Consider the following 60,948-nt stretch of genomic DNA (forward strand, 5'->3'; position numbering starts at 1 on the left):
GTCCTTTAAGTGTTCAGGGTATCAAATCTTTATCATGATTGGAAATACTTTTCCTCCCCATGGCTTCATTTTAACTTGGCTTATGGTCCTTTTCTATGTATAAGCTAAAAACAATTATAAATTTTTAATGTTTCTTTAGTTTTGAGAGAGAGACAGAGACAGACACAGAGACAGAGTGTGAGCAGAGGAAGGGCAGAGAGAGGGAGACGCAGAATCCGAAGCAGGCTCTAGGTTCAGAGGTGTCAGCACAGAGCCGTGCGCGGGGCTCGAATGCATGAACTACGTGATCGCGACCTGAACTGAGGTCGGATGCTCAACTGACTGAGCCCCCCAGGCACCCCGTGAAGCCCGCCTCTTGCAGTGGGTCTCTGCGTGGCTCAGGGTGCAGACAGCGGAGGATTGGGGATATGTCAAATTAAATGCAAGCTGCACTCCTTCACAGTGAAGCCGACACATGCCTGATGCTTTGTGGTGAATCCACTTACTGAGGAGTTTGGAATTTAGTGTAGACCAGGGTGAGGGAGAGCACCTGGCTAGCTTAGTCAGTACAGCATGTGATTCGTGATCTCAAGCGTTGAAGCCCCATGTTGAGTGTAGCGCTTACTTTGAGAAAATTAGTGTAGATGGTCCATTTTGTGAATCCTGTTTTCTGTGCCAGATTCTTCCCCCATTACATCAAAGATGGAATATTTTGTTGCATTTTTGGTTATAAAATGTTGTGGGGTTTTTTGGATTTTGTTTAGAGTCTATGGAAGCAAAACGTGGTCAGTGGACAAGTCGAAGAATTACAGAAAGTTAGAAAATGACCAAAAAATACCCTCCCTAATGTCACCACCGGAGAGAGCCACTGTGAACATTTCAATGGTTTCCCTCAGGTTTCTTCTTAAGTGACAATTGTATGTACATGCATATTTAAAGCAGGGAAACAGTACTGGAATCATAACGTATTTACAATTTTGGATTTGTCTAAACTTTTCATCTTTCCTACAAGGATAGCGTATGCTTACTCTAAAAGACATACAGCCCTTACACAAACGCCTAAGTTAGGAGGCAAAGATTTCTAATGGTCTCAGTTCCTGCACTAGCCACCATGAACAGTGTGAGTATATTCTTCCAGAATTTTCCTTAGGATATGTTAAGTTGCTTCTACGTATTTTATTTGCATAAACAGGATTATACCATGTACCAAATCAGCTATTTAAAATTCTTATTCAAGGGGCAACTGGGTGACTCAGTCAGTTAGGTGTCCAATTCTTGACTTCGGCTCAGATCATGATCTTATGGTTCGTGGGTTCAAGCCCCATGGCAGGTTCCGTGCTGACAAGGCGGAGACTGCTTGGGATTCTGTCTCTCCCTCTCTCTGCCGCTCCACCCCTCACGCTTGCGCTCTCTCTATGAAAATAAATAAACTTAAACACACACACACACTAGGTCAACTGACATTAGAGGGGAAAGCAAGCAAACCTTTAAGGTGCAGACGATGCCAGTGCTATTTCTAGTATTCGAAGGCATAAAAAAGTAAAACTTCCACATTTTGGTTATAGAGGATTGATACCAATAGAGATAGTACCAAATAGGAAACTATGGATGATTCTTACTGGGGAACATGAATACAAATCTGCTAGGGGCACCAGGGCGGCTCAGTCGGTTAAGCGTTCGACTTCGGCTCAGGTCCTGATCTCGTTGTTTGTGAGTTCAAGCCCCACGTTGGGCTCTGCGCTGGTAGTGTGGAGCCTGTTTGGGATTCCTCTGTCTCCCTCTCTCTGCCCTTCCCCTGCTCCCGCTTTCTCCCTCTCCAAGAACACATTAGTTAAATTAACAACAACAACAACAACAACAACAAACCACCTGGTAAATGAAATAATGCCAAACAGAATGCAGTGGCTCATTTTAAAATTAAAATATGAGGTGGAAATGCAAAATGGTGCAGCTTCGATGGGAAATGGTGTGGAGGTTCCTCCAGAAATTAAAAACAGAACTCCCTTGGGGCTCCTGGGTGACTCGGTCAGTTAAGCCTCTGACTCTTGATTTTGGCTCTGGTCGTGACCTCACGGGTCGTGGGAGGGAGCCCCGAGTCGGGCTCTGCACTGTGCGGAGAGCCTGCTGAAGATTCTTTCTCTCCCTCTGCCCCTTGCTCTCTCTGTCTCTCTCTCACTCTCTCTCAAATAACAAAAAATAGAACTAGCTTACAATCAGGCAATTCCACTTCTGGGTATTTGCCTGAAGAAAATGAAAACAGTAATTCAAAAAGTTGTATGTGCCCCTGTGTTCACCGAAGCGTTATCTACGATAATAGCCAAGACAGGGAAACGAGCTAAGTGTCCGCCAGTCGATGAAATGACAGAGCAGATGCCACACACGCACACACACACACATACTGTCACATGCACACACACTCGCATGCACGCATGCACACACACACACACACACACACACACAAATATTACTCAGCGATAAAAACGAGCTCTGTTTGCATTTGTGGCAACATGGATGGATCTAGAGGATACTCTGCTAAGTGAAATAAGTCGCACAAAGACGAATACCATATGATTTCACTTTTATGTGGAATCTAAAAAACCAAACCAAACCAAACAGGAATGGAGTCTTAGATACAGAGAGTAATCTGGTGGTTGACAGAAGGGAGGGTCGGGGGGGGGGCATGGGCAAAGTAGGGGAGGGGGATTAAGGGGTACAAAACTTCCAGTCATAAAATAAATAAGACACAGGGACGCAATGTGCAGCCTAGGGAATGTAGTTAATAGTACTGTAACAACTTTGTATGGTGACAGGCGGTAGCTAGACTTACCATCGCCATCACTTCCTAACGTATATAAACGTTGAATTAGTATTTGTACGTCTGAAACTAGTATGAGGTTATATGTCAACTACACTTCAATAAAAATAAATTAAAATTTGACTAAGGGGGATTTCTTGGAGGAATGTAAGGACGGTTCCCTATTAGAAAATCAGTGCAAATAGTACACCATATTAATCGCTCCAAAGTGAAAAATCATATCACCGGTTTTCCACAGGTATAGACGTGTCTAACAAAATCAAATGTTCTTTTTGCTTTATTAAACACTTTGGTCTAGTCAGATGAAGGGAATTGTTCCCTTACATGACATATCTCTAGCAACAACTCAAAATCCAAAAGAACACTAGAAGCATCCCCACTCCAGTCTGGCTCAAAGCAAAGATACCCTTTCTCACCACTATCATTTTACACTATTGTGTGAGTAGACAGTGACGTCAGACAGGTAAAAAAAGATGTAAGTATAAAGGTCTAAAAGACGGAGGTAAATTTCTCATCATTTGAAGATGCTGTAACTGCTTGCCTGAAAAACACGAGGTGATCCACCTGAGAAACTATTAGAAATAAGAGAATTCAGTAAAGTGGCCCCCTATATAATGGATATGCAAAAACAAGAGCCTTCGTAAATAAGGCAATAACTAGTAAGGGTCAACGAAACATCATTCACAATAAGAGTAAATGCTATGACATACTCAGGCATAAACTTAAGAAAACGTGCCGGAGGAAAACTTTGGAAACCTATTAAGGGAGACGAAAAGAAGGCTGGCACAAAATAATTTCAAAATGTTTTATTTAACCCAAACATATCCAAAATACTATCATTTTAACATGTAGTCAGTAACAAAGCACTGAGCTATTGTGTGTTCTAATCATACTGTTTTCAGAATTCCGTGTGCGTTTTACACTTAACGTCTCAGCAGAGTTCGTGTGCTTAGCAGCGTGGGTGGTTCATGACCACCACGTCGCACAGTGCGGATGTGGGGCAGGGCGAGCACTCCTACAACGCTGCTGGGCAAGCAGATTTGTATACCTATATGATGTCGACATCCTCTATCAAAATGTAAATGCTCATGTTATTAGAGCCCAAAGGACACTTGTAGGAATTTCTCCCAGAGAGTTTATTGCAGGGCACCCAGGATTGTTAAGTCTCCACGTTTTTGGCAATTGCAGGCAGAAAGGTTTATCGGTTGCATTTCATCCCACAGTATAGGAAGACTCACTGTATCACATTGCTGTTTTGATCAATGAAAGTGGTCGTTTGATTGTCTCAGTTCATGTGTGTTGATTAACGAGACTGATTTATTTCATATTTTTATTAGTCATTGTGTTTCTCCTTCTGTGACTTGTCTTCTCATGTCTTGGTTCATTATGGTTTTCTATTTTCATAGGTTGGATGCTTAAAACTTATACAAGAAGCTTTTAAAAATTAAGGGGATATTGGGGCACCTGGGTGGTTCAGTCAGTCAAACGTCCGACTCTTGATGTCGGCTCAGGTCATGATGTCACAGTTCGCGAGATGGAGCCCTGCTTGGGGCTCCACACTCACAGCATGGAGCCTGCTCGGGATTCTCTCTCTCCCTCTGTCCCTGCCCTTCCCCCGCTCTCTCTGTCTCTGTCTCTCTCTCTCTCTCAAAATAAATAAACATTTACAAACATTAAGGGGATATTGATATTTTGTTATACAGATGGCAGATGTTTTCTTCAACTGTCCTGGGTTTCTTTTTTTTTTTTAACCACTTAACCATTTATTTTTTTATTTTTTTATTTTTTTGCAATATATGAAATTTATTGTCAAATTGGTTCCCATAAAACACCCAGTGCTCATCCCAAAAGGTTGTCCTGGTTTTCTAATGTCGATACATCTATCCTTTTTCATTTGGGATCTCTTCCAATGCCTTTTTGATTAAGAAGTTTCACTTCATCTTGAGAGTATATTATCAGTGTAATATTTGTAAAATAGTTTCAGCGCACCTGGGCGGCTCAGTCACTTGGGCATCTGACTCTCGCTTTCGGCTCAGGTCACGATCCCCGGCTTATGGGATCGAGCCCCGTGTTGGGTGGGCTCTGCGGTGCGCATGGAGCCTGCTTGGGATTCTCTCTCTGTACCTCTGCCCCTCACCCATACTCTCTCTTTCTCTCTCTCTCTCTCTCTCTCTCTCTCTCGCTCTCTCTCCCTCACACACACGCTCTCTCTCTCTCTCCAAAAAAGGTAATACATTAAAAGTAAAAATAGTTTCGTGTTTTATACCTAACTCTTTTATCCACCTAAGAATCATTTTGCTGTGAAGAGCTGACATTATTTTTGCCTCTTTTCTTGGAACAATTCTGTAGTTTTCTCAGTACCATTTATTAGATAATACTTGCCTGCTGATGTGTTCTTACCTACAACGAGGTATGTTTGTGAACTTTCTATTGTGTTTCATGAGTTGTAAGCTGGATGTGGATTCATCTGTCAATACCCCTCTGTTTAACTTATTTTACTTTTAATGACTGGTAGGGTAATCCTCACTGATCACAGTTCATTTTCACAGATTTCGTGGCTCTTCTCACTTTAATCTTCTTCCAGATGAGCAGTAGAAGCTTTTTTCCTCAATTAAAACATGTGTTAGGGGCGCCTGGGTGGCTCAGTCGGTCAAGGGTCTGGTTTCGGCTCAGGTCATGATGTCACCGTTCATGGGTTCAAGCCTCGCGACAGGCTCTGTGCTGACAGCTCAGAGCCTGGAGCCTGCTTCGGATTCTGTGTCTCCCTCTCTCTCTGCTCCTGCCACACTCACGCTCTGCCTCTCTCTTTCTCTCAAAGATAAATACGCGTTAAAAAAGTTTAATGTTTTATTAGGTCTCTAATTGCCTTGAATATATAGGTTAATTTGAAGAGAACTGACTTCTTCGTAATGCTGAATCTTGTCCTCCAAAAAAGTTACGTCTCTTCCTTTGTCCATGTTTTCATTTGTGTCCCTCAGCAGAGCTCTGCAGTTTGTTTCTCCACAGGCTCCTCTCCTTTCTTCCTCAGGCAATTTTACGTTCTTGTGCTCGTTGAGTGTGGGATAGTTTTCTATTGACACTTCCAGTTGGACCTTTTCTTCCTGGAATGGAGGTATATTAGTGATTTTTCCATTTCTGATTTTGATTAATTTATTGAATATTCCTTTTAGCTTTCATATTCAGTTGATTCTTATGAATTTTCTAGGAAAAACAATCATAGTTACAAATAATATACTTTTCGACCCTTCCTTAAAGTAAACATTCTTTTTTATCATTTTTAAATCTTTGATTCATGTTTATTTATTTTTGAGAGAAAGAGAGAGAGGCAGAGTGCGAGCAGAGAAGGGGCAGAGAGAGAGGGAGACACAGAATCCGAAGCAGGCTCCAGGTTCTGAGTTGTCAGCACAGAGCCCGACGTGGGGTTCGCACCCACAAGCCATGAGATCATGACCCAAGGCGAAATCGGACTCTTACCGACTGAGCCACCAGCTCCTCATTCTCAGGGAGAACAACAACAACAACAACAACCCTTAGATGCTGCTACCTCAAACTAAGGTATTTTCTTTTTGTATCAAAAATAATTTCGGGGCGCCTGGTTGGCTCAGTTGGTTGTTGCTTAAAAAAGTTTTTTTAAAGTTGTATTTATTCATTTTGAGAGAGACAGAGAGTGTGAACAGGGTTGGGGCAGAGAGAGAGACAGACGGACAGAGAGACAGACAGAATCTCAAGCAGGCTCCACGCTGTCAGCAAAGAGACGGATGCAGGGCTTGCTCTCGTGAACCGTGAGATCATGACCTGAGCTGAAATAAAGACTTGGTTGCTTTATTGACTGAGCCACCCAGGTGCTCCTTGTCCCGTCCTTTCCTTTCTGATACTGATACTTGCTACATCTATCTGCTGCTTTGGTATTGGCTAGGATTTTGACAAACTGTTAAATGACACTTGTGGTAGCGGGGATCCCTTTCTTACTCCTGATGTTAGCAGAATGCCCCTAGTGCTCGGCAGTACGTACAAGATTGCCCAGACTGCTTTAAAATGGGTGTCCTTATCACTCGAAAAAACTTTTCTCCTTGTGTACCAACTTGCGCTCAAGGCGTCGGTACGTCAGTGGTGATGTTAACCTGATAGACTGTGTCGGGACTGCCTTCTGGCGAAGCAGATCTTTGATTCGATTGCTTTGTTTACTGAGTGATCGGTGTGGTTTTCTATCTCCTCTTGAGTTAACATGATTATTTTTCATTCTTTCCTACAAAATTGCCCATCATCTCTAAATTGTGTAACTGTCATAAAACCATACAGAGTATCTTTGAATTTTAACATTCTCCTCCATATATTTAAATCTGTTGTTACATATTCTTATCATTTGTTATGTCGTCTATTTGGTTTTCCTTTTCCTTTTTTCTGTACCTGTACTGTTGGTCTGTTTAAAGACTCAGATCTTGGTTCCATTGACCTATTCTAAATGGGGTTGGAATGCTTAGTGCTTTCTTGTTACTTGTTTTCTCCCCCTTCTTTGTTTTGTTTCTGTGTTGCTGCTGTGGTTTCCCTACTTTCTTGAGTTAAATACTTGGTTCATCGATTTGCAATATTTTCTTCTTTGAAGTTTATTTCTTTATTCTGAGAGGTCGAGAGTGCAGGAGGGGCAGGGAGAGGAGGAGAGAGAGAATCCCAAGCAGGCCCTGTACTGTCAGTGCAGAGCCCGAAGCGGGGCTCAAACTCACCAACCCCGTGAGGTCGTGACCTGAGCCGAAATCAAGAATCGGATTCTTAACCGACTGAACCACCCGGGCTCCCCTATTTGTAATGTTTTCTATTCATGAAATAATTTAAGGTTGCTGTGTGTCCGATGCACAGACTTTGACCAGCGCTTGGACCAGCATTCTGGATACAGCGGTAGAGGCGAAGCAGAGGTTGATGCAGAGCTGCGTGGCTATGAAGAATGTGAGGTGGGTGTGGTGGCGGGGTGTGGCATCACTGGTGGCCACGCTGACGGGCAGGTTCCCCACCACGGCGACCAGGTACACGGATAGGAACAGACTGAGGAGGGGCTGATGCCCAGGCACCTGTGACAGCCCCAGGAGGAGGAATCCTGAGACGACACTTAGGCTGCCTCTCGCCATGGCTCCTGGTTTCTGTGAGCATGCGTTGGAAACACGTCTGTCAGTATTAGAGCAGAGGCAATCTGGGAAAGCATGCAACCTTCGTCATTGGCCGAAATAAAAGTGTATGGTGCTTTTCGAGGGATTTCCAACGTGGGGTAGTGAGGGCAAAAGAGATCGAGGGATGTGCAGTCACCAAGGGTTGCTGGGGCTGGTGAAGCTCTCTGTGTAACTTACTTCTTGCTTCCCCAGAAGCAAAGAAGAACCATACAGAGAAGACAGAACTCAAAGTAAGGGCAGGGGTGGGGGGAAGACAGCGGGAGCAGGGGAGTTGACACTCATTAGATCCCAGTTGCTTTTGCTTCATATAGGAAGGGTTCAGGGTGATGACCATTAAAGTAAAATTGGGTACCTGCATGTGTGTGTGTGTGTGTGTGTCTTTGCATAAACTTAGACATATATACTCATATGCATGTATTCATAGAACGACGCCTAGAATAATATTCGCCAAGATGCTAATCGACTAACTGTGGTCATCGCTAGGATGTGAGATTTTTAACTCGAATGCTTTTAAACAAAAATCGTATCAGTCTTCTAAACTGTGTTCCCTGGGAGTGCCCGGCAGACTCAGTCGGCGGAGTGAGCGACTCTCGATCTGGAGGGTGTGAGTTCGAGCCCCACAATGGATGTAAAGATTACATAAAACTAAAATCTTTAAATAAATTAAAAATAAAGAAAAATGGTGTTCCTTGGGTGTCAACAAGAGTTTCAAGAGGTTTCTGTGATACTTGAAGAGTTTGGATAAAAAGTTCACATTAGATGAAAGACGTCAGGAGTAATGCGAAACGTGCAAACGATGGGCATATTCCCACATGTTGAGAGTCCTTGATACCGAAGGACAGGACGCACGTGGGTTCTGCCAGTCCCCAGACTGCCTTCTATCACCTTCGGCGACTTGCACGTCGACATCCCAGAAGCCGCCCCGCCCCGCCCCCAACTGAGGACAAAGGGAAGACTATCCGGGGGTGCCACAACTGAGAAGGAACACGGAATAGCAAAGCTCAGTTTTATTCTCTGCAGTAGCAAACATTCAAATGGCAAACAAAACAAGGGGACCATGAGGGCCCAAGGGCCCTCATGGCCCTCAGAAGACCAGGCAGGCCCCCAACCTCAGGTGGCAGCTAGTGCAGGAATCACTAGCCTAGGAAGGACGGACCGCCCAGACGCCAGACGAGGGACACGAGGCTAGACCTTAGCCCCCTTTCGCCAGCGCAGGCTTAGCGGGAACCGGGAACCGGAAGCACTGCATGGTCCGAATCACCAGGGAAAGCTGGTCAAGAAAGTTGATGATGGAAATTCGGAGGAGGAAAGGGTTTTCAGCTCTCCAGCGGCTGAGAGAGGAGAAAAGGCAATCAAGTTGGAGGTGGTGGATGCTCCCCTTCCTCGCTCAGCTCCCCTCCCCGCCCAGGTACCCATCCCTTGCACCCTTCCCCGCCCCCAGGAGCGACCCCCCTACCCGCAGGTGCAGGTGTTAGAGCCTGCGGGCCCTGGCCCGCACCTAGCCCTCGACGATCCAGCAGAGAGCGCCCCCCCCGACCCCCCGTGGAGACTGGACCCGCCACCTGCAGCCACCCCGACCCCGGCCCTTCCAGAACTAACATGGCCAGGACGCTGCCGAACACCGTGAGCTGCTGCTCCACAAGGCATCCATACGGTTCCCGATATGGGGCGAAAGACGCACAGGCGATCTCCGCCTCCAACTGGGACGGGAAAGGCACGCCGAGGGCGCTGGGTGCAGATTCGGTTAAGGTACCACCCCTACTCGCTTAGGGCCTGAGCCCCCTTCTCAGGCCACCCTGACGAGGCCACCCATTCCCGGCCCTAATGGCTCGCGGCCACCCCGTTACCAGGCCCGTGTCCGCCCACCGCCCCCGGGAACCCGTTTCCCCCCTGCTCTCCTTCCTTCCTTCCTCCTCCCCCACCTCTCTCCAGCCACCCCTGGACCACCCTGCTCTCAGATCTTTGCCCCACGCCCCGCAGGTTACCGCGGCTCCTCTCCCTTTCCGCCCCCTGCCCATGCCCCGCCGTCCCCTCGGCTAGGATACAATATGTGTGTTCGGGTTTCCGGCCTTCCGGCCATGGAGAGGGCATCTCCGCCTGGCCCCGGGGCGTGCCGTGGTCGCGGGACACGCGGAGCCTCGCCGGCGACCGCGGCCTCCGCGTCCGCGCCTCCGAGGCCATGACCGTGCCCGCGGCGGCCTCGGCCGCCTCCCTGGCCCTCCTGGCCCTCCTGGCCCTCCTGGCCCTCCTGGCCCCCCTGGCCGTCCCGGGCGTTGTCGGCGCCGCCCGCCTCGCCGCCTGCGGCTGCGTCTGCCGCCTCCATGGTCGTCAGGCTCCGCCTCAGGTCCAGTCCCCTGAACACAGGTCCAGCCGCGCGCCCAGTCCGCGGGCGGCTGAGGCGCTGCGGCTCCTTCCCGAAGCTCCGCCCCGCGCGCCGACCCCGCCCTCCCCGCGCACGCGCAAACGGGCCGTCGGGAGGCTGCCGGGCGCGTGGCCGGTTCCCGCCAAAGCGACGCTGTCCCAGGCTCTCTGGGACCCTGGCTGCGGAAGCCCCGCCTATCACAGCTCGACGCCACCCCCAGGCGCCTGCGCCAACGGGCTCCTAGGGTTCCTAGTGAGGCCGCCAGCCTGCGGCCGGTCCCCGCCCAGCCGGCCTTTCCGCCCTTGGGCCCTGGGAGACCCCCTGGCTTACCTAGACTATGAGCGCTTCCTCATAAAGCCCACGCAAGTCACCCCGGCCTCCCGGGAGCGCCAAGGCCAACATTTCCCCACCCCCACCTCCCGGCCATTCCCTTGGGCGCCTGCCTGGTTCCCGCCCAGCCAGCTCGGCCAGGAGCCCCTAGAGACTACCCCCCCACCCCACCCTTGTCCTCCTGGCCAACGAGGGCTCCCTCCTAAGGCTCCGCCCCCAAGCATCCAAAGCAAGGGGGCTCCCAGGAGCACCTGAGCAAACAGACCCCCCTGTGCTCCTCCCGGGCCCGGGCCCGGGACTGCCTCCCGCGCCCCTGCCCCGAAGCCAGGTCTGCCCTGGGCTCCCAGAGACCCCGCCTTCGGCCGCCTCTCCAGCAGCTGCTGCCTCTCCAGCAGCTGCTCCCTCACCAATCGTCACCACGCGCTGTGACGTGTGACCCCACTGCACCCACGCAAACCAGTCCTACCTCAGCTCCACCCCCTCCCCACACCCCTAGCCCCTCCCCAGACCTCGTGGGAGGCCGCCAGACACCACGGCCTGTTGTCCAGAGGGCCCTGTCTCTTCCTTGGGCTCAGTGTCCCCAGCACGTGGCGCTCCACGACCTCGCAGCAGTTCGTGGAGGGAGATGGGCCACAGCCCAGACGGACACGGCCCCGCACCCCGTCCCCTTCCCCTTCCCCGGTACAGGTGGACACACCAAAGCGGCCTTTGGAGGGGGCGACTGAGCACAGGTGCGGATCAGATCGGCGGTCTGGGAAGGTCACGAAGGGGCTCCCGCCGGGGGGCAAGCCTGCCAGTAGGAGGCAAGGAGGGAAGGGATGGCGACTGGAGCTAAAGTAGTTAGTGGCCATGGAGAACAGGGATGCGGTCGCATAGGAAAAACCACGATGCAAAAGGGAAATCACTAAAATCCCAACTTAGGAAGCTACTGTATATGTGCACGGAAATCCGGCAACGGTAGCCTGAAGTGTAAATACCTCGTATCTCTGTGTGGTGGGATTGAGGGTGGTCCCCACTTCTTTTTTGTGTATTTCTCCCCCAAAAGGTTCAGAATGACTTTACATGACCTTCAGCGTTTTCAATTCTTTGACGTCCTTGTGTGCGTGATCTCTACGCCCCACGTGGTGCCGGCACTCACGACCCAGCGAGTGCTTCCACAAGTCAGGCTTGGGAGAGTAGATGATGCCATCCAGGGCGCCGGGCAGCAGCACTCCCCGCACCAACAGCACGACGAGGACCACGCAGGGGAAGGTAGCCGTGAAGTACACGATCTGGGGCGGGCGGGGGGCGGGGGGACCTGCTCAGAAGGGGCCCTGCGGCCCCGCCTCCCCACTTAGGGGCCCCCAGCCTCAGCAGGGGGGCAGGCGGGCCACACTCCCCCCACTGTGGTACGGTCCGCTCCGAGGTCAAGCGGGAGGCCAGCCTGCAGCCCCCTCCCCTTCTACTCCTCAGAGCCTGGGCTCCTCCCGAAGGAAGCGGGGTGCTCAGCTGGCCATCGGCCGCCCCTGCAATGACAGGTCAGCTGTAGAGGGAGGGCGGAGGCAGGACCTTCCCCGGGTGGGGAGCAGGACATCGGCCTGGAGGCAGGTCCCATGCCTCCCGTGCCTCTGACTGCAGGTGGTTCTCTGCACAGGGGCAGGGTCCTGGGCAGGCCGGAGTGGACTGGGCCGGCCGGAGACAGAGGCGACAGCGAGGTGACCGCGAAGACCTCTGCCTCCCTCCCACCCTCAGCAGAGCAGGACAGGTAGGCAAGGGACGGCCACGGACTGGGTCCCCCCAGGCTGGCCGCAAAGCAGAGAGTGAGGAAGTAGTGAGTGAGGAAGAGAGGGAGACCGGGGCGGGGATGCCCGACACAGGCAAGTTCAGCTGGCTGTCGCCTGGGCCTGTCCCCTCAGGACGGAAGGCGGCTGGGCTGGAGTTTGGAGGGTGGGGAGGACTGACTACGCAGGCATGTGTGGGAAATCCAGTGGCCCGGATTCAAGTTCCTGCCCCCTCCTCAGGCCCTGGCCTGGTCACCTCGGGTGGCGGGGTGCCCCCCCCCCCAGCGGAGACACCCCTTCTCCCCACCGGCCATGCTGCCCCCACCCCTGCCATCATCACCCACCCCGACCCGCCCGCCTCCAGCTGTACCTTTCCTGTTGACTTGACCCCCTTGCAGACACAGAAGTAGGCCAGCACCCAGCAGGCCGGCAGACACAGGGTCACCTCCCAGTTGAGGGCCCCTGGCACGTCCAACCCCCCCACCCCCCACCCCCCACCCCCCCCCCGAGAGCCGCAAGACTTTGTTCCTGGGGGAGGGACAGCCCGTCAAGGCTGCCGCAGCAGAGGGCAAAGCGACGGGGGAGCTGTCGCCGGGGCGGTGCTCCCCCGTGCCGCTGTCCTCGGGGCCAGCTGGGACCCCTGGGCCCCGGGGCCCCCGGCCCAAGCCCGCAGCCATTGCGGTGTGGGAGGCGGGAGCCCGGGAGCCCCAGGCCGGAGGCCGGTCGCACCCTCGGCGGTGTACCCTCCCCCAGGCTGGCAGGCACTAGGGGGCTGACGGTGCCCGGGACCGAGAAGTGGTGAGGGAGCGAGGCCCGTCCATTCCAGCTCCCCTAGGGGCCGCGCGGGGCGTGTTCCCTGAGGACAGGCAGGGCCTGGGAGTGGCCCCTGCTCGGCATCCCGCTTCGGCCACCCCCCCCCCACCCCCCCGCCCCCGGGGACGGGTCCCGGCACACGCAGACCCGAGCCGTACGGGGAGCCCACAGACAGGGACAGGCACGGTGCTGCCCAGAAGCGCCTGAGCGCGGCCCACGCCTCGACGCCCGGGACCCGGGCGGGGCGGCGGTCAGTTGGCTGCGCGCACGTGCGCCCGGCTGGCGCCTGCGCAGACACACGCTTGGGGGGAGGGGCGGGCCGGGCCGGAAACAGTCACGTGCCAGTGGCCTACAGGAGGGGATTCTGGGCATTAGCCTCGGGCCGGTTTGCGCAGGTGCGCGGGGGAGCGCAGGTGACGTCACCCGCTTCCCGAGGGAGCCTCGTTCGTTCGTTCGTTCGTTCGTTCCCTCGGCGGTTCAGCCGAAGTCCAGGCCGGGGAACCATGGAGGCCACAGATCGAGGCGCAGGCGGTGGGGCCGGCGGTCCCGAGGGTCAGCGTGGCCCGGGAGACCCCGGTGTCCCAGATGGCCCCGGAGGCCACGAGGGCCCCGGCGGAGGTGGTGAGGGAGAGGAGTGTGCCGCGGCCGGTGCGGCCCCCGCGGGTCGCGCAGGCGCCATGTGCTCCCGTCCCGGGCGCAGCTGCCGTGCCAGGGCTTGGCGGACACCCTTTGCCGGGACCCGGTGGGCACGGCGGGCCCACAGCCGGAGGGCCGGGGAGCCGGCCGCTGCAGTTGTATCCTCTTTGCCGAGTGGCGGGTGGCCGGGGCGATGGGCCTAGAGGAGGCGACGGGGTGGGGAGCGGAGGGGAGGGGGTTCAGCCTGGGGGTCCAGGGCAAGGAGGGGAGGGGGGACCGGGGCACCGGAGGGACCGGCCCGGGGGGGGGGGGGGGGCGGATGGGCCAGGGGTGGCCGGGAGGGGTGGCGGGGAGAGGCGGCCTGATGGACCGGGAAGGAGGGGAGCCTTGGCTCTCCAGCGCCGCCGACGGGGTCTCCCTGGCGGCCCGTGGGCAGTCGGGCCAGCTTGGCGGGAACCAATCACATGCCAGAAACCTCACCAGAGGTCTGTCTGCGCAGGCGCCCTGGGTATCCCCAGCAGCCTTGCGCGCGGAGGGGGCGGAGCTTCGTGAGGCAGTCCCAGCGCCTCAGCGGTCGGCGGGGCGCGCGGTTTAGCGGCGGCCTCTGAGCGGGCGGGTGTGGGGGCCATGCAGGCCCCGGGCGACGGCGCGGACGGCGCGCAGATCCTGGACGACGGCGCCGGTGGTGCGACGGGTAGTGCTGGCTCGTCCAGTGGCCCCGGAAATCCCGGAGGCCGGGACGGCCCCGCGACGTCGGGCACCGTGGCTGGGGAAGCTCCCCAGGTCGAGGGGGCATGGCCCGCCCCAAGGCAGGGGGAAGAGGCTTCGGCCTCGGCCTCCGGGGAAGCCTCAGAAAAGCAAGTGTTGGAATTGTATCCTTTCCAAGGAGCTCCCGAGGTCGGGGGGCAGCGGGAATGGCCGGGAGGGGAGGCAGGTGGCGGCCCCGGTGGATGGGCGGGAGAGGTTGTCGGGGACTTGCGGGGGCACAGAAGGGAAGTGGGGGTGGGGGTGGGGGGGGCCGAGGGAGGCTGGAGGAAGCAGCTGGGGGTGCCGCGATGCACGTTTCCCGAAGGGGCGGCCGAGGTGGTCTCGGGTGGCCCTAAGGGCGGTCCGGGGGCAGGCGGGCCTCCGATGGGCAAGGAAGCCTCCTCCATGAGGTCCACCCAGATATGCCTTAACCGAATGTCCACCAGTGCCCCTCACGGTGCCTTTCCCTGTGTTACGTGGATGCGGAGCTGACCTACCAGTACCTGACCTCGAGCGCCGAATGCTACCACGAAGCGGTTCACACGGAGCTCACGGTGATTGGCAGTGACTTGTTTATGTAAGTTCTAGAAGGGGCTGGCGGGAGGCAGTGGGAGCTGAGGTAACCTCTGCCCGACGGCCACTTCGGTTGGAGATGTGCAGACACCAAGGGCTCGGTCTAAGGAGGCACATGGGGCCCCGGGTCTGTGGCCGCCTCAGGGGTTGCTCTAAGGGAGACACGGAGGGGTAACCTTGAGGGGGGAGATTGGAGTGAGGAGGGCCAGGAGTTCTCAGATCTCAAGTGATTTCCTTTTCCCCTTACTTTTAGCCGACTGACTGCTGAAGACCCTGTCCTCCTGCAGATTTCCACCGCCTCCTTGCTCAACCAGCTTTCCATGGTGGTGCAGACCATGCAGCACTTGGTGCCCGCGATTTTTTCTAGGCCTCGGCCTGGAAAAGGGGGCTGAGTCCAGGACAGTATCCAGTGGAAGGCCATGTGCCCTTCCCCAGGGGCATGACCTTCGCAGTAGTTGCCACTTTATTTCTGGGGCTTAGTTATTTGCCTGTACTGGCCCGTGGGTGCTCTGTGCCCACTTGTTTTGATTGCTGCTTAAAGAATACAGATAATAAAACTGAGTTAATGTTCCGTATCTGAGTTTCTTTTCAGCACCCAGATTTTCTCCCATGTGTCCTCAGGTTGGAGGGGAGGTTCTGGTTCTAGTACTCTAGTACAAGGCAATCGAATACAATTGACGAAATGAAAGGAAATTAAGATTGCTTGGGTCCTGTCATTCAACATTGACTACCGTCAGGATTTCAGAATACTCTCGTGGCTTTAGGGTTGTAGGAATACGTTAAATGTATGACAGTCATAGCAAGGAGTAAGCTTCTTCAAGTTTAGCATCAGTTGTTTGTTGTTTTTTTTTTTTTTCCCTGAAACATTTTTGGGCTTTCCCTCTGTCTAAAACTTCTTCAAACACATCTTACTGCATGGATACGTACAAGATGTATTATGATGCATTTGTTCAACACTTCAGTTTCTCGCAATTTTTTTCCTATTACACATAATGTTTTGGTGGGATTCTTGCATATAAGTCTCTGCGTGAATGGCTGTTTTCTTAAGATGGATTCCAAGAGGCAGATCTATCATACAGAGTGGCTCTCCAGAAAATGTGCCAGAATTCTGGCACCAGCAGAATGGTGGTTTCCCCGCATCCCTGTCGTGGCTGGATCTGTTTTCTGCCACAAGGAGAAACTCAGTTTGGGTGCAGCCACACTGGAAAACAGTGTGGAGGTTCCTCAGAAAATTAAGAATAGACCTACCCTATGACCCAGCAGTAGCACTGCTGGGAATTTACCCAAGGGATACGGGAATACTGATGCATAGGGGCCCTTGGACCCCAATGTTTATAGCAGCACTCTCAACAATAGCCAAGTTATGAAAAGAGCCTAAATGTCCATCAACTGATGAATGGATAAAGAAATTGTGGTTTGTATACACAATGGAGTACTACGTGGCAACGAGAAAGAATGAAATATGGCCCTTGGTAGCAACGTGGATGGAACTGGAGAGTGTGACGCTAAGTGAAATAAGCCATACAGAGAAAGACAGATACCGTATGTTTTCACTCTTATGTGGATCCTGAGAAACTTAAGAGAAACCCATGGGGGAGGGGAAGGAAAAAAAAAAAGAGGTTAGGGTGGGAGGGAGCCAAAGCATAAGAGACTCTTCAAAACTGAGAACAAACTGAGGGTTGATGGGGGTGGGAGGGAGAGGAGGGTGGGTGATGGGTATTGAAGAGGGCATCTTTTGGGATGAGCACTGGGTGTTGCATGGAAACCAATTAGACAATAAATTTCACATATTAAAAAAAACCCTCAATTTGCATGAGCAAAGAACTTAGAAACACTAGAATAAGAACGTTGTGCTTTCCTGGCCTTGTTTCAAATCAGAGAAGACAAGTGCTGGGACAACTGGTCGGTCGGGGTGAGTGAGGCAGAGAGAGAGGCAGTGTAGCATAGTTTGGGGGAAATATTTTTTGTCACGTAAACTGCTCACCTGTTAGCATCGGTGCTGCGACACAACAGTTCCCAGCAAGTACACCGAGCCGCGTGGAGGTTGCAGGACAAGGCGAGGCTCAGATGGCCGAGTGGCGGGCTACTGTTTCTTCCACTCGTTTTTGTCGTAGTCCCGCTTGACTGAGAAGCCCTGGATCGGGCTGGCCTTCCAAGTCGAGCATCCTCTCGGTCTGCTTGGCCACCCCACTCCTCTTCAGAGGTTGCGGGATGGGGCCGTACACGCAGTGCTTCTCCCAGATCAGAACGAGAGCAGCGGCTGATGGAGAACATGGTGGTGCCTACAACCGTCTTCCGCTTGTTTGTGCTCCTGTTCGTTTCAGCCAAGCTCTCGTTGAACTGAATGTGGCACGATTCAGCTTTTTCATCAGTGGAGAGGATGCTGCAGGAAGGCCTCTTCTCTTTCGAGGCCTTCTGGCTGGCGGACGTTGTCGATGTGGGCCACAGCAGGCAGGGGATAGTCACGCCATTCGACATAACTCGAGAGAGCGTAGTTTTCACTCTTCATGACGCTTCCACGTGCTCCAACACTGAGGTGGAAATTCCTCACTTGCCAGTTAGGCGAACCACTCTGGTAGCCAGAATTCTGCCACTAGTGCCTGCTGTGATTGTGGTGACCACCCTGGGAAAATAGAATGAAATCAAAATCTTCTGTGTGCAGGCGCTACGCTATGCTCCCGACCCACATCGTCATGTGTAATTCTCAGGACAGCCTGGTGAGCTGGGTACTGTCGTCTCTACACCGGTTCTAGGCGAAGAATGGAGGCCGACAGAGGCCGGGTCTGTTTGATTCAAGCACCTACTGTCTTAGCCACCCTATCCCTCCAACCTCAGCACGGTTGAGTGGAGCCACCAGGAGACTGGGAGAGTGTTTTTCCTTCTTCCGGCTCCAGGGAACATCCATGCAACTAATGAAAAACGCAGAAATGGGCAAACGCAGGCAAAGTAGGTAAGAATTGGGGAGAACATGGGGCGCCTGGGTGACTCAGTCTGTTAAGCGGCTGACTTTGGCTCAGGTCACGATCTCACAGTTAGTGAGTTCCAGCGCCTTGTCGGGCTCTGTGCTGACAGCTCAGAGGCTGGAGCCTGCTTCAGATTCTATGTCTCCCTCTGCCTCTCTGCCCCTCCCCTGCTCACGCTCTGTCTCTCTGTCTCTCTGTCTCTCTCTCTCAAAAACAAATAAACATTTTTAAAAAATTAGAAAGAATTGAGGAGAACATAAGGTTGATAAGAATCCCAATCCTGGCTTTGCAGTGGCTTCTCTATACTCCCAGGTCCTTTTGTACCTTGAAATCTTCATTTGGCCCTCTTTGAAACGGAGGGCACAATGGGGGTACCTGTTTCCCTCTTCCCCCTGCCCTCTTCCCTCGACTATGAAGAGGGCTCTTCTCAGGCATTTTTCCTAGCTGACAAAAAAAAAAAAAAAAATAGAACCAAATCATCTGCCAACCCAGAAAAAGTCTCCACAATTGTGGAAGCAAAACAGTTTTCTCATTGAGTAGGCATTGCACCAGAATGTGATGCGCATCACAGGCAATCTGCTAAGAGATTCCAAAGACAGGGAGCTTTCACCCTTTTGTATAGGTAAGCGGTAGAGCTCATCACGTGTTCTCAACATCCACCACAAGTAGACCTCAAGTAAGAGGACGTGACGCCACCAGGCCCCGCACATAGTTCATCCTGAATTTCCCTGGGAACCGGGGTGGCCGTGTGTATTAGGTCGTGGCTGTTTCAGACGGCGCGTTTGTGTTCCCTCCCCCACATTAATATGCTGAAGCCCTAAACCCCGGTGTGGCTGTATTCGGAGATGGGACCTTTGAGGAAGCAAGTTTAAATGAGGTCATAAGAATGGGGCTCTGGTCCAATAAGACTGGTGTCCTTATAAGAGAGACACCAGAGAGCACCCCCCTCTTCCTCTCCCTCCCTCCCCGCCCCTACTCCCCCCCGCTCTCTCCTCACCTGCACTGAGGAGAGGCCGTGTGAGGACAGAGGAGAAGGTGGACCTCTACAAGCAAGGAAGCAAATTCTCACCAGAAGCTGAATTTGCTGGCACCTTGATCATGGACTTCTAGCATCCAGAACTGTGAGAAAATAAACTTCTGTTGTGTAAGCCACCCAGTGTGAGGTACTTTGCTATAGCAGCTTGAGCAGACTAATACAATTGATCGGCTTTATCCAAGGAAAAAATAAGCTTTTTCATACCTTTATGATAGGAGCCAGTTTTGCAACATGGGGCAAGGTGCCTACTGAAGTTAGGCTTCTACCCTCCCACAGAAACTGAAGATCGGGACACAATCTTGCTTGATGTTTACATTCCAAAGAGATGTTTCCCAGGTCCTTGAAGAACACATTCCTGGGTTATAAAGATGGCAAGGGGCTCTTTTAGCCTTTTTTTCCTTAAATTTATTTATTTATTTATTTATTTATTTATTTATTCATTCATTCATTCATTCATTCAGAGAAGGAGTGGGGGAGGGGCAGAGAGAAAGGGAGACAGAGGATCTGAAGCGTGCTTTGTGCTGACAGCACAGAGCCCGATGCAGGGCTCAAAGTCATGAGCCATGAGATCATGACCTGAGCTGAAGTCGGATACTCGAGCACTGAGCCACCCGGGCGCCTCTACCCTTTAAAAAATACTACCTATTTTCAAAGAAACAAAGAAAGAACTTACAAGGCGTGTAAAGTAAATGCTTTAAGGAAGGGGAGGGGACCATCTCTTCCCATATTTTCAACAGGGAGAATGAAGCCTTTTACTTTATTCTTTTTTAATAAGCTCTATGCCCGATGTGGGCTCTAACTCATGACCCCGAGATCAAAAGTCACATGTTCTATGGACTGAGCCAGCCAGGTGCCCCTAAGCCTCTTATTTTTAATGTGTACATGTTCTTAAAGTAGCTCTCTCTAAAATATGCTGAATCCTGAAAACTTACTAAGGTCCCTGATTAGTCTGATAGCTCTTTTGTAGACGCCACTAGATTTTCTATATACGTAATCATGTCTGAGAATGAGGGCGGTTTTTCTTCTTTCTTGCCAATCTGGATGCCTGTTATTGCTTGATTTGTCTCTCATCACGGGTTGGATCCTCCTGCTTCTCTGCATGCCTGGTAATGTTGGGCTGGGCTGGATGCCAGACAGTGTGATTTTTCCTTGGGTTCTGGATGTCTTTGTATTCCTGTTTTAAAGGTTAGAATTTTCTCTTTTTATTTTGGAGACAGAGCGAGCGGGGGAGAGGGGCAGAGGGTGAGAGAGAGAATCTTGAGCAGGCTCCACGCTCAGCACAGAACCCGACTCCGGGCTCGAACCCACGACCCTGGAGCCATGACCTGAGCCAAAATCGAGAGTCAGACGCTCAACCAACTGAGCCACCCAGGTGTCCTTGGATGTCTTTGTATTCCTAAACATAGTCATGAGCTTTGCTCAGGGATGCTGTTAAGTGAGTGGGAAAAGATTGATCCTTTTGAGTCTTGGCTTTTGAAGATTTGCTGCGTGGGACCAGAACAGCTCAGCGGAGGATTCGTTTTTCCCGCTACACTACTGAGGCAAGACCCTTCTGAGTGCCCTGCCCAAGGCCTCCAGAATTATGAGGTCTGTCCTCCCTGCCAGTGGGGATAGCCACCAGTCTCTGTCCTGCTTGCGGGATCGGCACAATTACCTTTCCTCCTTTAAGATGGTTCTTTCTCTGGCTTCACATGGTTTGCTCACACACTTGTGCTGATCAGTGGTGTGCTGCACACTCCAGCAGGACCCTCTGTGTATACGTGGGCGTCTCACCAATGAGCACTTCCCTTCCCACTTAGAGCTGCGTTTTGTCTCTTAGAACCAAAGTACTCCAACTCATACAGATGAGAACGGTCAGTGGGTTTCAAGCAACAGCCTCAGGAAATGCGGGGTGATTTGGGTGATTCGCAATGACTTACTGGGTGAAGCTGGGGGAGGCCAACAGACTCCCATTCACATCGCAGGACAGGGAAGCAGAGAACCCAACTGTCACCAGTGCGCAACCTGGACCATGTGTTCTCCGAAGGCAAACTCTAGGTAGAGTTTGGGTACACGCTGCCAGGAAGCCATTTTTTTTTTTTTTAATTTTTTTTTTTTCAACGTTTTTTATTTATTTTTGGGACAGAGAGAGACAGAGCATGAACGGGGGAGGGGCAGAAAGAGAGGGAGACACAGAATCGGAAACAGGCTCCAGGCTCCGAGCCATCAGCCCAGAGCCTGACGCGGGGCTCGAACTCACGGACCGCGAGATCGTGACCTGGCTGAAGTCGGACGCTTAACCGACTGCGCCACCCAGGCGCCCCAGGAAGCCATTTTTAAAGGTGACCACGTGGTACACGGTCACGTCTGATGGTCTCGGGTAACCCAGAGCCTGGGAACCACTACTCCAATCTTGACATGATTGCGTCCAGACCCAGAAGGAACCTCCCGGCCTCTCTCTGACCTTGCTGGTGGGGTCCCTTAGCGCAGGCAGCCAAAGTGTGGAGACGTCAAGAAAACCCACCTCAGAAAAGGTCCTGAGAGTTGTTGTCACATTGCCATCGCAATGGTAGCTGGGTCTCCGACCTCCCCGCGCCTCTGTCCTTAATGCAAGAGCACCAAAGAGTGGCTTCCTCGCAGTGGTCGCGAGGATATCTGACATTGTTGGGAAGACTTGGAGAGCCACAAATCCCTCTGAAATGTCACCCGGCTGACTGACACTTCTGTGAGCTTGCCTCCTGGCACTCCAGAAGAAACCAATTTCCTCTGCTTGGGAGAGTTTCTCTATGTCTCCTCTGTCCTTTTTCCTCTCTTCCTCCCTCCCTTCTCTTCTACTCACTCTCCCCCTCCTCCTCCTCCTCCTTTTCCTCTCCCCTCCTCTCTCTTTCCTCCCTTCACTCCCAATGTTCCAGACCATGTCCTTCAGATCATTGCCCTAGACAGGCCATCCTGTCCCACCCAACCTAAATTAGCTGGAACAACAAAAGTGCAAGATTAAACTGAAGGGGGGTTTAGAATTTGCTGAAGATGACATTTCACCTCAAGGGAGAAATACAGATTATTCGCTAAGTGGTTTGGGACACCTTGACTAAAACCTTTTGGAAAGAAAACAAACTTACATACCAATGTTCTTTCTCACGAAAATTACCTCCCAGGATGTTAAAGTTTTAAAGTACTAGAAGATGTTCTCAGTGAATATTTTTGTAATTTTATACTGAGGAAGGCCTTTCATAGGAAATGCAAACTGCAAATTATACTGAAACAAAGGATCACGTAAACAAAAAAGTTTTAAGCCACTCTATACCAAAAGACCAGGAGCAAAGATAAAATGAAGAAATGGCAAGGAAAGGTATTTTCCAATTATAACAAAACTTTGATATTCTCAACAAGTTAAAAAAAAAACCACAAGTATTTATTAACCACAGTGGACCAATGCATATTTAAGGCTTCTTTACAGGTTTCTGTAGCTTCCCTTAGGCTATTTCACTCAGTACTATTATTGTTATGGTTAAACATAACAAGAGTGCAAGAGTGGACATCATTTTTTGCGTGTTAAATTTGAGTTATCTTACTCAAATCTGAATAGAGATGTCTACTTGGCAGCCGGATACAGGAGTCTGCGGTGTGGGCAAATGTCTGCGATGAAGATACAAATCTGGGGCCCAGGACACGGCCCAGAGAGCCCCGAGCCTGCACGAGCTCGCCACGGGCAGCCGAGAGCCGGTATAGGGGGACAAGTGGCCCACGCACCGAGCCCTGGGGTCCTGGGACACTCCGAGGTGGCAGAGAAGAGAGGGAGCCGGCGGCAGAGACTGAGGAGGGGAGGGAGGGACCCTAAGACTGCAGGGTGGCCTCCTGGAACAGGAGTGAGACGTGCGCGCCCGCACACACACCTACCCACCCACCCACACACACACCCACCCACCCACCCACACACACACCCACCCACCCACACACACCCACCCACCCCCCCACACACACACACACACACTGGGGGCAGGAAGGAGGTGGTCAGGAGGGAGGAGAGAGCGATCCTCTCCCCGGGGTGCTGCTGATGGTCAAGGGCGATGAGGCCCTAGAATGCTCACTGTGTTTGACAGCGAGATCCTGAAGACCTGCAAAGACAGGGTCGGTGTGGGGTGCGGGTCAGGAGGGGTCGAGGAAGTCAGGTGCAGGGTGGGAGTTGGGAGGGGACAGGGAGATGGGATGTGAGGTGTGGTTCCAGAGGGGACGGGGAGACCAGGTGCGAGGTGGAGTCAGGAGGCGATGAGGAGATGGGGTACGGGGTGCAGGGCGGGGGTCAGGAGGAGACGGGAAGATTTGGCAAGGGGTGCGGGCTGGAGGTCTGGAGGGGATAAGGAAGTCGGGTGCGGGGTGGGGGCGTGTGTCAGGAGGACACAGGAATGTCAGGTGCGGGGTGGGAGTCGGGAGGGGCCCAGGAAGTTGGGTGGGGGGTGGGGGTCAGGAGGAGTCAGGGAGATCGGGTGCTCGGTAGGGTTGGGGGTCAAGAGTGGATGAGGAGGTCAGGTGAGGAGTAGGGGTCAGGACGGGACAGGGAGGTCGGGTATGGGCTGAGGGTCAGGAGGGGATGGGAGGTTGGGTGCAGAGTGGGGGTCAGGTGGGACCTGGAGGCTGGGTGCAGATTCCGGATCGGGAGTGGATGGGGATTTGGGGTGCGGGGTGGGAGTCAGGAGGGGACTTGGAGGTTGGGTGCAGGGTGGGCCAGGAGGGGCCGGGAAATTGGGGTGGCGGGTGGGGGTCAGGACGGGACAAGGTGATCGGGTGCGGGGTGCAGATGGGGGTCCGGAGGGGATGGCGACATTGGGTGCGGGGTGGGGTCAGGAGGGGACCTGGAGGTTGGGTCCAGATTCCGGATCAGGAGAGGATGGGGAATTGGGTGCGGGGTGGGGGTCAGGAGGGGACCTGGAGGTTGGGTGCAGATTCCGGGTCAGTAGGGGTCGGGGAGATGAGGTACGGGGTTGGGGTTCAGGAGGGGATGGGGAGATGGGGTGTGGGGGTGTGGGCCAGGAGGGGACGGGGCGTTTGGGGACGGCGGGTCCAAACCACTCCCGGGAAGGGCCGCACTGTGGCCGCCGAGCAGAGAAGGCGGTGGCTTCGGGGTGGCCAAGTCGCAGCGTGTGCAGAGGTGGGGGGCTGCAGCCCTTCCCACGTGCCGGGGACCCGCAGAGAGCGGGGTGCGTGGACGCAGGAGGGACAGAAGAGCTCAGGCAGGGGAGGACGGCTTGGCAAGGGAGGGAGCGGCCCCTCCTCGCCAGCCCGGCTCCAGGGGGGCCCTCCTCCCCCAGGTCCTCACCGCTCCGGACCGAGACGCCTCCTGTCGGAAGCCTAAGTTGCGGCAAAACCTGGAACAGACCATCAGCCTCGTGTGCGGCAACAGCTAAGGGTGGCGGAACCGGTGAGGAGGGGGCGTCCCAGGCCTGAGGTGACCTCGGGGCCGAGCCCTGGATCGGGTGGCACGGGGGCGGGGATGGGGTGGTCACCGGTCTCTCGTGCCCTGCGCACACCCGGGCCCCCTTCATTAGTGCCTTTCTTTGGGCCCTGCGTGGGGGGCAGTGGTGACAGGACCAAGGGTCCTGACCCTGGCAGCAGCAATATCCCCGCCCTCCTACCCTCGTGCCCCCGGGTCGTGCCAGCCCCTGCCCCGTCTTCCTGTTTATACCCCCAACCACCTACTGATTTAATTTATCTGCACCTCACCGTGTCCGTCTGTCACCACGTGCCCCTTCTCTGGGATGTGGACAACCTCACGCCCCTTCTGTCCTCGGGTCGTCCTGGCTCCTTGGTGGCACGGTCAGCCTCGGCCTCGCCTCTGCCACCTGCCCCTGGCCGTGGCCGGTCCCGCCGGGTCCGAGCAGGGGCCCCCGACACCAGCAGCACTTGATGGCGAGGAGGGGGGCGCCCAGGGTGATGCGGCGAAGCCATCCCCAGACCGTGGCTGCGCCCAGGGGTCTCCCCGCGGCTGGGTCCCGGCATCCCCTCCGGACTTCTCGGGGGTCGGACCGTACCTTTCTCGGGCGCCCTGTCCCCAGCACCTGGGGAGCTATGAGCGGGTTCGTGCCAGGGCCCCACGTGGGCCAGGGGGCTCTGGAAGTCTCCTTCTCCAGGCCCGAGCGCCCAGCTTCCTCGGCGTGGTGCCCGCTCGGCCCGGACCCCTCACCCCCCGCTGCCCTGTCCTGCGCCCGCCCCGAGTGGCCGAGGCGGCAGTGCCTTACCCCTCTGTTCCCTCTTCCCCCGCCGAGGAATCTGGCCCCGGCGCGTGGTCCCGGAAACCCAGCTGGCCCCTCTGTTTTGGCATGAGCTTCTTTGTCGTTGTTCCCGGAACCTTGTTTCTGAACTAAACGTCGGGAAAACGGTGGCCGTGTGTGGCAGGTGGGCGGTCGGCGAGCAGGGAAGCAGGTGGGGAGGCTGTTGGACTCTGGAGGAGCTGGGCTCCCTTTATGGGAGGAAGGGTGACCCGTTGCAGGGGTCCCGCGCATCTGAGGAGGTCCAGGGCCACGTCCGATCCGTGTCAGCAAACCCCGGTGGCTCTCCCGTCAAGATCCAATCGGAACCCGTTCCCTTCTCCCCACCTCCACTGGCCGCAGCCTGGGGGTCTCTCGCCTGCGTGCCAGTCTCCCCACTTCTGTCCTGCCTGCCCTGGTCCCCTTCCCAGCGCAGCAGGCACTGGGGACCTGATAAGACGTAAGTTGCATCCCGTCCCGCTCCGTTCAAGACTCCCTAGGGTCATCGACGGCACCCAAACTCCTTCGTGCCCCACGACGCTTTACTGCCGCAGGTGCACCTCCATGCTGACGGGCCCACCTGCTTCTTACCCCCCGACACCTGTGAAAGTAATGCAGGTGGGGAGAGCGTGGGACGCAACCTTAAGGAGAGCGGCCAGGAATGCTATTTGAGTGGGCCAGATGGAACCCCGGGGGAAGAGAGCTCCAGGCAGGCAAGAGGCAGTGCAAGGGTCCCGAGGCAGGCCTGGGCCTGGTGTGTTTCAGAGAAGGGAGGAGGCCAGTGTGGCTGGATCCGAGTGAGCAAGGTGGAGAGGGGAGGGAAGGAGGCCGTGGAAGATGCGGGCCGGATCACATCTGACTCGGCGGGCCGCGGGGCAGGGCTCTGGCTTAGCCTCTGGGAGGGGAGCCCGGGGACGCGTTGGAATCGACTTGTTTTGTGACCTGACGGACGTGTTAAGGCCGCCCGGCACCTTCAGCGGTCCGTCTGTGGGGCCAGGGCGGTGGCCTAACTCTGGGCTTTGCTGGGAGAGGGAGGGAGGGAGGCTCACACTAAGTTCCGGTCTCTTGACGATCTGGCCCCACAATTCCGGGCCAGTCTTGGGAGCCCTATCCGGAAAGGGTGGGTCCCAGTGCCCCTTCTCTTTGTCCCTTTCCTCCAGCTGCGCCTTGCAGCCCCTCCCCTCCCTCTCTGGACTCTTACCCACAGAAGACTCTACCACCATACGGCTTGAAGGCCTACCAGCTAGGAGCCAATGCCTTTGTGAACTTAAAGAGCCCAGTTTCTCTGTTAAAAGAAAGGAGAGCCACGTTCTCAGGTGAAGTGACAAGAAAACCTACGGTTCCTCAATTCAATAAAGGACAAGACTTTTCTATTGCAAGTGAAGAAAGACAAAAAGAAAAGCAATAGAAAGTATTCACGACGGGGGTGCCTGGGTGGCTCAGTCGGTTGAGGGTCTGACTTCGGCTCAGGTCACGATCTCACAGTTCGTGGGTTTGAGCCCTGCGTCGAGCTCTGTGCTGACAGCTCAGAGCCTGCAGTCTGCCTCAGATTCTGTGTCTCCCTCTCTGTCTCTCTGCCCCTTCCCCGCTCACGCTGTCTCTGTCTTGCTCTCAAAACTAAATAAAAGCATTCAAAGAAAAAGAGAAAGAAAGAAAGAAAGAAAGAAAGAAGGAAAGAAAGAAGGAAAGAAGGAAAAAAGGATTCATGTTGGCTTAAGCAAAGGGAGAGTTTCTGGATGTGTGTAACTGAACGATCGTGGCGGGGGCGGGGGCGGGGGCGGGTAGTTCTGTCTTCAGGCATGGCTGGATCCAGGATTTGGTTCTCTGCGACGTGCCTTCCTGCTCTTGCTTCCCATCTGTCCAGTGTCAGCCTGTTCCTTCCCCCCGCCCCCGTAGCCCCAGAAAGGCCGGAAAGGAAGGAACCAAAACCGTGTTTGCTTACAGAGATCATGACCATGCATGTAGAAACTCCGAGGGAACCCTCGTGAGGCTAGCACTCCTGTTTAGCGAGGTTCCAAGACACAAGCTATTCAGAGGGAGCTAACCACCCCCCACCCCGCCCCCAAACCCATAGCCACTTGTGGCACCACTCCCTTGCTCATGGGAAACAAGGCCAGTAAGCCCCAAAACTCCTACTCTAGTGTTTCCGTGCTTATTTCCCTGGTACAAAAGGAGTCTTCTACTTCGGTAGGAAGCCACCCTACTGGTTGGTGGTGCGGGGAGACCAGACTTGTGGCGGCGGGGCGCCTTTTCTGGAGAGCACTTGTGTGCCGAGGAGCTACAGAACGCGGGAATTCTACCTCTTGGAAACGATCTGAAGGAAGTAACTGTTCGCGCAAAGACTTCTGTTCAAGAATCCCATTGACTCACACGACCCATAACAGGGGCAAAGCTGAGAACGACCCGACTGCTCAACATTATGTAATAATACATTTGCGTGTCTCCTGGATAACAGTTTTTGAAGAGTTCTTAGGGAGGGGGAAAGCTAGTACGTTCAACGGGGAAAAACAAAAACAAAACAAAACAAAACAAAAAAGGATCCGGAGAAAAGTTAACGCTAAACTGGAAAATGCATACATTATACGCTGTTATCCATTTAATGGGTAAATACAACTAGGAACGTATTCCAAAACGTCAGCAGTCTTTACCGCCGAATACAGGACCTGGTTTTCCTCTCCCTGAGTCGTCTTCGATAAGCTTGGGCTGCTGGACTACGACTCCCAGAACCTCCCTTCCAACACCAGAACAAAGGTAAGAAAATGTGGAGGCGCAGGAACTGAGAAGAAACTCGGACACAAAAGAGTCGCTCAGTTTCATGTTGTGCAGTAACAAACACTGTAAGCGCCCGTCCCTCCAGGCGCAGGGAAGGAACTGAAGTGGGCCAAGAGCCACCGAGGCCCGGACCTGCAGAACGTTAGACCCCCGATAATAAAGTGGCGAGGACGCCAAGTGTCAACGCCCTGTGCCTTGCCCCGTGAGGGCTACCAGGTTAGGCCTCGGCCCCCTTTCCCGGGCCTAGGCGTCGCGGAGGCCGGGACCCCAAGGCGCGAATGTTTCGTATCACCAGGGGAAGCCGGTCCAGGAAGGAGTTGACGGAAACTCGGAAGAAGATGGGGTCTTCAGCAGTCCATCTCCTAAAAGTGAGGGAAGAGGGAAATCCGGTTAAAGGGGAGAGCTGCTGTGGAGGTGCAGGGCACCAGCCCCTTCCCCCACACAGCCCCCCACCCCCCGCCTTCCACCTAACGCGTGTGTCGGGGCCTCCACGACGGCACCGGAAGGCAGAGATGCGACCACGGCACCCGCCGCCACCGCCCACCCGTCCCGCGCATACTCTTGGAGGACGCACACGGCCAGGGCGCTGCCCCTCACGCAGAGCTCCTTCTGAGCCAACCCTCGGTGGCGTTGGACGTGTGTAGTCAGGGACCTGCGGGCCATCTCTGCCTCCAGGGGCGACCGGAAAGACACAGTGAGCCTGCTGGGAGGCACCCGGTTAAGGCACAACGGGCTCCCGGAGTTCCCATGGCCTGAAGCCTCCTGACCACTCAGAGGCCCGCTTCTACCCCCGGGACACTCGCGCTCCCTCCCGCCACCTCTGCCCACCCTGAGCCGCTTCCCCCACCCTGGGGGCCCGCGGGCACCGGCTGTCCCTGTCCCGCCAGGCTGCCCACCCCCGCCCCCGTCCGTCCCGTCCCCGGGCTGCCGCCCCGCTCCCCAGCCACCCCGCCACGGCCCCTGCCCAGACAGGCTCCACGGGAAGGATACAACTCCAGCAGTCTTGAGGAGGTCACCGCCGCCGGCGCTGCGTCTCCACCGGGGGCCAGGGCCCTCGGGGCCCGTTCGGCCAGGGGAGGGGCGCAGGCCCCCTCGACCACTGCTCCCTTGCTGCCAGGGCCACCCTCGCCGTCGTGGCGGCTGCAGTTGCCCTGGCGACCGGGACCTCGGGGGCTAAGCCGGGGGTCGTGGCCGTCCGTGCCTCCGTCGGAGGCCTGTGGGCCTGCCCCCGCGTCCTCCGCGCCACCCTCGGGAGCCCGCGTGACCGCCGCGCCGTCCGCGCCGTCCGCGCCGTCCTCGTCAGGGGCCTGCGTGACCGCCACTTCCTCCGCGCCGTCGTCCGGGGCCGGAGAGGCCGCGTCGTCGTCCGGGGCCCTCATGGCCGCCGCACCGGCCTCCTCAGAGCCCACCGCTACGCTGCGCCCACTGTCGGCGGACCGCCGAGACCCCCGGCGGGCCTGGCGAAGCCCGGCCCCTCGGCGCGCAAGGCTGTCGGGGATGGCCAGGGCGCCTGCGCAGACAGACCCCGCGGAGCTGGTTCCCACCGAGCCGGCCTCGCTGTGTTGGCCCAGAGCCCGGATCCGGTCGACGCTGACCCCGAGGAGATGGAGGCTGGTTCCGGAAGCTGCGCCCCTCGACGCGTGACGTCACTGTCGGGCTCCTGCGTCCCCGAGAGCATTCCGGTGAGGCCACTGGCACCTGACTGTTTCCCGCCCGGCCCGCCCCTCCCCCCAAGCGTGTGTCTGCGCAGGCGCCAGCCGGGCGCACGTGCGCGCAGCCAACTGACCGCCGCCCGCCCGGGTCCCGGGCGTCGAGGCGTGGGCCGCGCTCAGGCGCTTCTGGGCAGCACCGTGCCTGTCCCTGTCTGTGGGCTCCCCGTACGGCTCGGGTCTGCGTGTGCCGGGACCCGTCCCCGGGGGCGGGGGGGGTGGGGGGGGGCGGCCGAAGCGGGATGCCGAGCAGGGGCCACTCCCAGGCCCTGCCTGTCCTCAGGGAACACGCCCCGCGCGGCCCCTAGGGGAGCTGGAATGGACGGGCCTCGCTCCCTCACCACTTCTCGGTCCCGGGCACCGTCAGTCCCCTAGTGCCTGCCAGCCTGGGGGAGGGTACACCGCCGAGGGTGCGACCGGCCTCCGGCCTGGGGCTCCCGGGCTCCCGCCTCCCACACCGCAATGGCTGCGGGCTTGGGCCGGGGGCCCCGGGGCCCAGGGGTCCCAGCTGGCCCCGAGGACAGCGCACGGGGGAGCACCGCCCCGGCGACAGCTCCCCCGTCGCCTTGCCCTCTGCTGCGGCAGCCTTGACGGGCTGTCCCTCCCCCAGGAACAAAGTCTTGCGGCTCTCGGGGGGGGGGGGGGGTGGGGTGGGGGGTTGGACGTGCCAGGGGCCCTCAACTGGGAGGTGACCCTGTGTCTGCCGGCCTGCTGGGTGCTGGCCTACTTCTGTGTCTGCAAGGGGGTCAAGTCAACAGGAAAGGTACAGCTGGAGGCGGGCGGGTCGGGGTGGGTGATGATGGCAGGGGTGGGGGCAGCATGGCCGGTGGGGAGAAGAGGCGTCTCCACTGGGGGGGTGGCACCCTGCCACCCGAGGTGACCAGGCCAGGGCCTGAGGAGGGGGCAGGAACTTGAATCCGGGCCACTGGATTTCCCACACATGCCTGCGTAGTCAGTCCTCCCCACCCTCCAAACTCCAGCCCAGCCGCCTTCCGTCCTGAGGGGACAGGCCCAGGCGACAGCCAGCTGAACTTGCCTGTGTCGGGCATCCCCGCCCCGGTCTCCCTCTCTTCCTCACTCACTACTTCCTCACTCTCTGCTTTGCGGCCAGCCTGGGGGGACCCAGTCCGTGGCCGTCCCTTGCCTACCTGTCCTGCTCTGCTGAGGGTGGGAGGGAGGCAGAGGTCTTCGCGGTCACCTCGCTGTCGCCTCTGTCTCCGGCCGGCCCAGTCCACTCCGGCCTGCCCAGGACCCTGCCCCTGTGCAGAGAACCACCTGCAGTCAGAGGCACGGGAGGCATGGGACCTGCCTCCAGGCCGATGTCCTGCTCCCTACCCGGGGAAGGTCCTGCCTCCGCCCTCCCTCTACAGCTGACCTGTCATTGCAGGGGCGGCCGATGGCCAGCTGAGCACCCCGCTTCCTTCGGGAGGAGCCCAGGCTCTGAGGAGTAGAAGGGGGGGCTGCAGGCTGGCCTCCCGCTTGACCTCGGAGCGGACCGTACCACAGTGGGGGGAGTGTGGCCCGCCTGCCCCCCTGCTGAGGCTGGGGGCCCCTAAGTGGGGAGGCGGGGGCCGCAGGGCCCCTTCTGAGCAGCGCCCACCTCCCCCCCCCCCAGATCGTGTACTTCACGGCTACATTCCCCTACGTGGTCCTCGTCGTGCTGTTGGCGCGGGGAGTGCTGCTGCCCGGCGCCCTGGATGGCATCATCTACTCTCCCAAGCCTGACTTGTGGAAGCACTCGCTGGGTCGTGAGTGCCGGCACCACGTGGGGCGTAGAGATCACGCACACAAGGACGTCAAAGAACTGAAAACGCTGAAGGTCATGTAAAGTCATTCTGAACCTTTTGGGGGAGAAATACACAAAAAAGAAGTGGGGACCACCCTCAATCCCACCACACAGAGATACGAGGTATTTACACTTCAGGCTACCGTTGCCGGATTTCCGTGCACATATACAGTAGCTTCCTAAGTTGGGATTTTAGTGATTTCCCTTTTGCATCGTGGTTTTTCCTATGCGACCGCATCCCTGTTCTCCACGGCCACTAACTACTTTAGCTCCAGTCGCCATCCTTTCCCTCCTTGCCTCCTACTGGCAGGCTTGCCCCCCGGCGGGAGCCCCTTCGTGACCTTCCCAGACCGCCGATCTGATCCGCACCTGTGCTCAGTCGCCCCCTCCAAAGGCCGCTTTGGTGTGTCCACCTGTACCGGGGAAGGGGACGGGGACGGGGTGCGGGGCCGTGTCTGTGTGGGCTGTGGCCCATCTCCCTCCACGAGGACTGGAGGTCCTGCTGCGAGGTCGTGGAGCCCCACGTGCTGGGGACACTGAGCCCAAGGAAGAGACAGGGCCCTCTGGACAACAGGCCGTGGTGTTTGGCGGCCTCCCATGAGGTCTGGGGAGGGGCTAGGGGTGTGGGGAGGGGGTGGAGCTGAGGTAGGTCTGGTTTACGTGGGTGCAGTGGGGTCACACGTCACAGCGCGTGGCGACGATTGGTGAGGGAGCAGCTGCTGGAGAGGCAGCAGCTGCTGGAGAGGCGGCCGAGGGCGGGGTTTATAGACGTGCATGTGTTGAAAGATCCTTGTTTTCCGGCTGCAGGTTCCTCCTGCCCGTGCCTGGAGATGAGAGCTGCCTGCCCCGTAGACAGTGACAAAGAACAGGGCAGACAGAGACAGTCCGACGCTCAGGCTGAGGCGCTCTTTGGTGACATTGCTCATTGAAATGCTTCCACCAGCCACAGGCCGCTCTAGACACTGGCCACCTTCTTGCTGTGACACCCGCCTCCAGGACAAGGCAGCTGTGCCTTTACTTTCCTCACCTGTCCTGAGGACCTATTCGGAGACGCTCAGGTACGGATTCGTAAATATAGAGTCACGGAGTTCTACACAGCTCAGTCACGTGCTCAGAGGCTTTAAGAGTTGGGCAATGGCAGTCTGTTTGGGCATGGACACTGGGGACCATGAGCCGCACCACCGTGTGGGGAGTAGCGTCAGGCAGAGGCTTCCTGGATAACGCAGCTGGCGGGCCGTCGAAGGCTCGTGGCACGGCTGGTTCGGGCAGACGCATCCACGCGGGTGCCCATTTGGGCAGACGCACTAGGGTGTCGTGGCACTCTAAGGGGTGGAGCTTCATAAGTGAGAACTGATTGGCTACAGAAGGGACTGCTTGGTGGGAACCAATCACAGGTCAGGAGGCATTACCAGTGGTCCGTGTGGACAGTTGCCCCGGGCATCCGGAATTGCATTGTGGAGTAAAGGGGTGAAGCATTGTGAGAGAGTGCTTTGTCCTTCAGTGATGCCTTGAGAGGGTGGGAGGATTCAAAGTCGGGTCTCAGGTGGCTGGTGGAGGCCCCGTGAGGGCAGCAGACGAAGGCACAGGTGCCGTGGGCGTGGTGGTGAGCGCAGCAGGTGGCGGCCAGTGTGTGCCAGGTGGACCTCGTGGTGTCAGTGGCCCCAGAGTCCCCGGTGGTTCGGGTGGTGCCTGTGACCCTGGCCATCCCAGCAACCCCGGAGGCCTGAGCAATCCGGAAAGAACCAGCATTGTGGGAGAGGTAGGTGCCGCCTCTGGTGGCGCTCTCCAAATGGAGCGGGCACCCTACACACCAGGTCCTGGTGGAGATGCCGCACCTGGCGCTAGAGGTCCTGGTAGCCGACTGCTCCAGTTGTATCCTATTCAAGGAGTCCCAGCGGGCTGGACGGCAGGGGGATGGGCTGGAGGTGGTTTGGCGCGCGGCGGCGTGGGGTGTGGGGGGAGACCTGGGGAAGTGGAGTTGAAAGGGGAGCAGGAGGGAGCTCCGGGCACCTGGAGGGTATCGGCTAGGGTTTGGCCTGTGCCGACAGAGGATGCGGAGTGGGGTGGACCGCCTGATGGGACTGAAGCGGTAGGGACAATGCTATCCAGGGTGGCCTGGCTGTATAGGGTGGGAGGTTGTGGACAGCCTGAGGGTCAGCCTGGGGTGGGGAAGGCAGGCCTCACTGAAGAGGAGGCCTGAGGCACAGGCAAAATTAGTACTGTGGATGGTGCCTTAACCCAGTCTCCACCAGCACCCTCACTATACCTTTCCCATCGGCCATGGATGCAGAGATTGCCCACAGGTTCCTGACTCCAAACGAGGAGCTCCAGGAGCCAGTTCGGGAGGAGCTCAATGTGAACGGCAGCATCCTGACTGTGTTAGTTCTAGAACGGTCCAGGGAGAGGGTGGTGGCGGGTGACCAGGGACAAGGTCAATTCCGGAGGAGCTGTGATGGAGACAAGGGAAACAGGAAAGGAGTGAGTCGAAGGAAGGAGTGTGGTGCTCTAGGATCGTCGCTGCGTGAAGGGGCGGAGCGGGGAATGTGCCCCACCTGCCCTCTGACTTGACTTATTTTTTCCTACCTCGTAGCCGCTTGACTGCCGATGACCCTGGCCGGCTCCAAATGTCCATCACCTCCTGTCTTGGCCAGCTTTCCCTAGTGATACGGACCATGCAGATCATCATGCCCCCCTTTTTTACAAAGCCGCAGCAGTGAAAAGGTGGCTGGACCCAACTCTGTGTCCCGCCCATATGACAGTGATCCCTGCAGCAGCTGCCGTTTTCTTACCGAGGCCGCATCTTTTGCCTATACTGGCCCTTGGGTGCTTCAGATCCACATTTTTTTTTTTTTTTTTTTTTTTGGTGATTAAATGGTAACTGCTACTATTCTATGTCTGGGTTTATTTTTAGCAACTACGCCTTCTCCTATTCTCGCCTTTGTTCTCAGGTAGGGGGAGAGATTCTGACATTCAGATACTCAAGTACTAGAAGGCAATTGAAGAAGACAAGTTAGGCGATGGGAGAAAAAAAATTATGTCCTGTTATTCAGGACATTAACTACTGTCAACATGTTAGAATTTTTGTTTTAGTTTTATACTTGCATGTACGTAGTCATGTATAATACCTGCGGAGTAGGGCTTTGTGGCTTATCGGCCTTGATTCAGATCTGTGGAGAAGAGCGCTGGGACAGCTGGCTAGGTCGGCCTCACTGCCCATTCTGTACTCCCGTGTCATCAGAGGCCTCATTCCCTGAGGTTCCGAACCCACAATTCTCAGAGCTCCTTGTGGTTGGCTCTCACTTCACTTGTATCATCCTTCCCCAAAGTGTTTTTCCAGTTTATTACGCTGCTGCTTGCTTCCCTAAAGTCCTGACAAGGGTCCTTGAGGAAAACAAAAAGGGGAAGAGGTCTCCCTGAGGCGGGGAGGGGACATGAAGTACATCACCCTTTGCCTTCCCCTCCAAGATTCTCTTATTTAGCACAACAGTGGGGCCACGTACAAGGCACCCGAGTGGCTGAGGAGGGGAATGGGCGACGCCCCGGTGCACGAGGTGAGTCTCTAAAATGGAGAGAGGAGGAACAGAGCCTTGCCTGAGGGAGAATTAGCACTGTCAGCAGAGAGAGACTGAGCTGTGGAGAACGCCGTGACTCTATAGTTATGAATCTGTACCTGAGCATCTCCGAATAGGTCCTCAGGACAAGTGAGGAAAGTAAAGGCACAGCTGCCTTGTCCTGGAGGCGGGTGTCACAGCAAGAAGGTGGCCAGTGTCTAGAGCGGCCTGTGGCTGGTGGAAGCATTTCAATGAGCAATGTCACCAAAGAGCGCCTCAGCCTGAGCGTCGGACTGTCTCTGTCTGCCCTGTTCTTTGTCACTGTCTACGGGGCAGGCAGCTCTCATCTCCAGGCACGGGCAGGAGGAACCTGCAGCCGGAAAACAAGGATCTTTCAACACACGCACGTCTATAAACGAAGCACCGCATCGTTAGAATGAAAGATAAAAACCATATGATCGTCTCCCTAGGTGCAGAAAACGCATTTGACAAAGTAGAACATATTTCCATGATAAAAACCCTCCACGAATGGGGGCAAAGAAGTTGTATAGCTCAATGCCACAAAGCCCACATATGACAAAACCCACAGCTGACCTCATACGCAACAGTGAGAGGTTGAAAGCTTTCCCTCTAGAATCAAGAACAAGACAAGGCTGGTCAGAGACGTACCGGGTTAAATTTCAATCCTTGACGTTGAAATGTGTTGAGAATTGGTCCGTGGCTCAGAAAATGCTTTATCTTGGCGAACATACTTGTACTTGAAAAGAATGTGTAGTGGACACACGTGTGGAATTCAGATCTCCTGTTTAGTGTTCTAAAGACATCGGTCAAGGTAGGTGATACCACTGATGGTATGTTCTATGTCGGGGGACAACAAACTTTTCACATAAAAGAGGCCCCGGGCTGGATTTGGCCAGGAGGCGGTAGTTTGCCAATCCCTGCTCTATTTCTTTTAACAGAGTGTGTTGTCTCTCTCTCTCTCGCTTGCTGAGGGAGGATGTTAAAATCTCCAACCGTGATTTTGGACTTGTCCCTTTCACCTATTAATCCTAAAAATTCTTGCATCGCGCACAGCGCACACGCGTGTGCGTGCGTGTGCGTGCGTGTGCGTGCGTGTGCGTGCGTGTGTGTTAAGTTTATTTATTTTGAGAGAGGGGGAGAGAGAGAGAGCCAGCGGGGGAGGGGCAGAGACAGAGGGGGACAGAGGATCCGAAGCAGGCTCGGTGCCGACGGGCAGAGAGCCCGACGCTGGGCTGGAACTCACCAACGGTGACATCATGACCTGAGCCGAAGTCAGACGCTTACCGACTGAGTCACCCAGGCGCCCCGTGTATTTTGAAGGTGTGTCATTAGGCACAAACATATTTATGATCATTTTCTCCTCCAGATGGATTCATTGCTGCTGTTACTAGTATGAAATGCATCCCTTCATCTTTGGTAACACAGTTTTCCTCGAAGTCTGATTTCTCTAATATCGCTATAACCACATCAGGCTTCTTTGCTCACTATTTATTCGTAAGTCCTTTTCCATCCTCTTACTTCTAACCTATTGGTGTCTTTGTATCTTGAATGTGGCTCACGTAGACAGCGTGTAGTGTGGTCACTTAAAAAAAGCACCCTTCTAACGATGTCTGCTTTTAAATTGGATTGTTTGGCAAATTCACATTTAATACGATTACCGATATGGTAGGATTTAAGTCTGCCATTTTGCTATTCAGTTTTTGTTTGTCCCTTCTCTTTTCTTTGTTTTTGCTCAGCTTATTTGAGGCAAAATGCACGTATGGGAAGTTGCACACATTTAAGCGTACGGTTTCATGAGTTACGACAAAGGTGTCCACAACCAAAGCCGAGATACAGAACATTCCCATCGCTCTCACAGCCGCCCTTGTGCCTCCGTGCAGACAATGTCCTCCTCTACAGTCTGCCCCCACACAGCAAATTCAGCTTAGATTTTGCCTTTTCTGGAATTTCTGGGAATCACACAGTATGTCCATCCTTCTTTGTTGCTGACCGGTATTCCATTGCGTGCATGTACCGTAATTTAGGCTTAACCACTCACCTGCTATTGGACGTTTGGCTTGTTTCCAAACTGCGGTTATTGTTAATCAAGTTGATACGAAGATTCACGTACAAGTCTTTGCACACACATATATTTTTAATTCCCTTGTGTAAATAGCAGAAGTGGGATTTCTGGGTCACATGGTAAGCGTAAGTGTGACTGTATAAGAAACGGAAGCACTGTTTTCCGATGTGATCATGCCAATTTACAGTCCCACCAGTGACATGTGAACTTTCCATTCTGTCTGTATCCTCTTTTAGTCATCCTTATGTCTTCCGACTTTATTCCTCTTTTGCAAGTTCGAGCTGCCTATTCCAGGTTCTTTGCATTTGGATATACACTTTGGAATCAGCTTGTCCATTTCTGCAGTATCACGATTTTTACTGGGTTTGCAACGGATTTCTAGAATGGTGTGGTGGGAGTGTACATCTTAAGAATACAGGGCCTTGGGGCACCTGGGTGGCTCAGTCGATTAAGCGTCTGACTCTTGATTTCGGCTCAGGTCATGATCTCACGGTTTGTGAGACTGGGCCCAGAGTCGGGGTGTGCACTGACAGCTCGGAGCCTGCTTGGGATATTCCCTCTCTCTCTCTCTCTCTCTCCCTCCCTCTCTCGCTCCCTCTCTCTCTCTCTGCCCCTCCCCTGCTCGTGCTCTCTCTGTCTCTTCCAAAATAAATAAATAAACGCTAAAAGAAAAAAGAATACAGGATCTTCCGCTCCACGCATAGGATGCGTTTCTCCATTTTTGTAAGCTTTCTTTCACTTATCAATAGTTTTTAGTGTTCACCGTGAAGGTTTTGCACATATGTTATTACATGTGTCCCCAAATACTTCATGTTTGGGGATGCTATTATAAATGGCAGTGATTTTTTAAAATGTCACTCTTCTTTTCTTTGTACATGACTTAGGGTTTTCTACGTAAACAAACATGTCATCTCTGAATAAAGATAATCCCATTTCTTTTTTTGCAGTCTGTGTCACTACTTTTATTCCTCTTTCTTGCCTAGTGCACCGCCTCGGATCTCCAGGACAGTGTTGAATGGAAGTGTTGAACGTCCATAGCTTGTTTCTCAAACTTTGCGGGCGAGGGAGCGGGGGCGGTGATTCTATCTTTCACCATTAAGTATCATGTTAGCTGTAGGATTTTTGTAGGTTCCCTTTATCAGATTAAGAACGTTTCCCTCTAGTCCTAGTTTTCCGAGAGTTCTTGTCATGAGTGGTTGTTGGATATTGTCTGATGCTTTTTTTCTGCGTCTATTGAAATGATCACATGTTTTTTCTCCTTTATTTTCTTAATATGACAGATGACACTGATTGACTTTTTTGTTTTTAATGAAAACCAATTCTTGGGATAAACCCCACTTGGCCACGATGGTATCATCCTCTTTGTATGTTGCTGGGTTGAATTTGCTAATATCGAATCAAGTTCTTTTGTGCGTGTGACTTCGTGAAGGATATTGCTCTGTGGTTTTCTTTTCTTGCAATGTCTTCATCTGGTTTTGGGGTTGTGTAATGCGGGCCTCACAAGATGATTTGGGAAATGTTTCTCCTCCTTTGCTTTCTGAAAGCATTTGTGTAGGATTGGTGATAGTTCTCCTTTAAGTATTTGGTGGTAGCCACTAGTAAAGCCACGGGGGCCTGGAGTTTTCGGCTCCATTGCTTTCATAGATGTAGGGATATTCGGGTCTTCTATTTCTTCTTGAGTCAGTTTTGGTAATTTGTGTCATTCAAGGAATTTGTCCATGTCATCTAAATTGGGAAACTTACCCACAAATATTGTTCCTAATATTCCCTGGTTACACTTTATTTTTCAAAATCAGTTTTATTGGTATTTTTAGAAAAAACATTTTTTTAACGTGTATTTATTTTTGAGACAGAGAGAGACAGAGCATGAACGGGGGAGGGTCAGAGAGAGGGAGACACAGAATGTGAAACAGGCTCCAGGCTCTGAGCTGTCAGCACAGAGCCCGACGCGGGGCTCGAACTCACGGACCGCGAGACCATGACCTGAGCCGAAGTCGGCCGCTCAACCGACTGAGCCACCCAGGCGCCCCTGGTATTTTTTTTTAAAGAAGCTTTCAGGGGCACCTGGGTGGCTCAGTCGGTTGAGCGTCCGACTTTGGCTCAGGTCACGATCTGGCAGTTGGTGAGTTCAGGCCCCACATGGGGCTCGCTGCTGTCAGCACAGTTCACTTCAGATCCTCTGTCCCCCTCTCCATGCCCCTCCCCCACATGCACTCTCTCAAAAATGAATAAAACCTTTAAAAAGTGGGGGAGAGGGCGCCTGAGTGGCTCAGTCGGTTAAGGGTCTGACTTCGGCTCAGGTCATGATCTCACGGTCCGTCCGTCGGTTCGAGCCCCGCATCGGACTCTGTGCTGCCGGCTCAGAGCCTGGAGCCTGGAGCCTGTTGCGGATTCTGTGTCCCCCCCTCTCTCTTTGCTCCTCCCCCACTCGCGCCCTGTCTCTCTCTGTGTCAAAAATAAACATTAAAACAGAAAAGAAAGAAAGGAAAAAAAAAGGCTTTCAGCTTCATGGATTTTCCTCTATTGTTTGTCCATTTAACGTTTTATTCATATCTGCTCTTAGCTTCATTATTTCTTTCCTACTATGTATTTAGGTTTTGATTTTATGTCTTCTTCACAAAGTGACCCCTCTATCGTTAGCAAACGTCCTCCATCCCGTCGTATTCCTTGTCCTGAAGTCTGTTCTGCCTGCTCTTAATATAGCTACTCAAACTTTCTTATTAGAAGACTTGCATGGTGTATCTTTGCCCATCTTTTTACTTTTACCGTATCTGTGTCTTCATAGAGCGCATTTCTTATGCGTAGCATATAGTTTTGCTTTGCCTTTTTATCCAGTCTGGCAATCTCCGTGTTTTAGTTGCCACGTTTAGACCATTTGGAATAAATGCAACGAGGGACATCGTTGAGTTTAAATCTACCACCCTGCTATTTATTTTCTATTTGCCCCATGTGTTCTGTGTTCCCCTCCCTGTCTTTTCGTGACGCCTTTCAGATTGAGTAATTTCTGGAAGTTCACTTTATCTCCGCTAGAGAAGTGTACATATTAAACCTAGGGTTCTAGGGATCCTAATATGTGTTTTACCTCATTATAGACCACCTTCAAGTAATTTCAAATCACTTTGCACGTAACGTAAGAACATTACAGCGGTACCCTTCCAACTACCCACTCGTGTCCTTTGTGCTATTGTTGTCATACCTTTTATTTCTATAGCAGTTATACACCCCACACCGTGTTGTCAATATTTTTGCTTTAGGTGGTTTGCGACGATTGAGAGACATTTTGAAGGGAGAAAAAAATGTTTACATTTACCCACATACTTTCCAATTCTGGAACCCTCTTCATTACTTCATGCAGGTCCAAGTTCCCACGTGGTATCATGCTTGCTTGTGGAGAACAGCCTTTAACATTTGTTGTAGTGCAGGTTTTCCGCTGACAACGAGTCAATCTCAGCTTTTATATGTCTGAAAAAGTCTTTATTTTGCTTCCTTTTTTCATTGAGGTAAAATCGAGATAACATAAAATAAACCATCTGAGAGTGAACAGTCGAGTGGCATTTAGCACATTCCCATGTAAAAGGGTTGCCGAGCAGGGCTGGCACAATGAAGAGAGCAGCTGGGGAAATCGGACAAGCTAGCCTTGGATAGGAGGGCAGGGCTCTCTTCCACCGAGGCAGGGAATAGGCAAGGGCGTTTGCTGCTGTGGGCCAGTCCGAAGATGTGATATGGGGCACGGAGCTGACAGACTTCTTGCCCGATGGTCAGAGAGGAGAGGAGAGGAGAGCAGAGGAGAGGAGAGGAGAGGAGAGGAGAGGAGAGGAGGGAGAGCGTATCACAGAGGGCCTGGTAGGTCGCCGGGGGGACTTTGGCTTTGATGCTGAGTGAGATGGGAGGCACTGAAAGGTTCAGAGCGGGAGGAGGAGGGACCTGACTAGTGTCCTATCACTGCTCCTGAGTTGGGGCTCTGCTGGGTTGGTGAGGGTGAAATAAGGGGACCACTGCAGATAATTACGAGGTCTAGGGTCCTTATTCAGGTAGAAGCTTCTGAGGGACTGACTTTGATATCCTTACGGGAGGTGCATGCACCGTGGCTTCAAGGTCTGTGCACCTTGTCTTGGTGTGGGGTTACCGATTCCATTCTACTGGCCTCTACCTTACCGCTGGCCTCCTGAACCTAGCCTCACTCCCCCAATTCTGAGTCTTATGTTCTTAAGCTTGAAACCTGTCTCTTTTTGTTGTTGTTGTTGTTGTTGTCTCTGGACCTTCCCTCACCCCTGCTGCCTTGTGCAAATTGGAACTCCACACTTGGATCCTCATCTGACTCTGAGTTGGACTCTACAGGTGCAGGTTTCTGCGCATGGTTCCGGGCAGCTGGGGAATGAGACCCGAGTGTCGCTGTTCCTTCTGGAAGGGCTGGCCGACGCAGAGGAGTTGAGGCCCTTGCTCTTTGTGATCTTTCTGCTGGTCCACAGCGTGGCTGGGCATTGCCAGCCTTACTGTGATGGACTCCCGACTCCACGCTCCCATGTACGACTTCTTAGTCAACCTCTCACTGCTGGACACTGCCTATATCTCCAGCACGGGGCCTCAGGTGCTGGAACACCTGCTGGCAGCAGTGTGGACCGTGCCCTATCGTGCTTGTCTTCCCCAGATCTTCTTTCTCCACTTCCTGGCTCCCTGGGAGTGCTTCCTGCTCACAGCCATGGCCTATGACCGCTATGCAGCCATCGGCCGGCCACCGCACCACCTAGTCCTCATGGGCCGACGGACGGACCCGGGCAAGAATGGCTTCCACCTCCCGCCTGCTTGCCTTGGCCGATGCGTTCGCCCACACCGTCCTTGCAGCTCCACTGAGGTTCTGCGGGCCTCGCCTCATCACCCACTTCTCCTGTGGCCTCCCTCCACTGACCAGACTCTCTTGCTCAAGCACGTGGGCCACCGAACTTGCCCTGTTCGTCTTCAGTTTCGTGGTGGCTCTTGCACCCCGTGCCCCGGTTGCGATCGCCTGTGTACGTGTTGTGGCTGCGATTCTCAGGATTCACTCCGCTGAGGGCCGAAGAAAAGCCTTTTCCACCTGTGGTGCTCACACCACCGTGGTCTGCATTTTCTACATCGCTTCAGTCCTCTGCTACATCCTCCCCAGCTCTGCGTGCTCTGGCTTGCGGGACCGGGTGCTCTCTGTGCTGTACGTGGTCCTCACCCCCATGCTCAACCCCGTCATCTACAGCATGCGAAACAAGGAGGTGAAGAGGGCTTTGTTCAAGGCCCTCGGGAAAGAAAGTGCCTCCTAGGCACTGGTCACATCAAATCAACGAGGAGTGTCCCCGGCTCAGGAGTTTCTCACATCCGAATGTGCTCCCAGTGCTAGGTGCCTGTCAGTCTCCACCTGCTCCACACCCCACCCTCGTCGCACACTGGATGCCATATGGATCCCTCCCTGTACAATGTATTACACGAAGGCACCAATTTTGCTGTGGACCAGAGCCAGGCTGTGACGTTTGCATTGGACATGGCAAGGGGCATGGCCCTCGTACACACTCTAGAGCCCCTCATCCCACGACACGCACTCAGCAGCCGTAGTGTAATGATTGATGAGGACATGACTGCCCGAATCAGCACGGCCGACGTCAGGTTCTCCTTCCAATGCCCTGGGCGCAGGTATGCACCTGCCTGGGTGGCCCCTGAAGCTCTGCAGAAGAAGCCTGAAGATACAAACAGACGCTGAGCAGACATGGGGAGTTTTGCAGTGCTTCTGTGGGAACTGGCGACACGGGAGGTACCCTTTGCTGACCTCTCCAACACGGAGATTGGAATGAAGGTGGCAGTGGAAGGCCTTCGGCCTACCGTCCCACCGGGCATTTCCCCCCATGTGTGTAAGCTCATCAAGATCTTCTCCAGGGTGGGGCTGGCACATGCCAGTGCTTTGGGGGTGAATCCAATCACACAGGAGTTTGAAATTTCATGCACGTGATCCATTTGGTGAATCCTATTTTGGGTGCCAGGTTTCCCCCCATTTTCAGCAACGATCAAATATTTCTGTTGCTCTTTTTTTTTTTCTTTCCTTATTCTAAAACACTGTTTTCTATTTATGGAAGTAAAATATGGTCATTGCCTAGGTTGTGCAGTTACAGAAACTTACAAAGTGACCGAAAAAGAAAAAAATGCCCTCTATAACCTCACCACCGCGAGAGAACCTCACTGTAAATTTTGATGGTTTATTTCAGGTTTCTTTTTGCACTACAAATGTATGTGCACGGGCGCCTGGGTGGCTCAGCCGGTTGAGCGTCCGACTTCGGCTCAGGTCCTGATCTTGCGGTTCGTGAGTTCGGGTCCCGAGTCGGGCTCTGGTGCTGACAGCTCAGAGCCTGGAGCCTTGCTTTGGATTCTGTGTCCCCCTCTCTCTCCGCCCCACCCCTGCTGTGCTCTGTCTCTCTGTCTCTCTCTGTCTCTCTCTGTCTTTCAAAAAAAATGAATATACTTTAAAAAATTTTAAAAAACCAAATGTACGTGCATGCACATTTAAAGTAGGAAAGCAAAACTGGAATCATAGTGCACTTACAGCTCCGAACGCTTAGATATTTAAATTTTTTTCCACTATAATGTATGTTTATTATAAAATCATTCACGCCTTACACAAAGATGTGTTGTTAGAAAGTAAAAATTTCCCATAAACTCAGTGTCTGCAGTAACCATTATGATCAGTTTTACGTGTGTCCTCCCAGACTTTTTCCTAGGATATAGTCCTCTGCGTTTATAACGGTTTTTCTTTTGCTTGTTTGCATACATAGGATCATACCGATCAAGTAGGCAGTTGGTTAGACATGAGCCAGAGGCAAAGGCGGTGTTAAATAGGTGACACATTAGAAGCCTGAGGGCACAATGTCCTGACTTTGCGGCTGTTAACATCCTGGTCCTATGGCTTCCAACACCCCCAGGTTGACAGACCAAGGGCCACAGGTGCAGAACAGGGGCTCTCCTCTTCAACCTTGGCCTCAGGGTAACCTACAGCTTCATTACAATAGATTTACATGGTTTTGTTTTCAACTCTCCCCGCCCAAGGGAAGATGGCCATGGACTCTTCTGGCCAGAACCTTGTGGGTGGGGCCAGAAAAACTCCCCCTCCCAACCGGTAGGAGGAGTTGCGCACATGATGGGAAGCACCCTCAGTGGGAGACCCCCCTAGCTGTGACCCATCCGGAACCTATGCAAACATACAGAGAAAAGACACCCCCAAACCCAGACACCTCTGGGCCTGTCCGCTCTGCCACCTGGAGAGTGCACTGTCCTGAATAAACTGCTTTGTGCTTGCTACTTTCCTTCCGGCTGTCCTTATTTGAGCGCAGATCCTCAAGGAAACGTTCCGTGGGGGATCCAAGAGTGGAAGCTTCCATTCACGCTGTGTAGACGCTCCCACTGGTAAACAATACCCTGTACCAAATTGGCTGTTTATAATCCTTATTCCAGGAGTCCCACGGTCCCGTCATTTGTACAATCTTCTACTGGGCTGTTTGTGTCTTTTACGGATTTATTTGCTAGGGGTCACTTGTGTTTTGAAGATACTCACTTTAGTTTGCCATTTGGGTTACTAATGTCTTCCTAACTTGTCTTTCCGTTTTATTTATGATGTTTTCTTCCATAACAGAGCTTAACACCTTTGTGTAATTAGACACTGGTGTTGGTTTATTTGTGGTTGTGGCTGTTTGCTTCTGGATTTTGCATCCTGCTCTGTTTACTGTTTGACTTAAGAATAAGGTCAAGACCGGCTTTCTTTTTCTTCTGACTCGAGTAACCCAAATAATTTCACCATTGTTCTTTACGTACTCTTTCAAGTTGGGTTGGACTCTGGCTTCTGGCTCTTCATTTTACATCTCTTTCTCCAGGCACAGCTCTGGCTTGGTCCCTTAGAACACTGCTTGTGTCCTGGCTGAGAAACCTTACGCTCCCATGAGGACATGGGACTTGTGCTCGACTTTGGACATCAACTTTGCAGCCACCCATCTGGGCCTTTCTCCCCATATCCTTCACTCTCCTACATAGTAGAATAATGCTCCCTCAGCCGCTAACCAGGTAATATGCCGTAATTACAGAAACCTGGATCAGTAGGTCATGGGGGAATGTACAGTTCCTACAAGATCGTGAACTCAATAACCTGAAAACTCTATCACCACTGAAACTAGGGTTGTGTATATTTAAACATATATAGAAATATATTTCAATTTCTTTTATTTCTTTTGAGAGAGCGCGCACACATGCACGTGAGCGGGGTGGGGGGGGAAGCAGAAAGAGAGAGAGAGAGAGAGAGAGAGAGAATCTCAAGATGGCTCCATGCTCAGCACAGGGCCCTATGCAGGGCTCGATGCCAAGAACTGTGAGATCATGACCTGAGCCAAAATCAAGAGTCAGACGCTTCACCAACTGAGCCACCCAGGTGCCCCTGTACAATCTTTTTAAACAAAACATTCATAGTAGTATTATTTACAATAGGTTTTTCTTAACGAAAGAAGAAAACCCCAAATGCTCCAGTATCCCCAGTGCAACAGTCCTCTAATCCACTGATGCCCTAACCTCTCTCTCTCTCTTCTCGTTCTTGTCCTCATGTTTCTCCCTGCACCCTTCGAAGGGCAATCCAAGCTGAGCCAATCAAATCTCTCTGTCGGCCGGTCTGTCTGTCTTCCTCTGTCTCTGTCTGTCCCTTCTCCCACACCAATCCCAACTTTCTCTACTGTATCCTTCAGGCCGTTTCCTCAGAGAGGCCATCCCAGATCACCTAGCCCAAATTTGCTGGAGAAACAAATGTGCAAGAAGAAATGAAGATGCAGGTTTAGACCCTGGTGAAGACGACACTTCAATTCAGCGGAGACATATGGATTAGTCAATAAATGACATTGAGACACCTGAGGAACCTTGGGGGGAAGGGGACAAAATTAGACCAATGTCATCTTTCACACCACAATAAATTCCTTGTGTGTTAACATTTCAAAGTACTAGAAGATGGCATGAGGGACAAATTTTATAATTTTACAGTGGGGATGGCTTTCCCTTGGACATAAACTACAAAAATCCTAATGACAATAACGTACCACTTGCATACATTAAAAAAAAAAAAAGAGGTTAGAGAGGGAGGGAGCCAAACATAAGAGACTCTTAAAAACTGAGAACAAACTGAGGGTTGATGGGGGGTGGGTGGGAGGGAGGGGAGGGTGTGTTATGCCCAGAATTCGTGATCCCCAAAGACCACCAGGGAGCCGAGTCCGATGCAAAAACAAAAGAACCTTTATTCGAGCTAGCTCGAGCTCAATCCCCTACCTGCACCGACGCAGCGGTGAGATACCAGGGAGAGAGAGGGAGTTTCAAAAGCACAAAGGTTTTATAGGGGTCTAGGGGCAGTTGGTGAGGTAATGGCTGTGGCCTCAGCCGATTGGCTGGGGAAGGGTCGGAGTCCTGTTACGCAGGTCGCTGGGCGTGTTTTGATCAGGAAGTTTGAACGGGTGAGCGGGAGGTTACTCAAGGGGAGGAGGCGCGGTCTGAGGTTTGTTTCTGTGATTTTCCCGGAAAAGGGGTCATGTCGGGGACATAGTCACTCAAGGTGGAGAACACAGAACAAGATGGAGTCGGCCGGCGTAAGCCCGCCCTTTCATTCCCCCCTTGTCATGTAACTTACGGACCCAATCATGGGACCGGCTGCATTTATGGTGACAAGGGGAACAGAGTTTGGAGGTTTATGCTAAGTTCTGGGAAGCATGTGTCCCTGGGGTGGCTCTGGGAGGTCTAATTAAGTATTGTCCCTGAGCTGGTATCTATGATCTGCCAGGTGATGTTTTGGGGGACGTGGGGACTCCCGGCAGCATGAGCAAAGACAAGCAGAGTTAACAGAGTTACCAATATTAGGTGGGTCGAATGCGCTGTAGCTTGAGCTTGAGCTTGAGCTTGAGTAGGTTGTGTTGGTCCCGACTGATGGCCCATCGCGTGACGAAGTCCTTCCGGATCGAGGAGGGGTCCGCTGGCCGAACGTGGGTGTGATGGACCCAGGTCGCGATGCCGTCTACTTTGAGAGCGGTGGGGGTTGTCAGCACTACAATGTAGGGTCCCTTCCAGCGCGGCTCGAGAGTCTCTCGGTGGTGCCTCTTGACATAGACCCAGTCTCCCGGCTTGTACTGATGAGGTGTCGGGGTCGGGCCAGCCTCGTAGATGGCACGGAGGCGCGGCCAAATGTCCTCGTGCGCCCTCTGGAGCCCTCTCAAGGAAAGAAAAAGTTCTTGATCTTTAAACTCTGCAAGAAGTTCAGCTCGAAGGCTGGGAATAACAGGGGGTGGCCTGCCAAACATGATCTCGTAGGGAGTAAAACCCAGAGTGTAAGGAGTGTTTCTAAGCCGGTAAAGGGTGTACGGTAGGAGAGTCACCCAGTCCCCGCCAGTCTCCATGGTTAATTTGGTAAGGGTCTCTTTTAGGGTTCTATTCATTCTTTCTACCTGTCCTGAGCTCTGGGGCCTATAAGCACAATGTAATTTCCAGTTTGCCCCCACCGCCTTGGCTACTGCCTGTGTTACCTGCGAGATAAAAGCTGGTCCATTGTCTGATCCTACCATGGCAGGAAAACCATGCCTGGGTAAGATGTCTTCTAGTAGCTTCTTTGCCACCGTCTGAGCCGTTTCATGCTTGGTTGGATATGCCTCCACCCAGCCAGAGAAGGTGTCTGTAAATACTAAAAGATATTTATAACCATACTTTCCTGGTTTGACTTCAGTGAAGTCGACTTCCCATTGGGCTCCCGGTCTGGTGCCTCTGAGCCTGGTTCCTTTTTTATTTGATGTGGCTCTCACGTTGGTGAGTTGGCAGGTCTTGCAGGCAGATACAACTTGCTCTATTTTGGTGTCCTGTTGGTGAATCTTGATTCCGGCATGTCGGATTAAGTCTTTTAATTTTCGGGCCCCCATGTGAGTAGACCGATGCATGTGCTCTAATATTGAGACTCCGAGCCGGTCTGGCAGCACGAGCTCCTTGTTAGGTGTATACCACCATCCCTTTATCTCCTGGGCCATGGGGAGTTTCTTGATCCGCTGTAACTCCTCCTGGGAGTATTTGGGCTGGTCTGGTAAAACTGGGTCTCCCGGGTCCGGTAGTTGTATGGTCATGGTGGGGACTGGAGTAAGGGCTACTGCCTTGGCTGCCTGGTCAGCCTTTCGATTACCTCTAGCTACTGGGTTATCAGCTTTTTGGTGCCCTTGGCAGTGGATAATGGCTAGCTTGGCAGGAAGCCATAAGGCCGTAAGCAGGTTAAGTATCTCCTGCTTATTTTTTATAGTCTGTCCTTCTGCCGTCAGTAACCCCCTCTCCTGATAAATTGCCCCATGAATATGAGCTGTGGCAAATGCATAACGGCTGTCTGTGTAGATGTTAAGCCGTTTTCCAGCTCCCAGCATCAGCGCCTTGGTGAGGGCTATGAGCTCCGCTCGCTGGGCTGACGTTCCGGAGGGTAGAGCCTCCGCCCATACGGTGTCCGTTTCGGTGACCACCGCTGCACCCGCATACCTGTGTCCATCTCGCACAAAGCTGCTGCCATCAGTGAACCAAGTAGCCTCGGCATCGGGGAGGGGCTGGTCGGTCAGGTCCATCCGGAATCCATGTACTTGTTCCAGGATCCCCGCACAGTCATGTAGTGGAGCACCTAGGTCAGGGTCGGGCAGCAGGGTTGCAGGATTGAGGGCTGCACTGGGATGGAACCGCACCCGTGGAGGGTTGAGTACGAGGCTCTGGTAATGAGTCATACGTGTGTTGCTCATCCATCTGTCAGGAGGCTGTTTCAGGACCCCTTCAATGGCGTGTGGGGTCGTGATCCAGATCTCCTGTCCTAGGGTCAGTTTGTCTGCATCCTTGACTAGGAGTGCTGTCGCCGCAATAATTCTTAGGCATGGCGGCCAGCCGGCAGCCACTGGGTCTAGTTTCTTAGACAGGTAAGCCACTGGGCGGTTCCAGGGGCCTAAGGCTTGAGTTAGAACCCCTTTTGCTATTCCCTTATGTTCGTCTACAAAGAGGTGGAAGGGTTTCGTAATGTCTGGTAGGCCCAGGGCTGGGGCACTTAGGAGGGCCTTTTTTAACCGATTAAAGGCAATTTCTTCTTTTTCAGTCCATTTAAATGTTTTCCCCTCTTTGGTAGCTTCATATAGGGGCCTGGCGATCTCAGCAAAACCTGGAACCCAGAGGCGGCAGTAGCCGGCTGATCCTAGGAATTCCCTCACTTCTCTTCGGGAGGTGGGAGTAGGGATCTTTAGGACAGTTTCTTTTCTGGCATCTGATAACCGCCGCTGTCCGCCCTCCAGGATGTATCCCAGGTAACTTACCCTCTCCCTGCATATCTGAGCCTTCTTCGCGGATGCCCGGTACCCTAAAGCCCCCAGGGTAGCCAGCAGGTCCTGGGTCCCTCGCTCACAGTCTTTGGCCGTGCCGGCAGCAATCAGGATGTCATCTACGTACTGTAGGAGGGTGAGGCCAGGGTGCTCCCTTCTGTACTCACCCAGGTCCTCGTGTAGTGCCTCGTCGAAGATGGTGGGCGAATTTTTGAATCCCTGAGGCAGCCGTGTCCAGCTGAGCTGCCCACTGTAGCCCTCCTCCGGATCATGCCACTCGAAGGCGAACAGGGGTTGGCTCTGGGGTGCCAGCGGCAGACTGAAGAAGGCGTCCTTTAAATCTAGTACAGTATACCAGACCCTGGAGGACGCCAAGGAGCTCAAGAGAGTATATGGGTTGGGAACAGTTGGGTGTATGTCCGCGACCCTCTTATTTACTTCCCGGAGGTCTTGTACCGGTCGGTAGTCATTTGTGGGAGGCTTTTTGACCGGCAGTAAGGGGGTGTTCCAGGCAGACTGGCAAGGAACTAGTACCCCTAGGCTTCGTAGTCTCCGGATGTGTGGCTGGATCCCCTTCCGGGCCTCCTGAGACATGGGGTATTGTTTGATCCTTACCGGACTCTCTCCTGGCTTGAGCTCTACCAGGACTGGGGTCCTATGCGCGGCTAGTCCCATCCCCCCCCCAGTCTCTGCCCAAACCGAGGGGAATTCTTGTAGCCATCTGTCTATATTATCCTCTCTCGGGAGCGCCTCCCGGTGGAGGAGGTATTCATCCTCCAGTTTCATGGTCAGTACCTGGATGGGGTGGCCCTTGCCATCGGTGACCTGAGGCCCCCCTTGTCTGAAAGTTATCTGAGCTCCAATCTTGGTCAGTAAGTCCCGTCCTAACAGCGGGTAGGGGCATTCTGGTATTACCATAAAGGAGTGGGATACCCGGCCCGTTCCCAAATCTACTGTTCTTCGGGTAGTCCATGAATACTGGCTCATACCAGTTGCCCCTTGTACCCAGGACTTCTTGCTGGCTAGTTTTCCTTGTGGGGTGCGGAGGACCGAATGTTGTGCTCCGGTGTCGACAAGGAAGTCAACAGGGGTCCCCTCCACTTTAAGAGTTACCCTGGGTTCGGGGAGAGGGTCCGAACCCCGACTCCCCTAATCACTTAGTTCATCTAGCTCTAGGACTTTTATTGGATCAGTCTTGCTTCCTTTCCCGCCGGCCCTTTTCAGACAATCTCGGGCCCAATGCCCTATCTCCTTGCAGTATGCGCACTGATCCTTCTGCAGCCTCTGCTTCCCCCCCTTGGTGGTTCTTTTACCTTTTCTTGCGTCGTCTGCCAGCTGCCGGAGACGGCGGTCTCGTTCCTCAGGGGAGTCAGCAGTGGTAGCTAGTAGTATTCTGGCCAGGTCTCGAGTCTGCTTACTGCTGGCAGCCGCCATGGCGCGAGCCTGCTTGTCCTCAGGAGGCTCCCGGTTATTATATACCTTTTCGGCTACCACCAGTAAGTCCTGCAGACTTTTTTCTCCTAGTCTATCTATTTTCTGTAATTTTCTCCTAATGTCTATGGCCGATTGGTTTACAAAGGCCATGATAACAGCTGCCTTGCTTTCCGGAGCCTCTGGATCCATGGGGGTATAGGTACGGAATGCCTCCATGATCCGTTCTAAAAAGGCAGCCGGAGATTCATCTTTTCCCTGTTGTACATTTCCTACCTTGGCCAAATTGGTTGGCTTTCTAGCAGCCATTCGGAGACCCCCCATTAGAGTCTGGCGGTAGACCCGGAGCCTCTCCTTACCTTCTGCCGTGTTGAAATCCCACTGGGGCCGAGTTAAGGGGAAGGAGGCATCTATCTGAGCCTGGTTGGTGGTGGGATTCCCGTCTGTGCCCGGAACTAGTTTTCGGGCCCCATTGAGGATTCTTTCTCTTTCTTCAGTCGTGAACAGGACCTGCAAAAGCTGCTGGCAATCGTCCCACGTGGGCTGATGGGTAAAAAGAACAGAGTCTAATAAATCAATAAGCCCTGCCGGTTTCTCGGAAAACTTAGGATTCTGAGCTTTCCAATTGTAGAGGTCACTAGTGGCGAAAGGCCAATAGTGATGGGGCTGATTCCCTTCCGCGTCTGGGGGTCCGGTGGCTCGCAGGGGCAGAATAGTGGAGTCGGCGGCGGAGGCGGGTTGCTCCCTCTGAGCCCTTTGTCTGGTGAAGGGCGGGCTTCCCACTGGAGCGTTTCCGCCTCCCGCTCTCGGAACAGCGTCTGCCTCCCCCGGAGGGGGAAGATGGTGTTCTTCCAGCATCCTAGAGGGGTTATACGGGGGAGGAAAAATTAATTCTTCTTCAGTACCCCCCTGTAAGACAGGGTAGAGGGGTGCTGAAGGCTGGATAAGACTTTTCTTCTTCTTTGTCCCCTGCAAAGCAAGAATGGGTTTTGGCTCCGGAGGGAGCGGGGCTAGGAAGGGCTTAAGCCAAGAGGGTGGGTCTTCTACAAGGTCCTGCCAAGTGATAATGTAAGGGAGCTGATCAAGATGGCCCGTCTTAGGCTGAGAGATGATACTCCTGACTCGGTGGATGGTAGGGAGGTCGAAGGTCCCCTCTGGTGGCCATCCGACATTGAAAGTTGGCCACTCGCTAGAACAAAAAAACTGCCACCGACCCTTTCGGACTTCCACACTGAGGTTGTTAGCTCTTCCCCTCACATCCTTAAAGTGATCAATCATAATACTTAGAGGCGTAGTCTGAGTCTGTCCCATAACGTCCGTCCAGTAAGTCCACAGAACAAAACAGAGAAACACAAAAACAGACAAACAGAGGGCCCCTAGAAAATCTTCCAACTCCATGGAAGCAAAACTGAAAGCTAGCTTAGACATTTGAGGGGATTCCACGTCCCTCCAAAACCGATGAGGGGATTCCACGTCCCTCCAAAACCGATGAGGGGATTCCACGTCCCTCCAAAACCGATGAGGGGATTCCACGTCCCTCCAAAGACTACGGCCTCACGCCGACCAGTGGGAGCGACCCGCCTCGTCTCAGACCTTTGAGGGGATTCCACGTCCCTCCAGAAGGGAGAATCGGAACGTCTTCCGAAACTCCCGGCCCGTGGTCCTCCAGTGCGTCCACTTAGACCGCGTCAGGCACTACCAGAATTCCAGAAGTGAGCTCACACAGAAAAGACAGAACAAACAGACAGACACTAACCGTGGCCAGTCAGGCTCTCCGGGTCGGGGGTCCCTCGGGGGTCTTGGGGATCCCGGGCCGAGCACCCAAATGTTATGCCCAGAATTCGTGATCCCCAAAGACCACTAGGGAGCCGAGTCCGATGCAAAAGCAAAAGAACCTTTATTCGAGCTAGCTCGAGCTCAATCAGGTGGGTGATGGGTATTGAGGAGGGCCCGTCGGGATGAGCACTGGGTGTTGTACGGAAACCAATTTGACAATAAATCTCATATTTAAATACAAGGAAAAGTTAAAAACCCTCCAGTACAGAAAAGAACTATAAGCAAGAATTCAGTGAAGCAATGAGGAAGGAAGTATTTTCAATTACTTTGGCCAAGATTTGGTATCTTTTGTATATAAAGAGCATTCACCAGTCAATAAGTAAAATATGACTCTTCCAATTGAAAAATTAATCAACGAGGGCCGCCTGGGTGGCCCAGTCAGTTAAGCATCCGAGTCGGTTTCGGCTCAGGTCATGATCTCACGGTTGGTGGGTTCAAGCACTGCGTCGGGCTCTGCACTCACAGCGCAGGAACTGCTTGGGTTCTCTCTCTCTCTCTCTCTCTCTCTGCCCTCTCCCCTTGCTCTGACACAGTAGCTGAAAATACACTCAGATGCGGAAAAGTAGTTTTATTTTCTGCTGTAAGAACGCCCCTCCTCCAGCAATAGGGAAAAACAAGGCCCAAAGTCCAATACAAACAATTAGACCCCCGTAATAAAGCGGCAACCAGCATCGGAATGGACGCCCTAGGGAAGGGAGGGACGCTAGGTTACAATTAGCCCCTTTTGCCTGGCTCCGGCAATCTGAAAAACGGGGGCACGAAGCGCTGCATGGTCCAAACCAACAGGGAAAGCTGGTCAAGACAGGAGGCGATGGAAATCTGGAGTTGGCCAGGGTCTTCGGCAGTCAGTCGGCTAAAAGTGAGGGAAAAAGAAAATCCAAATGAAATGTCATCACTCTTGCCCCTATCTCTCTGCCCCCCCTCAGGTGGCCGCAGGCTCAGGGTGCCACACCTACCTCTTTGGACCTAACCTTTGGTGTCTCCAATTCACTATTAGAATGACCCTCAGGAGATAGGCCCTAGCGACCTGACACCACCCCCCACGAGGGACCCGTTTGGAACTAACATAATTAGGACGTTGCCGAATACCGTGAACTCCTTCCGAACTGCCCCGACCTGGGGCTGGCCCTGTGTCGCCAGACACTGGTGGGCCACCTGTGCCTCCGTGGGTGACGGGAAAGGCATGGTGACGTAGCTGGTAGCCATTCGGTTAAGGCATCATCGAAAACCGATCGCGTCGGTGCCTCAGGCGTCCTGACCACTCCGAGGCCTGCTTTCCCCACGGCCACTCTCCCCCCTCTCCATCCTCTCAGGTCCGCTCCCCTCCTTCCCGGTCCATCAGGCCGCCTCTCCCCGCCACCCCTCCCGGCCACCCCTGGCCCATCCGCCCCCCCCCCCCCCGGGCCGGTCCCTCCGGTGCCCCGGTCCCCCCCTCCCCTCCTTGCCCTGGACCCCCAGGCTGAACCCCCTCCCCTCCGCTCCCCACCCCGTCGCCTCCTCTAGGCCCATCGCCCCGGCCACCCGCCACTCGGCAAAGAGGATACAACTGCAGCGGCCGGCTCCCCGGCCCTCCGGCTGTGGGCCCGCCGTGCCCACCGGGTCCCGGCAAAGGGTGTCCGCCAAGCCCTGGCACGGCAGCTGCGCCCGGGACGGGAGCACATGGCGCCTGCGCGACCCGCGGGGCCGCACCGGCCGCGGCACACTCCTCTCCCTCACCACCTCCGCCGGGGCCCTCGTGGCCTCCGGGGCCATCTGGGACACCGGGGTCTCCCGGGCCACGCTGACCCTCGGGACCGCCGGCCCCACCGCCTGCGCCTCGATCTGTGGCCTCCATGGTTCCCCGGCCTGGACTTCGGCTGAACCGCCGAGGGAACGAACGAACGAACGAACGAACGAGGCTCCCTCGGGAAGCGGGTGACGTCACCTGCGCTCCCCGCGCACCTGCGCAAACCGGCCCGAGGCTAATGCCCAGAATCCCCTCCTGTAGGCCACTGGCACGTGACTGTTTCCGGCCCGGCCCGCCCCTCCCCCCAAGCGTGTGTCTGCGCAGGCGCCAGCCGGGCGCACGTGCGCGCAGCCAACTGACCGCCGCCCGCCCGGGTCCCGGGCGTCGAGGCGTGGGCCGCGCTCAGGCGCTTCTGGGCAGCACCGTGCCTGTCCCTGTCTGTGGGCTCCCCGTACGGCTCGGGTCTGCGTGTGCCGGGACCCGTCCCCGGGGGCGGGGGGGTGGGGGGGGGTGGCCGAAGCGGGATGCCGAGCAGGGGCCACTCCCAGGCCCTGCCTGTCCTCAGGGAACACGCCCCGCGCGGCCCCTAGGGGAGCTGGAATGGACGGGCCTCGCTCCCTCACCACTTCTCGGTCCCGGGCACCGTCAGTCCCCTAGTGCCTGCCAGCCTGGGGGAGGGTACACCGCCGAGGGTGCGACCGGCCTCCGGCCTGGGGCTCCCGGGCTCCCGCCTCCCACACCGCAATGGCTGCGGGCTTGGGCCGGGGGCCCCGGGGCCCAGGGGTCCCAGCTGGCCCCGAGGACAGCGGCACGGGGGAGCACCGCCCCGGCGACAGCTCCCCCGTCGCCTTGCCCTCTGCTGCGGCAGCCTTGACGGGCTGTCCCTCCCCCAGGAACAAAGTCTTGCGGCTCTCGGGGGGGGGGGGGGGGGGTGGGGGGTGGGGGGTGGGGGGTTGGACGTGCCAGGGGCCCTCAACTGGGAGGTGACCCTGTGTCTGCCGGCCTGCTGGGTGCTGGCCTACTTCTGTGTCTGCAAGGGGGTCAAGTCAACAGGAAAGGTACAGCTGGAGGCGGGCGGGTCGGGGTGGGTGATGATGGCAGGGGTGGGGGCAGCATGGCCGGTGGGGAGAAGGGGTGTCTCCGCGGGGGGGGGGGGGGGGGCGAGGTGACCGGGCCAGGGCCTGAGGCAGGGGCAGGTCCTTGAACCCAGCCCGGTGGATTTCCCACGCGTGCCCGGGTAGTCCTCCGCAATCTCCAAACTCCAGCCCAGCCGCCTTCCATCCTGAGGGGACAGGCCCAGGCGACAGCCAGCTGAACTTGCCTGTGTCGGGCATCCCCGCCCCGGTCTCCCTCTCTTCCTCACTCACTACTTCCTCACTCTCTGCTTTGCGGCCAGCCTGGGGGGACCCAGTCCGTGGCCGTCCCTTGCCTACCTGTCCTGCTCTGCTGAGGGTGGGAGGGAGGCAGAGGTCTTCGCGGTCACCTCGCTGTCGCCTCTGTCTCCGGCCGGCCCAGTCCACTCCGGCCTGCCCAGGACCCTGCCCCTGTGCAGAGAACCACCTGCAGTCAGAGGCACGGGAGGCATGGGACCTGCCTCCAGGCCGATGTCCTGCTCCCCACCCGGGGAAGGTCCTGCCTCCGCCCTCCCTCTACAGCTGACCTGTCATTGCAGGGGCGGCCGATGGCCAGCTGAGCACCCCGCTTCCTTCGGGAGGAGCCCAGGCTCTGAGGAGTAGAAGGGGAGGGGGCTGCAGGCTGGCCTCCCGCTTGACCTCGGAGCGGACCGTACCACAGTGGGGGGAGTGTGGCCCGCCTGCCCCCCTGCTGAGGCTGGGGGCCCCTAAGTGGGGAGGCGAGGCCGCAGGGCCCCTTCTGAGCAGGTCCCCCCGCCCCCCGCCCGCCCCAGATCGTGTACTTCACGGCTACCTTCCCCTGCGTGGTCCTCGTCGTGCTGTTGGCGCGGGGAGTGCTGCTGCCCGGCGCCCTGGATGGCATCATCTACTCTCTCAAGCCTGACTTGTGGAAGCACTCGCTGGGTCGTGAGTGCCGGCACCACGTGGGGCGTAGAGATCACGCACACAAGGACGTCAAAGAATTGAAAACGCTGAAGGTCATGTAAAGTCATTCTGAACCTTTTGGGGGAGAAATACACAAAAAAGAAGTGGGGACCACCCTCAATCCCACCACACAGAGATACGAGGTATTTACACTTCAGGCTACCGTTGCCGGATTTCCGTGCACATATACAGTAGCTTCCTAAGTTGGGATTTTAGTGATTTCCCTTTTGCATCGTGGTTTTTCCTATGCGACCGCATCCCTGTTCTCCATGGCCACTAACTACTTTAGCTCCAGTCGCCATCCCTTCCCTCCTTGCCTCCTACTGGCAGGCTTGCCCCCCGGCGGGAGCCCCTTCGTGACCTTCCCAGACCGCCGATCTGATCCGCACCTGTGCTCAGTCGCCCCCTCCAAAGGCCGCTTTGGTGTGTCCACCTGTACCGGGGAAGGGGAAGGGGACGGGGTGCGGGGCCGTGTCCGTCTGGGCTGTGGCCCATCTCCCTCCACGAACTGCTGCGAGGTCGTGGAGCGCCACGTGCTGGGGACACTGAGCCCAAGGAAGAGACAGGGCCCTCTGGACAACAGGCCGTGGTGTCTGGCGGCCTCCCACGAGGTCTGGGGAGGGGCTAGGGGTGTGGGGAGGGGGTGGAGCTGAGGTAGGACTGGTTTGCGTGGGTGCAGTGGGGTCACACGTCACAGCGCGTGGTGACGATTGGTGAGGGAGCAGCTGCTGGAGAGGCAGCAGCTGCTGGAGAGGCGGCCGAAGGCGGGGTCTCTGGGAGCCCAGGGCAGACCTGGCTTCGGGGCAGGGGCGCGGGAGGCAGTCCCGGGCCCGGGCCCGGGAGGAGCACAGGGGGGTCTGTTTGCTCAGGTGCTCCTGGGAGCCCCCTTGCTTTGGATGCTTGGGGGCGGAGCCTTAGGAGGGAGCCCTCGTTGGCCAGGAGGACAAGGGTGGGGTGGGGGGGTAGTCTCTAGGGGCTCCTGGCCGAGCTGGCTGGGCGGGAACCAGGCAGGCGCCCAAGGGAATGGCCGGGAGGTGGGGGTGGGGAAATGTTGGCCTTGGCGCTCCCGGGAGGCCGGGGTGACTTGCGTGGGCTTTATGAGGAAGCGCTCATAGTCTAGGTAAGCCAGGGGGTCTCCCAGGGCCCAAGGGCGGAAAGGCCGGCTGGGCGGGGACCGGCCGCAGGCTGGCGGCCTCACTAGGAACCCTAGGAGCCCGTTGGCGCAGGCGCCTGGGGGTGGCGTCGAGCTGTGATAGGCGGGGCTTCCGCAGCCAGGGTCCCAGAGAGCCTGGGACAGCGTCGCTTTGGCGGGAACCGGCCACGCGCCCGGCAGCCTCCCGACGGCCCGTTTGCGCGTGCGCGGGGAGGGCGGGGTCGGCGCGCGGGGCGGAGCTTCGGGAAGGAGCCGCAGCGCCTCAGCCGCCCGCGGACTGGGCGCGCGGCTGGACCTGTGTTCAGGGGACTGGACCTGAGGCGGAGCCTGACGACCATGGAGGCGGCAGACGCAGCCGCAGGCGGCGAGGCGGGCGGCGCCGACAACGCCCGGGACGGCCAGGGGGGCCAGGAGGGCCAGGAGGGCCAGGAGGGCCAGGAGGGCCAGGGAGGCGGCCGAGGCCGCCGCGGGCACGGTCATGGCCTCGGAGGCGCGGACGCGGAGGCCGCGGTCGCCGGCGAGGCTCCGCGTGTCCCGCGACCACGGCACGCCCCGGGGCCAGGCGGAGATGCCCTCTCCATGGCCGGAAGGCCGGAAACCCGAACACACATATTGTATCCTAGCCGAGGGGACGGCGGGGCATGGGCAGGGGGCGGAAAGGGAGAGGAGCCGCGGTAACCTGCGGGGCGTGGGGCAAAGATCTGAGAGCAGGGTGGTCCAGGGGTGGCTGGAGAGAGGTGGGGGAGGAGGAAGGAAGGAAGGAGAGCAGGGGGGGAAACGGGTTCCCGGGGGCGGTGGGCGGACACGGGCCTGGTAACGGGGTGGCCGCGAGCCATTAGGGCCGGGAATGGGTGGCCTCGTCAGGGTGGCCTGAGAAGGGGGCTCAGGCCCTAAGCGAGTAGGGGTGGTACCTTAACCGAATCTGCACCCAGCGCCCTCGGCGTGCCTTTCCCGTCCCAGTTGGAGGCGGAGATCGCCTGTGCGTCTTTCGCCCCATATCGGGAACCGTATGGATGCCTTGTGGAGCAGCAGCTCACGGTGTTCGGCAGCGTCCTGGCCATGTTAGTTCTGGAAGGGCCGGGGTCGGGGTGGCTGCAGGTGGCGGGTCCAGTCTCCACGGGGGGTCGGGGGGGGCGCTCTCTGCTGGATCGTCGAGGGCTAGGTGCGGGCCAGGGCCCGCAGGCTCTAACACCTGCACCTGCGGGTAGGGGGGTCGCTCCTGGGGGCGGGGAAGGGTGCAAGGGATGGGTACCTGGGCGGGGAGGGGAGCTGAGCGAGGAAGGGGAGCATCCACCACCTCCAACTTGATTGCCTTTTCTCCTCTCTCAGCCGCTGGAGAGCTGAAAACCCTTTCCTCCTCCGAATTTCCATCATCAACTTTCTTGACCAGCTTTCCCTGGTGATTCGGACCATGCAGCGCTTCCGGTTCCCGGTTCCCGCTAAGCCTGCGCTGGCGAAAGGGGGCTAAGGTCTAGCCTCGTGTCCCTCGTCTGGCGTCTGGGCGGTCCGTCCTTCCTAGGCTAGTGATTCCTGCACTAGCTGCCACCTGAGGTTGGGGGCCTGCCTGGTCTTCTGAGGGCCATGAGGGCCCTTGGGCCCTCATGGTCCCCTTGTTTTGTTTGCCATTTGAATGTTTGCTACTGCAGAGAATAAAACTGAGCTTTGCTATTCCGTGTTCCTTCTCAGTTGTGGCACCCCCGGATAGTCTTCCCTTTGTCCTCAGGTGGGGGCGGGGCGGGGCGGCTTCTGGGATGTCGACGTGCAAGTCGCCGAAGGTGATAGAAGGCAGTCTGGGGACTGGCAGAACCCACGTGCGTCCTGTCCTTCGGTATCAAGGACTCTCAACATGTGGGAATATGCCCATCGTTTGCACGTTTCGCATTACTCCTGACGTCTTTCATCTAATGTGAACTTTTTATCCAAACTCTTCAAGTATCACAGAAACCTCTTGAAACTCTTGTTGACACCCAAGGAACACCATTTTTCTTTATTTTTAATTTATTTAAAGATTTTAGTTTTATGTAATCTTTACATCCATTGTGGGGCTCGAACTCACACCCTCCAGATCGAGAGTCGCTCACTCCGCCGACTGAGTCTGCCGGGCACTCCCAGGGAACACAGTTTAGAAGACTGATACGATTTTTGTTTAAAAGCATTCGAGTTAAAAATCTCACATCCTAGCGATGACCACAGTTAGTCGATTAGCATCTTGGCGAATATTATTCTAGGCGTCGTTCTATGAATACATGCATATGAGTATATATGTCTAAGTTTATGCAAAGACACACACACACACACACACACACACATGCAGGTACCCAATTTTACTTTAATGGTCATCACCCTGAACCCTTCCTATATGAAGCAAAAGCAACTGGGATCTAATGAGTGTCAACTCCCCTGCTCCCGCTGTCTTCCCCCCACCCCTGCCCTTACTTTGAGTTCTGTCTTCTCTGTATGGTTCTTCTTTGCTTCTGGGGAAGCAAGAAGTAAGTTACACAGAGAGCTTCACCAGCCCCAGCAACCCTTGGTGACTGTACATCCCTCGATCTCTTTTGCCCTCACTACCCCACGTTGGAAATCCCTCGAAAAGCACCATACACTTTTATTTCGGCCAATGACGAAGGTTGCATGCTTTCCCAGATTGCCTCTGCTCTAATACTGACAGACGTGTTTCCAACGCATGCTCACAGAAACCAGGAGCCATGGCGAGAGGCAGCCTAAGTGTTGTCTCAGGATTCCTCCTCCTGGGGCTGTCACAGGTGCCTGGGCATCAGCCCCTCCTCAGTCTGTTCCTATCCGTGTACCTGGTCGCCGTGGTGGGGAACCTGCCCGTCAGCGTGGCCACCAGTGATGCCACACCCCGCCACCACACCCACCTCACATTTTTCATAGCCACGCAGCTCTGCATCAACCTCTGCTTCGCCTCTACCGCTGTATCCAGAATGCTGGTCCAAGCGCTGGTCAAAGTCTGTGCATCGGACACACAGCAACCTTAAATTATTTCATGAATAGAAAACATTACAAATAGGGGAGCCCGGGTGGTTCAGTCGGTTAAGAATCCGATTCTTGATTTCGGCTCAGGTCACGACCTCACGGGGTTGGTGAG

General features: G+C 55.0%; 7 protein-coding genes and 1 pseudogene across 8 annotated transcripts; 3 read left to right on the forward strand and 5 right to left on the reverse strand.

Moving 5' to 3' along the window:
• Positions 1–9,145: 9,145 nt before the first annotated feature.
• LOC128774464 (EKC/KEOPS complex subunit LAGE3-like) lies at positions 9,146–10,356 on the reverse strand. The gene is made up of 3 exons (XM_053893538.1): positions 9,999–10,356; positions 9,553–9,681; positions 9,146–9,284 (listed from the first exon to the last, which is right to left on the reverse strand). Exons 1-3 carry the CDS (start codon positions 10,274–10,276, stop codon positions 9,146–9,148), a joined length of 546 nt encoding a protein of 181 aa, XP_053749513.1. The 5' UTR covers positions 10,277–10,356.
• Positions 10,357–17,193: 6,837 nt separating this feature from the next.
• Positions 17,194–17,654, reverse strand: LOC128774479 (cytochrome c oxidase subunit 4 isoform 1, mitochondrial-like; annotated as a pseudogene).
• Positions 17,655–28,194: 10,540 nt separating this feature from the next.
• Positions 28,195–29,844, reverse strand: LOC109261822 (putative cuticle collagen 91). Its single transcript, XM_053893540.1, has 4 exons — positions 29,762–29,844; positions 29,157–29,654; positions 28,741–28,866; positions 28,195–28,528 (listed from the first exon to the last, which is right to left on the reverse strand). The coding sequence occupies exons 1-4, from the start codon at positions 29,842–29,844 to the stop codon at positions 28,384–28,386; spliced, it is 852 nt and encodes a 283-aa protein (XP_053749515.1). The 3' UTR covers positions 28,195–28,383.
• Positions 29,845–33,425: 3,581 nt separating this feature from the next.
• On the forward strand, positions 33,426–34,401 carry LOC128774467 (EKC/KEOPS complex subunit LAGE3-like). The gene is made up of 3 exons (XM_053893546.1): positions 33,426–33,533; positions 33,914–34,039; positions 34,252–34,401. Exons 1-3 carry the CDS (start codon positions 33,451–33,453, stop codon positions 34,376–34,378), a joined length of 336 nt encoding a protein of 111 aa, XP_053749521.1. The 5' UTR covers positions 33,426–33,450; the 3' UTR covers positions 34,379–34,401.
• Positions 34,402–35,358: 957 nt separating this feature from the next.
• On the forward strand, positions 35,359–43,339 carry LOC109261507 (olfactory receptor 3A3-like). The gene is given in 3 exon segments (XM_019440042.2): positions 35,359–36,044; positions 41,634–42,057; positions 42,059–43,339. Coding segments are annotated over 2 exon segments (789 nt in total). The 5' UTR covers positions 35,359–36,044; positions 41,634–41,793; the 3' UTR covers positions 42,584–43,339.
• A 2,825-nt stretch (positions 43,340–46,164) lies between these two features.
• LOC128774465 (uncharacterized) lies at positions 46,165–51,925 on the reverse strand. The gene is made up of 4 exons (XM_053893541.1): positions 51,881–51,925; positions 48,392–50,785; positions 47,196–48,319; positions 46,165–46,195 (listed from the first exon to the last, which is right to left on the reverse strand). Exons 1-4 carry the CDS (start codon positions 51,923–51,925, stop codon positions 46,165–46,167), a joined length of 3,594 nt encoding a protein of 1,197 aa, XP_053749516.1.
• Positions 51,926–53,456: 1,531 nt separating this feature from the next.
• On the reverse strand, positions 53,457–54,830 carry LOC128774472 (cancer/testis antigen 1-like). Of its 2 annotated transcripts, none has more exons than XM_053893553.1 (3): positions 54,448–54,830; positions 53,993–54,098; positions 53,457–53,756 (listed from the first exon to the last, which is right to left on the reverse strand). In XM_053893553.1, the coding sequence occupies exons 1-3, from the start codon at positions 54,735–54,737 to the stop codon at positions 53,700–53,702; spliced, it is 453 nt and encodes a 150-aa protein (XP_053749528.1). In that variant the 5' UTR covers positions 54,738–54,830; the 3' UTR covers positions 53,457–53,699. The 2 variants fall into 2 exon arrangements, with proteins under 2 accessions (XP_053749528.1, XP_053749527.1); XM_053893552.1 differs by having other exon boundaries at positions 53,970–54,098; positions 54,448–54,800.
• Positions 54,831–58,095: 3,265 nt separating this feature from the next.
• On the forward strand, positions 58,096–59,572 carry LOC128774469 (EKC/KEOPS complex subunit LAGE3-like). Its single transcript, XM_053893548.1, has 3 exons — positions 58,096–58,453; positions 58,772–58,900; positions 59,169–59,572. The coding sequence occupies exons 1-3, from the start codon at positions 58,176–58,178 to the stop codon at positions 59,305–59,307; spliced, it is 546 nt and encodes a 181-aa protein (XP_053749523.1). The 5' UTR covers positions 58,096–58,175; the 3' UTR covers positions 59,308–59,572.
• The last annotated feature ends 1,376 nt before the right edge of the window (positions 59,573–60,948 follow it).

The sequence above is a fragment of the Panthera pardus genome, unplaced genomic scaffold (assembly GCF_024362965.1).
Source record: "Panthera pardus isolate Hobbes unplaced genomic scaffold, ASM2436296v1 HiC_scaffold_322, whole genome shotgun sequence".
NCBI lineage: Eukaryota > Metazoa > Chordata > Mammalia > Carnivora > Felidae > Panthera > Panthera pardus.

Bases quoted from the DNA above. Each gene is read 5' to 3' on its own strand.
- LOC128774464 (XM_053893538.1), bottom strand. From the start codon at position 10,276: ATGGAGGCGGCAGACGCAGCCGCAGGCGGCGAGGCGGGCGGCGCCGAC. The intron at 9,682-9,998 runs GTATCCTAGCCG...ATCTGCACCCAG, and splicing joins GAAACCCGAACACACATATT to CGCCCTCGGCGTGCCTTTCC. The intron at 9,285-9,552 runs GTTAGTTCTGGA...CTCCTCTCTCAG, and splicing joins TTCGGCAGCGTCCTGGCCAT to CCGCTGGAGAGCTGAAAACC.
- LOC109261822 (XM_053893540.1), bottom strand. From the start codon at position 29,844: ATGCTCTCGGGGACGCAGGAGCCCGACAGTGACGTCACGCGTCGAGGG. The intron at 29,655-29,761 runs GTCAGCGTCGAC...CATCCCCGACAG, and splicing joins CCAGCCTCCATCTCCTCGGG to CCTTGCGCGCCGAGGGGCCG. The intron at 28,867-29,156 runs GTATCCTTCCCG...GCCTCCCAGCAG, and splicing joins TCCTCAAGACTGCTGGAGTT to GCTCACTGTGTCTTTCCGGT.
- LOC128774465 (XM_053893541.1), bottom strand. From the start codon at position 51,925: ATGCTGGAAGAACACCATCTTCCCCCTCCGGGGGAGGCAGACGCT. The intron at 50,786-51,880 runs GTTCCGAGAGCG...CTAAGTGATTAG, and splicing joins CTCCGGGGGAGGCAGACGCT to GGGAGTCGGGGTTCGGACCC. The intron at 46,196-47,195 runs GCGCATTCGACC...CTTCCCCCCAAG, and splicing joins AAGCTCAAGCTCAAGCTACA to GTTCCTCAGGTGTCTCAATG.
- LOC128774472 (XM_053893552.1), bottom strand. From the start codon at position 54,737: ATGGAGGCCACAGATCGAGGCGCAGGCGGTGGGGCCGGCGGTCCCGAG. The intron at 54,099-54,447 runs GTATCCTCTTTG...AATGGCTACCAG, and splicing joins GGGAGCCGGCCGCTGCAGTT to CTACGTCACCATGCCTTTCC. The intron at 53,757-53,969 runs GTTAGTTCCAAA...CCTCACTTTTAG, and splicing joins TTCGGCAACGTCCTAATTAT to CCGACTGACTGCCGAAGACC.
- LOC128774469 (XM_053893548.1), top strand. From the start codon at position 58,176: ATGGAGGCGGCAGACGCAGCCGCAGGCGGCGAGGCGGGCGGCGCCGAC. The intron at 58,454-58,771 runs GTATCCTAGCCG...ATCTGCACCCAG, and splicing joins GAAACCCGAACACACATATT to CGCCCTCGGCGTGCCTTTCC. The intron at 58,901-59,168 runs GTTAGTTCTGGA...CTCCTCTCTCAG, and splicing joins TTCGGCAGCGTCCTGGCCAT to CCGCTGGAGAGCTGAAAACC.
- LOC128774467 (XM_053893546.1), top strand. From the start codon at position 33,451: ATGGAGCGGGCACCCTACACACCAGGTCCTGGTGGAGATGCCGCACCT. The intron at 33,534-33,913 runs GTATCCTATTCA...AGTCTCCACCAG, and splicing joins GGTAGCCGACTGCTCCAGTT to CACCCTCACTATACCTTTCC. The intron at 34,040-34,251 runs GTTAGTTCTAGA...CCTACCTCGTAG, and splicing joins AACGGCAGCATCCTGACTGT to CCGCTTGACTGCCGATGACC.